At 40.9% G+C, this 72089-nt stretch overlaps 2 protein-coding genes across 6 annotated transcripts in view; both read right to left on the reverse strand.

The window, feature by feature from the left end:
- LOC135092499 (porphobilinogen deaminase-like) overlaps window positions 1–8572 on the reverse strand; it is a 12479-nt gene extending 3907 nt beyond the window's left edge. The window contains exons 1-8 of one of the 3 annotated variants that reach the window (XM_063991084.1): window positions 7404–8568; window positions 5648–5736; window positions 5285–5357; window positions 4734–4867; window positions 3748–3883; window positions 2818–2999; window positions 2257–2454; window positions 1–62 (exon numbers count right to left, since the gene is read on the reverse strand). The exon at window positions 1–62 is cut by the window's left edge and continues 3907 nt beyond it. In XM_063991084.1, coding sequence (XP_063847154.1) covers window positions 1–62; window positions 2257–2454; window positions 2818–2999; window positions 3748–3883; window positions 4734–4862 — 707 coding nt within the window. In that variant the 5' untranslated portion in view covers window positions 4863–4867; window positions 5285–5357; window positions 5648–5736; window positions 7404–8568. Of the gene's footprint in view, window positions 63–2256; window positions 2455–2817; window positions 3000–3747; window positions 3884–4733; window positions 4868–5284; window positions 5371–5647; window positions 5737–7403 lie in introns of all 3 variants that reach the window. The other 2 variants (XM_063991075.1, XM_063991069.1) reach the window with 2 other exon arrangements.
- A 14342-nt stretch (window positions 8573–22914) lies between these two features.
- Window positions 22915–51071, reverse strand: LOC135092517 (sin3 histone deacetylase corepressor complex component SDS3-like). Of its 3 annotated transcripts, none has more exons than XM_063991096.1 (9): window positions 50938–51071; window positions 37769–38020; window positions 36398–36461; window positions 34153–34266; window positions 28633–28834; window positions 28139–28310; window positions 26783–26864; window positions 23859–23943; window positions 22915–23257 (listed from the first exon to the last, which is right to left on the reverse strand). In XM_063991096.1, exons 2-9 carry the CDS (start codon window positions 37896–37898, stop codon window positions 23159–23161), a joined length of 948 nt encoding a protein of 315 aa, XP_063847166.1. In that variant the 5' UTR covers window positions 37899–38020; window positions 50938–51071; the 3' UTR covers window positions 22915–23158. The 3 variants fall into 3 exon arrangements, with proteins under 3 accessions (XP_063847166.1, XP_063847175.1, XP_063847185.1); XM_063991105.1 differs by having other exon boundaries at window positions 37769–38016; window positions 50938–51035; XM_063991115.1 differs by lacking the exon at window positions 22915–23257 and adding an exon at window positions 23377–23427.
- Between the last annotated feature and the right edge of the window lie 21018 nt (window positions 51072–72089).

Here is a 72089-nt window from a genome sequence, read left to right on the forward strand (position 1 = left end):
AGCTCCTCACTACCATCCAGACTCCACACACCACCCTGCAAATTCAGCTGGTCCTCAGTTACCTGTGGGAAAAAGCATAATTTCAGAGGAAATGTTCCTGTCACCCTACTGCCTCAACTCTGAAACACATGTATTCAGCAGGATAAAGCAGTTCTATACCAAAAGAAATGTGTATCTATCTACAAAACAGGTTAACTTGAGGACATTGCAATTTTTTCCTTATAGGGAGATAAAACAGTCATTGTAATTTATTGTAAGTATTGTATCTGAGTGCCTATACTACGTATGTTTAAAATGTTTAAGTTGTGCGTGAGCTGCACTTTATGGATAGCAGGCATCTTTTGTTTGTTTGTTCACGGGAGAGGGTGCACATTTCTGACATCTTAGCTGGACTTGTAGATTCTGGGTTTCATAAATAAAGCTAAATGCTGTGCATATGCCCTTTGATTTATCCTGCCAGACTGATCTACAAATTCAACAACATATTTGGGGAGGTGGTGGCCTTGTCAATATTTGGATGCAGTGATCTTTGGGACCTGAGTCTAAGTCCTGCAGGAAGCTGGTCATTTTCATGATATCATTGAAAGGCTGAAGAATAAATACTCACTTGCTTCCTATCAAACCTGTCTTTGACAGCAACTGCACATGGAAGCTTTTGGGGTAGCCATGAGCCTCAACAGAGGTATCACTCTAAAAATATGCTTGTGATACCAAGGATGAGGGCCAATTGACCAAGTCTCCAAAAATATGAGAAACTAAATAATTAACCACTTCGCTCTGGATGCTTAAAAAATGTGTGGGTAGGCCCACAAGCAGTAATTTATCTAATTTCTAATACCATAATTTCTCTCTCTCTCTCTCTCTCTCTCTCTCTCTCTCTCTCTCTCTCTCTCTCTCTCTCTCTCTCTCTCTCTCTCTCTCTCTCTCTCTCTCTCTCTCTCTCTCTCTCTCTCTCTCTCTCTCTCTCTCTCTCTCTCTCTCTCTCTCTCTCTCTCTCTCTCTCTCTCTCTCTCTCTCTCTCTCTCTCTCTGAGTCAATCCTTCAGTTGTCATAGAAATATGAGGCAGGAGTTACTGTTTTTCTGGGTGCAAGTACAATGCACCCATGTGCGTGCACACACATACGCACACCCACACCCACACACACACACACAGTGTCAGTGGTCTCAGTCCTACCTGAAGATTGGTCACAACAAGCTCTGAGCTCTTTTCGTAGGGGAATCGCTGGCTGGGTGACCAGCAGACGACCCTAGGTGAATCACACACGTGTGTGTGTGTGTGTGTGTGTGTGTGTGTGTGTGTGTGTGTGTGTGTGTGTGTGTGTGTGTGTGTGTGTGTGTGTGTGTGTGTGTGTGTGTGTGTGTGTGTGTGTGTGTGTGTGTGTGTGTGTGTGTGTGTGTGGGGGGGGGGGGGGGGGGGGGGGAGGAGGGAGGAGGGAGGGAGAGGAGGGTAAGAGGGCAAGGAATGAACAAGGGAAGGGGGGAACTGTACCCCCCCTTACAGTCTCACCTCCCTGGTGGAGGGGGTATAAGATGAAGACAAGGATAGGAGGATATGGAAGATAAAGGAAGGACTGCAGGGGAAGAAACTGTGATGTAAGGAAGGCTCTGCCAATGAGACTTCCTCATTCTGGATAGAGGGTGGAATATTGGGTAGCTCATTTATGTGACTGGTGGGAACAGAGAGGTTGGGAGGAGCAATAGAATCTCAACGACATAATGCGGAGTCTGTCAAGACAAGTCAAGACAGGATACGGTATCGCTCAACAACAACTAAAATAGAATCCAACCATGATGCCTATGTCAGCATCACTGTATATTCTACTGGTGCTTCATGACATCTACGTAGGTATCATTGTATTGAAGTGGATAAGCCTCATAGAAGAATTGCAACTGAAATGCCTTCTGGTGCTTTAGGCACAGAGCACATAAAAAAAGTATGTATATATATATATATATATATATATATATATATATATATATATATATATATATATATATATATATATATATATATATATATATATATATATATATATATATATATATATATATATATATATATATATATATATACACTATATCTGTCTGTGAAAGAGATCACACTTAACACACTGTGTCTGAAGTTGCTATCTCTATCTATCTTGGTTTACATGATTAAGTGATAACAATAAGTTGCTTTCATTCTTTTTCTGTTTTTCTCTGAACTATCTTTACCAGCAAAAATAAATAAACCTGACAGCTTTGTGTGGCATCACCTTGGTGTGCACAGCAACAGGAGCAGAGCAGCCTCCCTCCAGGGTGCACATGAGGGCACGCTCTGCAATGACGGCCACAGTGGTGTTGAGGTGGCCCAGTGGGGACAGCAGAGCCACAGTGCTGGAGTCATCCTCCCGACACTCAACTGCCAGTGCCCCCTGACCTACAGCATACATGCATGTATCCTCTTCAAGGTACTGCAAGTGGGGAATACCTTAAAAACTTAATGATCCCAGTGAAGAAAAAAAAAAAAATGCATACAGGGTAAAACTTTCATATCTAATTATCTGGATATAAACATTTTCAGTTTTAATGAGAATTATTTTATATGATTCAGCTAAATTTAGATATAGCAGTGCATAAATTGATCAATTATATAGTGTAAGTTATTGAGTATACATTACGTAGGTATATAATAATATGCTGAGTGCCATCACACATATAAACTATTCACAGTAAAATATTTTCACCATTTCTATAACAAAATCAGAACCTTCATATTACAAATAAGAATTAGTGCACCATACTCCTAAAATAATCACCAATTGTGAAGTTCTAACCTGTGAGATTTTGTCCTCCCATCCCATCCTCATCACCCCAGCAGCTGCCAGAATGAGGGCATGATAGGTGTCCCCTTCCTCCAGCTTTCTCAACCTGGTGTTCAGGTTCCCTCTCACACTTTCAAACACCAAGTCAGGAAACTTTCGCTTCAGCTGGGCAGCACGACGGACTGAGCTTGTACCTGCAAAATACATAGTTTTATTCTACAAAAGATGTAACTAGAATGGACTTATCAAATTAAAGGAATATGTGTCTATATCTGCTTCTTTTTTATCTATATTTATGTCCGCTCCATGCCTTTCATTTCCTATAAGAACATACTCCCATATTCTTTAGCTCACACTTTTCTATAGAATTCAATAAACCAATTCCTAACCTCTATGTGCTTAAGGTAAACAACCTGAAAAATATACACTTTGAAAAAGAAAGAAAGAAATCTCTTTTCATTATCAGAGCCTGGTACATTATGCATTGAAACACCAAGTCTGCAGTGGAAATTCAGAAAGCATTAACTTCAAAATCCTTGTTCAGAGAATCTGTGATCTATTAAGTCTTCCAATAGGAAAAAGAAAAGCAAGGAAGTCAGATGAGAAAGTCTAGAGATGGAGATAAAATGAGAAAGCCTTACTTAGAACTGGATATGATGACAAAACAGATGTAACCAAATTCTTGAAAAGTTCTGCCTCTTGTTGATAATTGTACAGGTATCAAATTTACAAAAAATACATTTAAAACAGACATAACACAATTCTTGAAAAGCTTCATCTCTTTTTGGTAATTACATAGGTAAGTGGTGCAGGAGACAACAAATATAACCCAGTTCTGGAAAGTTTTGCTTCTTGTTGATAATTTTATAGGCATCAAATTTACAAAAACCACATTTTCAAAGGTAGTGTTGTCTTAAGTAGTAAGTGGTGCAAGAGACTTACCAATGACAGACCCTTTAGGGAGTGTGGCCAGTGATGCCTCCAGGTGTTTGGGATGCATGATGACAACATCCCTGGGGTCCTCACGCTCACACACTGCCCCAATCACCCTCCCCTCAGGCAGGGTGGTGGGAAGATCCTGCAAAAGTGTTTGTTGACATACATACATACACCAAAGCTGTCTTCCACTCAAAGGGAGGTAGTCAAGGCAAGGTACATAACTTTCACATTCACACCCATTCACATCACTCTCTTAGGCCTTTGACCTTGATGGAGAAGACAAAGTACTCCTGCCTTCACTTTACAGGGATCAGTCACACAGCTTGGATACAGAAATATAAAGAAAGGTTGAACATACCATTAATGCATTTTGCTGCTTAGAAGCCATAATGCACATCTTGATGATAAATTCATATTCATATCATGGCTATCAGTACTTATGAACTAATAGGACTGAGTTTTAAATCTATGGGAAATAACTAGAAGAAATTATATTGCACTGCTTGAAAGATCGAAGTTAGAATTATATACAGATTGTATGATTTATCTCTTTGCCATTATAACTTTTTCTTTACATTCATATCTTTAAAGTCTACAAGGTCTAAATAAACCATCAAACAAAGTGTAATTTTTTATCTTGATATAATTTGCCTGTGTGTGTCATTCAATCACCAACAGTCATATACTGGTCACCCAGCTGGCCACTCCTCTATGGAAAGAGCTCAGAGCTCATAATGAGCGATTTCTGGGTAGGACTGAGACCACTCACACACCACACATTGGCTCAGCAAGGCTGCAAACCCTCAGGTTACATCCTCTACCTACTTGCTGCTAGGTGAACAGGGGTTACACATTAAGAGGTTCACCCACTTGCCTCACTGCACCTGGGACTCGAACCCAAACCTTCTTGTTTGTGAGCCAAGTGTGTTAACCACTACACAATGCAGTGTATGTAATAGTCTGTGTGTGTGTGTGTGTGCACATCTAACCTTAAGGGAGTGGACGACTATATCTACATGCTTCTCCTCTAGAGCAATTTCCAACTCCTTAGTGAAGAGACTCTTGCTACCAATCTTGGAGAGTGCAACATTCAGGATCTTGTCTCCATGTGTCTTCATCGTAACTGTTAGGGGCATAATATCATATAAGATATGATTTATGGGGGCTGTATTCTTTTAACATTCTCAATTTTGACTGGCAGAAATGGAAGTTATCACAGTTTTATGGTTTTCAAGTGTAATTTCATGATTCTAATGATAGCATGACAAAGTTATTGGTGTTTTCAAGTTTGTTTCCATGATTCTAGTGATAGTTTGACAAAATCATTAGGGTTTTGAAGTATGTTTCCATAATTCTAAAGGTAGCTTGACAATGTTTTTGTGGTTTTCAAGTGTGTTTCCATGACAGTTTGACAAAGATTCTGCATCATCAAAGGGAAAAGATCCATGAGAACCTAACAAGTCATCTCAATGTCCTTTGAAAATTGTCTATAGGAGAAGAAAAAGCATTTGAGAATACATGGTAATGGTATTCTACTTACTGATCTCAAACTTGAGATGTGGGTGAGCTTTCTGCAGGGCATCCCTCACTATGTGTGTCTGCTTCAGGGCCAGCTGCAACACATTGCTACATTACCTCCACTAACCCTTTTTCACATCATATGTTTTCATCAAACATTTTTTTCTGGTCAGGTCTCTTATTTATTCTACTTTATTTCAATATTTCTCATTCTAAATCCAATATATGGTGCTCTGCAGATCCTACATTTTTTTTTTAATTCACAATATTTTCTTTACATTTGACACAGACATCTTTGTGGAAAATAATATGTCATGATTATATGACAAGTTTATGATGCATAATGTTCATTTATACATTTTTTCCTAAATCCTAACAATCTTACAAAGACACAGGATATCTCCTACACACACTAAGTGTAGGAGATACACTTGACACTTGTTCTTGTGTAGGAGCTATGACAGTATACTGCATCTGTAAAGAACATTAATTAAAATGGCACCTTTCATTTCTCCCTAAAACATACATATATACAATGAAACATTAAAGTGGCACTTTTTAAATGAAAACTTCAAGTCTGTCATAAGTGGCAGTATAACAAATTGGATATGTTGCATGGTTGTAGTTATCTGCTGCTGATACAAGGATAGTTATGCAATCTGCACAGGAGGAAGTGTGTCAGCAGGACAGAAGAATGTTGAATATGAATGATACCTGTCTCTGTTTGGTTGCTCCATAATATATATAACAAGCTAAGTACTTGTTGATTGATCAAGATCATAAGGAATGTAGTGAGCCAGAAGCACTGAATACAGAGGCGCCCAACAAAGGGGGTGCACCTAGATGGTGTACGAAATGTGACAAATTATTTTTTGGGTATTCTTTTACGCTTACACCAATCTCAACATGGCTTTTTTTACCCTTCTTATCAGATAGACCTTCTCATTCTGAGTAATCTGAACCTCATATATATATATATATATATATATATATATATATATATATATATATATATATATATATATATATATATATATATATATATATATATATATACCCACTGCAAATTATTTATAATGCTGCAAGCAATTTTTTAAGATTTATCTGTTTTTTTTTGTGAAAGCAAGCTTGCTTGCTCCCGTGACAACACTCAGAAGTGAAACACCCATGCGTAAGATGGATTAGCAGGCACTGATCTTTCCCAGAGAAGGTGCGTTCATTTGTGCATGTGTGAAATTAGTTACAGTAATTAGTTCTTTTGTTTTAAAATGCAGCTGCTGGGCATTAAAAAAACACAGAATTAATTTAGCCAATTATAGCATTTTATTTCATCCTGAGGAGGGAGAAGTGGCTCAATTTAAAATATTTGAATTAGTCTGAGGAAGATGTCTGTCTGCAGTGGGTGTCACCTCGATTATTTCCAGTGCATCTCCAGATTTCAAAAAAGGTACATAAGGTAACGACTTCATATTCATTTCTTAGCATTGCCAGTTAGGTTAAGTAAGGTTAGGCTCGTTTGGTTAGGGTACATTAGTCTACATAGATTATATTAGTTTGGTTAGGTTAGGTTAATTTTGTTAGGTTGGTTGTGGTGTGTAACAGCCAGCTGGCTGCCGCAGGCAAGCACCAGCCAGTCCTCTTAGGGGAATATTGCCTGTGAGTGTTACTGCTATGTTACTAATCTGAGGACAAAAGTATTTTTTTTCTGGTAGATTTTGGTCCGTTTTGTTAAGCCACTTTCCGCTTTTATAGCAAAACTTTAGTTTATTAAGGGGGGTTGGGGGTTAAAAAATCAAAACTAATGATTTGCTGGAAAAACAACATGCAGATTGATTCAAAGCATGCCGAAAACAACCACGAAAAAAATAATTTCGTCCGGAATAGAGACAGGTGCAAGAGTAAAAATTTACCTTACTCAATGAAAAACCATGTTGAGACTGGAGAAAGAGTAAAGTAATATAAAAAAGCCAACTGTTGATATTACTTCCCTACTATTTTTTTTATTTATTATTTTTATTATTCAAAGATCAGCATAATGAAGCACAGGTGAATTCCAGTAGCACCTTACTCCGAGCTGCCGCCAGCTGTTCTCTCACCATCACCCCCTGTACTTGTTATAAAGCCAATAATACCTCCCTCACCTCGCTCTCCCGTGATCCAATCCTAATAGTCGTGGCGCCTGTGTGGTTTCCATTACTGCTAGCCATTGCGTCACGAACACCTACTACCCTTCCCTTCGAGAAAACTATCACGCTTCAGCTCTAAGCAGGGTTGCCGGTCGGACTATGTACCATCTCGGTCTTGGTCAGCAAATGCCGCTAAGTAGTTAAATTGGGTTGAATGCAAAGATAGTCAACATAGTGCACAGCATGTATGTTGACACAAGAGCTAAATACAGACTAGGAGCTTTAGAAACAGACTGGGTGAAGAGTGAAAGAGGAGTTAGGCAAGGATGTATATTGTCATCAACCCTTTTCAGCTTGTATACAGAGGAGCTAGCAGCCAGAATGAGAAATTGAGAAGAATGAAAGCAGGAGCGTGGGGAATGATTAGATATGTGTGCTTTTTTTTTTTATGCAGATGATGTAGTAGTTATGAGTGAATCAACAGAATGAGCTCCAAAGTTTGCTGGATGTTGTAGATGGATATGGAAGAGATTTTGGAGTTAGGTTTAAGCAGTGAGAAAAGTATGGTAATAATTGTGAAAAGGTCAGAGGATGAAAATAATGCGGCATGGAGAACTGGAGAGAATGAGTTGAAACAGGTACAAGAAATAGGGATGTGGGTGAGTCCGAATGGTGTGAAAAGGCAAAGAATGAAAAGATAGGCATGGTGGGTAGGTCGATTGGGGAAACTAACAAAAGCGACACTTCGGTAAAAGATTATGCTTGAGAAAATTGATAATGCAAGAATAGCAAGAAAGATGTATCCGTGAAATGAAAGTGGAAGCAAATGGAGGAAGAGGTGCATGAGAATGACATACATGAGTGGATTACAAGTCACTTGGAGAATGAGAATGGCTGTGCGACAAGGAGGCAGAGTGGGAATTGAATGGGATGTGAGAAAATGGCTTGAGTGTCAGAGGTATGAGAGAGACGGGAGAGAAATTACACAAGTGATTCTAACTGATTACGGTATACTAGGAATGAAAATCCGGAATGGAATGGATAGTAGTGCTGCTGAGACTGTGTAGGGAGAAGAATGAAAGGATGATTGAGGCAGTGAAGGAGTTTCTGGAGAGAATGTGACGTGCGAGATTTAGGGACAGTTATGGCGGAGGATACTTTTCATTTATTTTTCTGCTTTTTTTTTTTTTTTTTTTTATATGTTTGTATTCTACAGGATTTGCCGATCCTGAGCCACCTGTAGCATCAAGATCACATCAATTGAGTCTCGCAGCTTTCAACACACACCGGCGACACATGTACCTAAAAACCTAAAAGTGTAGAAAAAACGATAGGAAGATGCACACTGCAAGCCCTCCTCCACCTCACCGCCCAGGGATGGGAGGTAGCTTTTCCGTGGATGCTCTCCCACTCAAGTGTTCGCGGTAACGAGGTCGCCGAAGCCGCAGCCAAGATGGCCCTCTCCGGCATGAACATCACTCAGATTTCAAACACTTTAAACACTTTATTATGTTTGTCTGTTGTACATAGCTATACTTGTAATATATTTTAGAAGGACAAACAGCCCATTTTTAAGCATAGACTTTTTGGGCACACATACACACACACATACATATATAACAACTAACAACAACTAGGAGGAAGAGGCAGTAGACACCTGCCGAAACGATAATTACTCCCTGTGAGGTCTAAAGCACTGTTTAGGGGGTGCTGTGAACTTATCATAAAACCCAGCTGTGACCTCACTGAACGTTTCCCTTTGTGTCTCACAACACAAGGGAGCAGTCACAGCCTGTCCTCTAAAGACAACTCTCTTCCTCCACACAAAACTACAAGCACCTAATAACACACACACCCTTCACTCAAAAATTTTAAAATCATCATGGCAACTCCTACACCAGCCTCGGAGTCCCCATCTGGGGAGGGGACCATAAATGTCCCCAGGTCGGACTTCCTTTCTGTCGACGACCCTATAAGTGTCTTGATACCCCCCTCAACTTTTTTTTTTTCATTAACTTCTGCAACATTCGCGGTCTAAGATCTAATTTTCAATCTGTAGAATACCACCTCTCCTCTTCTAAACCTCATCTTCTTTTCCTCACTAAAACTCAGGTGTCTGAGGCAACTGACAGTAGCCCCTTTTCTGTTCCCTCCTACTTTCTCTATCCTCATTTTCGATCCAAAGCTGGATGCTGCGTTTATGTGCGCAATGACAACCTGCTCTCGTGCCCACGCTCTTGAATCTTCCGAGTTTTCCACCATCTGGCTACGACTACAGAGTCACTCTTAAACTAAATTTATCTGTGCTGTATACCTTTCACGTAACTCCTCTGATTATAAGAAATTCTTTGACTACTTAACTTCCAAAGTGGAGCACATTCTGACCCTCTTCCCTTTTGCAGAGATCTTCATTCTTGGAGACTTCAATGTTCACCACCAGCTTTGGCTTTCCTCTCCCTTCACTGACCATCCTGGTGAACTAGCCTTCAACTGTGCTATCCTCCACGACCTAGAGCAATTGGTGCAACACCCTACTCGTATTCCTGACCTGTCTTGGAGATACACCCAAAATTCTTGACCTTTTCCTGACCTCTAATCCTTCTGCTTATGCTGTCACCCTTTCTTCTCCATTGGGCTCCTCTGATCACAATCTCATATCTGTATCTTGTCCTATTACTCCAATCCCTCCTCAGGATCCCCCTAAGCGTAGGTGCCTCTGGCGATTTGCCTCTGCTAGTTGGGGGGACCTGAGGAGGTATTTTGCTGATTTTCCTTGGAATGATTACTGCTTCCGTGTCAGAGACCCGTCTCTGTGTGCTGAGCGCATAACAGAGATGATAGTGTCTGGCATGGAGGCGTACATTCCTCACTCTTTTCTCGTCCTAAACCTTCTAAACCTTGGTTTAACACAGCTTGTTCTCGTGCTATACATGATAGAGAGGTGGCCCACAAAAGGTACTTAAGCCTTCCATCACCAGAATCTCATGCACTTTATATTTCTGCCCGGAACCATGCCAAGTCTGTTCTCCAACTAGCCAAAAACTCCTTCATTAACAGAAAGTGTCAAAACCTTTCAAGATCTAACTCCCCTCGTGACTTCTGGCATCTAGTCAAAAATATCTCCAATAACTTTGCTTTCTCTTCTTTCCCTCCTTTATTTCAACCAGATGGCACCACTACTATCACATCTATTTCTAAAGCTGAACTCTTCGCTCAAACCTTTGCTAAAAAACACTACCTTGGACGATTCTGGGCTTGTTCCTCCCTCTCCTCCACCCTCTGACTACTTCATGCCACCTATTAAAATTCTTCGCAATGATGTTTTCCATGCCCTTGCTGGCCTAAACCCTCGGAAGGCTTATGGACCTGATGGGGTCTCTTCTATTGTTCTCCGAAACTGTGCCTCCGTGCTTGCACCTTGCCTAGTCAAACTCTTTCAGCTCTGTCTGTCAACATCTACCTTTCCTTCTTGCTGGAAGTTTTCCTACATTCAACCTGTTCCTAAAAAGGGTGACCGTTCTAATCCCTCAAACTACCGTCCTATTGCTTTAATTTCCTGCCTATCTAAAGTTTTTGAATCTATCCCCAACAGGAAGATTCTTAAACATTTATCACTTCACAACCTTCTATCTGATCGCCAGTACGGGTTCCGTCAAGGCCGCTCTACTGGTGATCTTCTGGCTTTCCTTACTGAGTCTTGGTCATCCTCTTTTAGAGATTTTGGCGAAAGTTTTGCTGTTGCCTTGGACATATCAAAAGCTTTTGATAGAGTCTGGCACAAAGCTTTGATTTCCAAACTACCCTCCTACGGTTTCTATCCTTCTCTCTGTAACTTCATCTCAAGTTTCCTTTCTGATCGTTCTATTGTTGCTGTGGTAGACGGTCACTGTTCTTCTCCTAAATCTATTAACAGTGGTGTTCCTCAGGGTTCTGTCCTGTCACCCACTCTCTTCTTATTATTCATTAATGATCTTCTAAACCAAACTTCTTGTCCTATCCACTCCTACGCTGATGATACCACCCTGCACTTTTCCACATCTTTTCATAGACGTCCAACCCTTCAGGAGGTAAACATATCACGCAGGGAAGCCACAGAACGCCTGACTTCTGATCTTTCTAAAATTTCTGATTGGGGCAGAGCAAACTTGGTATTGTTCAATGCCTCAAAAACTCAATTCCTCCATCTATCAACTCAACACAACCTTCCAGACAACTATCCCCTCTTCTTCAATGACACTCAACTGTCCCCCTCTTCTACACTGAACATCCTCGGTCTGTCCTTTACTTATAATCTGAACTGGAAACTTCACATCTCATCTCTAGCTAAAACAGCTTCTATGAAGTTAGGTGTTCTGAGACGTCTCCGCCAGTTTTTCTCACCCCCTCAGCTGCTAACTCTGTACAAGGGCCTTATCTGTCCATGTATGGAGTATGCTTCACATGTCTGGGGGGGGGTTCCACTCATACTGCTCTTCTAGACAGGGTGGAATCAAAAGCTTTTCGTCTCATCAACTCCTCTCCTCTAACTGTCTTCAGCCTCTCTCTCACCGCCGCAGTGTTGCAAATCTAGCTGTCTTCTACCGCTATTTTCATGCTAACTGCTCTTCTGATCTTGCTAACTGCATGCCTCCCCTCCTCCCGTGGCCTCGCTGCACAAGACTTTCTTCTTTCTCTCACCCCTATTCTGTCCACCTCTCTAATGCAAGAGTTAACCAGTATTCTCAATCATTCATCCCTTTCTCTGGTAAACTCTGGAACTCCCTGCCTGCTTCTGTATTTCCACCTTCCTATGACTTGAATTCCTTCAAGAGGGAGGTTTCAAGACACTTATTAATCCATTTTTGACTACTGCTTTGACCCTTTTATGGGACCGCCATTTCAGTGGGCATTTTCTTTCTTTTTTTATTGGATTTTTGTTGCCCTTGGCCAGTGTCCTTCCTACATAAAAAAAAAAAAAAAATAAATAAATAAATAAATAAAAAAATAAATGAATACAGATAAAAAAATAATAATAAGGCTTGGAAGTAACTAGAGAGGCAGAAAGGAAAAGAAAAGGAAACTACTAATTGTAACTGAAGAGAAGGAAACTGGACATAGATATATACTTGAAGCAGAATGACATTGTAATATAATATATAAACAGCTAGCAAGACATATGTGCTTGAGTAATTTAGCGAAAAACAGTAATGGTACATAGACAGTTGCAACTGAAAACACCTATATAAGGGAAAAATACATATCCATACACATACACATATACATATATAAACTAGAAAAAAATGTCAGTAGAGTGATAAATGTTCTTTTAATTTTCTCTAAAAACTATTGAAGTTTATTGATTCTTTGATATATGTTGGAATGCTGTTCCATACTTTGGGATCTTTGAACATGAGAGAATGTTGGTAAAGAGTTAAACTGTGGTGAGGAACCTGGGTTTACAGTCCATCCGCCCCAGTAACGATGCGCCCCAAGTCCATTCGCCCCGTAAGTTGGGGCGCATCTACTCGTGGGGAAGTTGATGCGCCCCAATGCGCCCCACAACCTAGTCGTTGCGCCCCAACTCTCATGTTTGCATATAAGTATATATTGGATCAATGGCTGAACGATGTAGTAGTAATGGTTTTACATGTTTTATTTCTTTATCACAGATAGTGTCCTCTATTACACACACACACACACACACCAACATTAATGATCTTGGCAGACTATATTAATCTTTGTTTACATTTCAGAGCCTCGCTGTGCATAGCCTACGTCATAAAATCATAAATAAAAGTAGATAATATAAAAGGAGACAAAGCAAGATGAAAAGATTAGAAATAGTAGAATAGTATAAAAAATATTGTAAAACTAATTTACTGTACAGATGTACAGTATAGTATAGTAAAATAGTAAAACTATAAGGATTTACTATAGTATAGGAAAATAATATAGTAAAATAGTAAAAATATAAGGATTTAATATAAAAGTAGTAATTGCATGTGCATGTCATAAAAACCTCTAAATAAAAGGAGACAATATAAAAGGAGACAAAACAAAATTAAAAGATTAAAATGGCACAAAATATGAACATTCGGCAAGCAGCTGCATTGGTGACATCGCCATTACTGTACCTATTCCAGTAATTATGCAAACGGGCCTGGAGTGTCCTATATGATTTTCTTTGGAAGCGCTCGATTTTTGTCAGATACTAACTTAAGTGTCCTATCAACATCTTCCGCTTCTTCTTTTAGAAGGGTAGTTAGGACATAGAAGGGTAATTGGATTTTGCCCGTGTGACTGTTGAGGCGGTAATGCCACCCCTCCACATCATTGTTGGTTTTAACATTTTTCTTGTAAAAACTACAGGTAGCTGGGGGAAAGATAGTGGATGTGATCCACTGGCTGCGAATGTACGCAACAAGAATAATTAGGTTAGGGGTAAGGGCTGTGTTTGAAATAAGCTCGTCAAATGATATCTTCACATGGCAGGTATGGAAGAGAAAGCAACTTCTTTATGAACCTGTGTGTACCACAGTCTTGGCGATGAGCAATTTGCAAGCCATGGGCCTGCACTTGTCACCACACTGCCTGGGCCTAGTGAAATCCGCAGCCGTGAATGGTCACTGTGGGAAACACCTTCGGTATGGCTCGCCACAAAGCATGCTCAAAATCGATAGTGACACGCTCCACAGCAACAGTATCTGCTAAATCCCCAATACCTTGGAGCACATGCTTATAGTCCCTTTTCTTACGGGAAGACATTAGACAAAATAGGAGAGGGACCTGTTTAATAGAGTCTCCAGATTTTACAAAACCGTGAATGGAAAAAAAGTTGGTAAAACGGCTTTCGTACCACTTTGAATGTCGAATCTATAAACAAGTGTCGACATTTGAAAAGGATGTCTAATTGAGCAGTAGTAGCAAAGATGAGGTGACGATTGCCACGCACATGAATATAATTTTGTAGAAAGTCCTGGCCAATAAAATCAATGTCAAGTGTAAAACACAACTGTTGGATCAGTAGGGCGTTCCTTTTGTCGGTGTCGATTGGCAGTACGTGCAAGATGTGCAGGCTTCGAAAGACTTGGGTAAGGTTTTGACGTGTCCAAATGTTTCCTCATCGCCATTGATACCATCTCCCCTGCTGGTATGAAGATATTGGTGCATGCCTCTTCCATCACAGCAACTTGGATTTGATGCACTGTAGTTGTGTTGGGTTCGGCGGGATGACAGTGTTCAGCGGCGCCAGGTATAAAGCGGTCTCCGACTTGCTTTACTGTTGCACGACACATTACAGCACTTCGAGACCGCTTGCAACACTGCCAGTCAACTGATCCATTTTTGTTTTTTTCGCTTTACATTATATGAATAACCAATAGAGTTTGTTAGCTTTGGATGTCTCTGGCGGGATGAATTTTCAATAATAGTCCATGTTGTAACATTGTCCACATCATCTACATCCATAGGGGTAGGGTCACACAGTGAGTGATGCAGAATATCATTGTGTGTGCTGGACGTTTGTTGTGCACTACCATCATCACTCATAACTGGAAACGATGCATGGGACGCCAAGCGATAATATTACCTCCGGATCTAATACATTAATGAAGAGAGAGAGAGAGAGAGAGAGAGAGAGAGAGAGAGAGAGAGAGAGAGAGAGAGAGAGAGAGAGAGAGAGAGAGAGAGAGGTGGTTATGGGATGAAGGGGAGATAAACAGGACGGAGGGGGAGATAAGAATGTGTATGTGTGTGTGTGTGTGTGTGTGTGTGTGTGTGTGTTGATAAATAAACAGTAATATAAAAATAACACCAAAAAAATTTTCATTTCAACTCCGCAAAAGTTCTTTATATTTAGTTAATGTTAGTGTGCTGGACGTTTGCTGTGTACAGTACTACCTTCATGTTCTACTGCAGGTGGTGATAGTGGCGGCAGGGAAGGATGTATGCTATTACTGCAGTACCAATGTACGTCAGCCAACTCCCCACGGTTCATCCTTCTATAATCCAGTTGGCTTACACCTGAGTTGCAGGTACAGTGTTGCCATTTATAACAGATTTCACATTGCAGTGCTTGCTGCCTTGGCCTTACTTCATTAAAGCAAACAATGCACGGGTATGCTGGCAGAGCAGTCGCCATGATGGAAGTGTAGCTATAATAATATTTGTACTAGAAAGTAACCTAATTTGGCTGCTTCGAATTGTTTTAAATTATTCGTTCATCCATTGAGCCGAAGTATACTTATTTGTGTATGAGAGTTGGGTCGTAACCTCATTAGCCTCATTAGGCTGCTTCGAATTGTTTTAGATTATTCGTTCATCCATTGATCCGAAGTATACTTATTTGCGTACGAGAGTTGGGGCGCAACGACTTGGTTGTGGGGCGCACTGGGGCGCATCAACTTCCCTACGAGTAGATGCGCCCCAACTTACGGGGCGAATAGACTTGGGGCGCATCGTCACTGGGGCGGATGGACCTGCTACCGGAACCTGTAGGGCATATTTGTTACGTGTGGCATAGTGGTGGGTTTGCGTCAGAATACTGGTACCGTAGGAAGCTGTTTGAACATATATGATGCAATGGAGAAGTCAGATAAGTCAGAGTTGAAGAATATTCATAGATTTAAAGAGTGGAGGTGTGTGTTGGAGGAAGTCGCTATTTGTCATGATTCTATTTTTTTTTTTTTTTTTTGTGGAGAGTGTTTAGGGTATGTAGATGGATTGGGTAAGTAGTGGACCAGATAGGATTACAGTAAGTTAAATGTGGGAATATGTGGGCATAATACATAATTTTCATAATTTCCTCTGTTACAAGGTTTTTAATTTTGAGTAATAGAGCAATTGACTGAGATAATTTACGGCAAAGGTTTGATATGTGGTATTTAAAGGTAAGATTTTCGTCAATAGTGATTCCGAGAAGTTTCGTTTTAGAAGCTTGCGTAATATCTTGATCTAAAATGGCAAGTCTGAGTAAGGGTTGATATTTGGTAGTGATGTTTGTATACATCATATAAAAAGTTTTAGCGGTGTTTATTGTTAGGCGATTTGCAAGACACCATTCAGCGAAACCAGATAATTCGTGGTTGGCTCTATAGATGAGGTCAGTGGGATTATCACCAGTCGTGTATAAGGTGGAGTCATCAGCAAACTGTATCGTGTTTAGAGTAGTAGAGGCATTGCAAATATCATTAATGTATATATAATGTATATTAATGTATATATAATGTATATTTCACCACTGCCTGTCCACTTCTCCACCGCCAAGCGCCTCATCTTACACGTCTGCCGCTCGTCCTAGAACAGCACGCTCAGTGATGGCCTGTGCATCACCTCCATGGGTCAGTACCAGACAGACTCTTCCCCGCAGCCTTGTATATGACAACGGTCTCGCGTCTTAGATGTCGCCATCGCCCGCCTCCATTTGAGTCACACAACACACTAGTTCACCTGCACCGTCTGCGTCTGTCCGCTGACCCCTTCTGCTGCTGGTGTAAGCTGTTCCTGAGACCATTGAGCACTTCCTGCTCCATTGCTCGCGTTTTCTCCGTGGCTGCCACAAATCAGCAACCACAGCACCAGGAACAGTGTTCCTTGCACCTCCTGCCTCTTCTGCTTCCTCATTCTTCAGTTTCTTTGTTCCTGCCCCAGCCACCACCAAGCAGAGTTCTCAAATTTCCAGCTCCTCATCACCATCTCATCTTCCACAGCAACACCCGCCCTGCAACTTGAAGGGCCCACCAAGGCTACTGGAGCAGCCCCCAAGCTGGCAAAGTCGGCTGTCTGTACCTTGCAGACCTTTGCTTTCCCCACCAAACCCCACCACAGGTTTGCATTCACTTCTGTGCTACACTTTTCCCAATATCCATGAATAAATATCTTCTCAATTCGACATTTTAAGATATAACCATACATGACCTGTGCAAATGTTCATTCAGTCTGTACAAGCAGCTGTCTGTTCTCAGGTATGCTGGCTTCTGCACCAGAAGCCTAATTTTTCACACCTGCCACCACCATTTATGCTACTTTCCCCATCCTTGCAGGAGGTCTGTGGCTGATTTTTTTTTTTTTGTATTATTATCTCTGATATCCTTATATCAAATAATTAGAGGTTGCTGATACCATACTCACAGAACACAATTACTTTTCAGAACCTGAACTCACAGCTGTGGCAGATTATAGATGACCTGTGCAAGGTATTGAACACCTCAACTCCAGCAACTCCGGCTCTCACACCACACACCTGGTGAACACTGTAGCTTGGGTGTTGTCTGCACACAGACACACTGAAGTGACTGGATCAGAACACTGCACTGCTCAGCGAGAAGACTGATGAACTCTCCTGCATTTCAGACAATAATTGCAGGGACTAGAGGTGGTGCTAGCTGGCCATTGGCTGAGGATTTGTCACCCCACAGTAAAGGGCATTTCAAAGATGAAACTGTCTGTCTAGCTTAGTGATGCTCACTCTGCAAGTATCCCCAAGGAAGACCCACTTCTTCCTGTCCAAACTCTCCCTTCTTGCTTGTTCAATCCCTCCCATACAGAAGCACTTCTTTCACATGTGTACTCTTTTACTATGTAATTCCATCTTCTAAGCAGTTGTCCTTTCCCACTAGTATCTCCACTTTCACTCACATACACTTTCTTTGCAATCTCTACACTGTTTAATCTAAAGCTATTCATTAATCTAATCTTGCTTGTATCATTACACAGTATGGTAGGAGGTTATGACTGTGCATGATATAAGTAAGCTGAGGAGGTTAGTGAATAGTGATAGATATAATTGAAAAACAGTGAAGATATAATTGAAAAACTCTTCACTGTGAGATGATAAATTTTCATTTTTTCTTAGTTATTTTTTCCTGTTAACATAAAAGATCATACAGAAAATATTTTGAGTAAATCTCCACATGTCTAGGTATATGCTCAATGCTTTCTCTGTTATTCATATATAACTGAGGTTAATTGCAGGGTGACAAGGATTTCCAATATTAGATCAGAGATAAGCTATTATTTTAACAGGCAGGATACTCTATATAGTGGTACATTTCAAGGGACACATTTAATTCATATGAAAATATACAATAATACAATGTAAACAAAATTTGCCAAGTATCAACTAATACAAATTCTGAATCTCTAAGTTAGGTGGTGGTTTTGTTGCTGTGATAGCTATCTCTGACATAATAATGATCCGTTCTAAGACAGATAAAAAGAAGTGTCACATAATGTGTTGGTGGGCTACAAAAATCCATAGTTTATATATCTTGTCCATCTGCATTAGATCTTCATGTACAAGACTGGACAAACCAAATAGAAGAAGGTAAGGATACAGTGCTTGAAAATTGTCATAATCATCAAATAAGTGTGGAAAATAGTGAAAAGTATGTAGAAGTGATGATCCAAGGTGATTAACAATACTACACAAATTTAGTTGTGTACAAACTGTATCAAAGTAAAAGCATAATGTTGAGTTGCCACATATAACAATGTTATCTACATAATGTTGCACTGTATTTTGTGACATCATTTCCTGTGGCTGTTGTACACTGAGAATGTGTATACAGAACACAATAGTAGTTTTAGGTTATGGTCTGCATTATCATTTGAGGGAAGAAGAAACACAACTTTGTACTCTAAGAAGATTAACACAAAACCGTTGTACCATTAAGGGACAAAGTTAATGAAAAAGAGATGCTAAACTTGGTGTTTCTTTTCCACTATTATCAAAATAATTTGCTTCACAGCTCAGTGTCTTCAGGAGATTTAAAGTGAAAAATGTGAGCTTGCATGGTATGAATGTTTAGCAAGTGTTCTCAGTTTATGTATTCATGGAGGTTTTGTTTCTATGATGAAGCCAATAAAGACGAACAATTGTTACAAATGTTTTATTAAGTGAGGCACTGAGACAAGGTAAAAAAAATAAATAAAAAAATAAAAATAATAATAATAATCTGGGCCCTCAGTTCACAAATGTTTCTCTTCACGAACAAGCTGGTTCACAAACATATTTCCTGAACTTTTCCATTGGTTCACAAATGGTGTTTTGTCTGCAAACCCACAAAAAATATTTGAAAATTTTAGAAATGCAGTGTTTCTGAGTCTGGGATGGATTAATTCTATTTATATTAATTTCAATGGAAAAACTGTTTCAGTTTGTGAACATTTTGGTTTCAAACTGTCATGGGAACAGATTAAGTCTGAGCTGAGGTTCCATTGTTGTGGAAAAAAAAATCAATAAAAAATAAACAAATAAATAAATAAATAAATAAATAAATAAATGAATATATAAATAAATAAAATAAAAATAAATAAATGAAATTATATTACTGAATAAAAAAAATAGTAAGGAGCAGGGAATATCAAAAACACTTTCATAAGCAAAACACCTGTTGCTGTTGGATCAGAATGGTTCACATTGTTAGCTCCATTAATATGTTTTTAGCACTGCTACATCCATTTTATACATTCTGAGCTGGGCTCCACATTGCTTGGGGTTTTGGGAATACTTAACTCTGCTTTGGATGGTAACAGGATGTACCGACAGGGTCTGAGTGCCTCAAGTATTGCCCAGGCTGGCATCCTCTTTGAAAACTGCAGAAACAAGACACCAAATCTATCTATCTACCTGCATCATGTTGACATCCCCACAAGATGCAAGCAAATAGCTGAGACAAGATGCCCATCCCTACACACACACACACACACACACACACACACACACACATATATATATTTCTTAAGACTAATTAAATCCCTCCTCAGCCCTTGGGCCAGTCTCCAGGAGGAACAGTAATTCTAGAGCCACACTATAAACTAACAGACACATGAGAAGACTCATTATAAGCTTGACTTATTTCTGTGAAAACATAAATATGTACAGGCATGAATTTCAGATAAATCATCTGAAGAAATAACCTATCTTGTCTCCACTACACCACAACAAAACAGAATCAAGACACATGGGAATTGTGGTGAGGTAATGCATCACCAATTAGCAGCACAAGATTCAAGGGAAGCTATACCATCAGATCTCCTGGCTTATATACACCCCTAGTTATCAAATTTTTCATGAAGAATCCCAAGATCACTTTGAGTTTAGCTATCCAACTTTAATCTTGTTCTATTTTAACCCCACATGCATTAAGGACAAAGCAAGTTTTATTGCAAGCCAAGATCTGTGGAAAAGTAGGTGGGGAAAGACACCTGTTCATGGCATTTAGAAAGCCAAGGACAGGCAGCTAGTACATGTAGTAACAAAAACTAGCAAATCTCTCTCACCATGGGCAAAGAGTGCCAAATCAAATCAAACTTGATGAGGATGATTGGAAGTGATGTGAGATGCAGCTTAGTAATGAAGAACTAGGGTGGAGGACTGTACAAGTGGCCAAGGAAAAGTATGCTTATGCACATGAATATTGCAAAACCCTATGCATTTTTTGACAGCTGGCTTTGGTTCTCTATGAACCTAGGTAAACACACACACACACACACACACACACACACACACACACACACACACACACACACACACACACACAAGAAGAAAAGGTGAGAGAACTAAGGAAAGTACATGAACTGAAGGAAAAGCTGGATAAATATAGAAATTAAGAAATGACCACAGCAGTGCATCTCAGGCCCTGCAGATCACAGCTAGGAAAATAAACACACACACACACACACACACACACACACACACACACACACACACACACACACACACACACACACACACACACACAGGAATAAGAAGTGACAGAACTAGGGAAAGTACATGAACTGAAGGAAATGCAGCAATGTATATCAGGCCCTGCAGACTATGCAGTTAAAGGAACACACACTCCTTCAGGGACCATTACCCTCATTGATAAATAGATCAATGTGGTCCTGTTTAGCACTCTTACTCATTGGTGTGGACTCCTGACTAACATGATGGTGTTATATTATGTATTACTGAGTATGAGTGCATAAAGACTGCAAATGTATAACAGATTGTGACACTAAAATTTGTAAGCTCTCCTATGTGAATATAAGATGACTTTCTGTTGTTGAAATCTCTCTCTCTCTCTCTCTCTCTCTCTCTCTCTCTCTCTCTCTCTCTCTCTCTCTATATATATATATATATATATATACATATATATATATACAATGAAATCTTGGTTACCGAATGCCTCTCTTTTTTAACAAAATGGTCTTCAAACAAAATTCGGAACTCCTAACTGCTTCAACTGCTGTACCATAATTTGATTCTCAAATGAAGTTACTTGATTTCTAATACTAAGACAAAGCAAAAAGCTACCAATTATTACTAATTTGTAGTTTCTGTAAATATTTCCTTCATTTTTATGTATTTGGAGGAGAAAGACTGTGGGTAAGACAGTAATTCAATAAGGTAAATGTGATCCTGTTGAAGAGCCTCGATGTAAACAAACAGTTTTTGGCACCTGTGGCCTCTCTCACTGACCCCACAATGCCATCACTACTGCACAACTGCATTTTTGCAGTAGCTTTTCTCAGCAGTAAGATGTCTAAGTGTTCTGATCCCCTTCAGTTTGGTGGTAAGTGGATTATTCCTGTGTCACTCTGTAAGGCTTCCCTCATTAGATTGATGACAAAGAGAATACTTCCATGGTCTAAACAATATCTTCTGATAAGTTCATGTCACTAAGTTCATTCAATACATTTTTTCTGAATAAATAATTTCTGAGCTGGAGATATTGTGGAGTGGCCATTTTGGCTGAGGGAGTGTCTGCCATAAGCCGCTAAAATAGAGTGGACTGCTGTCCAGGAACAGATTAATCAATCAATCCATTCTACATTGATTCCTACAGGTAAGATAGTTTGTTTCTGAACATTTTGGATTTTGAACAGCATTCAGGAATGAATTAAGTTTGAAAACTTACACACACACACACACACACACACACACACACACACACACACACACACACACACACACAGAGTTGAATGCAAACTCAATCAATGCACAGAAGTATATTCATATATTATGTAAATATTTCATAAAGTGGAAAATGCAAATAAAAAAAATAAAGGTAATTATAATATGATGTGAGAGAGAGAGAGAGAGAGAGAGAGAGAGAGAGAGAGAGAGAGAGAGAGAGAGAGAGAGAGAGAGAGAGAGAGAGAGAGAGAGAGAGAGAGAGAGAGAGAGAGAGAGAGAGAGAGAGAGTGTATGTGTGTATCAGAATATTCTAGGGAAACCATTCATTTCTTTGCTCAGTTGAGCAAAGAACACTGGGACTGGATATGTGTACATTTCTCCTAGTTAGATTTGTAAATTATTTTCAAGAACTTTGTACTTTTGCAAAAATATGAGAGAGAGAGAGAGAGAGAGAGAGAGAGAGAGAGAGAGAGAGAGAGAGAGAGAGAGAGAGAGAGAGAGAGAGAGAGAGAGAGAGAGAGAGAGGAGAGAGAGAGAGAGAGAGAAATTAATAAATAGACAATGAAAAAAGGCAACTGTATGAAAAAAAAACACACACACAAAAAAAATACAATAAATTAATAAAACAAAAATAAAATACCAATAAAAATTAACACATTCTATTTGTGAACCATAAACCAAACTTGCACTATTAGCCAGCTGTCTGAGGTTAAGTTAGGCTGGTTTGCATGTCAGCTGTCTTGCTTTACTTATCTCTCATCTTATGTGTGTGTGTGTGATGCTCCAACACCCTTGCTCCACACCACAAGCATCACCATAGGAGCTAAGGGGTATGTGGAGAGCCCAAGCCGGAGGGAGACAGTGGGGTGGGGGGCCAAGGCTGGTGTGGTCACGTGGCACTGCGGCGGCGCACCAGGTACTTGCCGTGGGCCAGCTGTGCCAGAGTGATCTTTAGGCGGATGCTGTCTGGCACCTTCTTCACCATGATCTGTGGTAATGATGGGGAAAATAAGAGAAGCTGCAGGAAGCCATCAGGCCAACATGTGGCAGCCTCTGCAGAACTTGCTAACTGAATGATTAACTAACACACTACAAGAATAATGGTGATAGGAGCATTAAAAATTAAGGGAAACTGTCTGGCACCTTCTTCACCATGATGTGATAACATCAGAAGATGCTTAAAAAAAAAAAGAATAAATAAAAAAATAAATAAATAAAGAAATAAATAAAGAAAGAAAAAAAAGAATAAATAAATAAATAAAAATAAATAAATAAATAATTAGATAAATAAAAATGAAATAAATAAAATGAAATAAAATAAAATAAATAAACAAAAAAAAAAAAAAAAATAAATAACTGAATAAAAATGTCATGAAAAATGGACATTCCCAAAATGGAAGAAAGGAGAAGAGACAAGAGATAATAAAACATTCCCCTTCTTGATCACACTCACACATCTGATAAACCATAACAGCACAGATGAAGGCATCATACAGGCACTAAGGGAATGCATCAATAGATCACACAGGCACTAAAAGAATGCATCAATACATCACACAGGCACGAAATGGACTACCAGTGCCACTCACCATGTCACCACTGGCCACTGTCAGGATGGCGTTGAAGCGAGTGCCATCCTTGCATTCAATCATCACTGCCTGGCCTTTGTGGAACCTGAAAGGAATGGAAACATGACTAAGACTGCCACAACACTTTCTGCCATCTCTCACCCCTATTCTGTCCACCTCTCTAATGCAAGAGTTAACCAGTATTCTCAATCATTCTTCACCTGTTCTGATATGCTCCTGAACTCCATGCCTGCTTCTGTACTTCTTCCTTCCTATGATTTGAACTCTTCCAAGAGGGAGGTTTCAACATACATATTCTCCAATTTTAATGATCCTTTTGATCTTTCTTTAGGGACTGGCACTTCAGTGAGACTTGTCTTTTTTTTTTTTTCATTTTTTTTTGTTGCCCTTGGCCAGTGTTCCTCTTTTATGTGTGTGTGTGTGTGTGTGTGTGTGTGTGTGTGTGTGTGTGTGTGTGTGTGTGTGTGTGTGTGTGTGTGTGTGTGTGTGTGTGTGTGTGTGTGTGTGTGTGTGTGTGTGTGTGTGTGTGTGTGTGTGTGTGTGTGTGTGTGTGTGTGTGTGTGTGTGTGTGTGTGTGTGTGTGTGTGTGTGTGTGTGTGTGTGTGTGTGTGTGTGTGTGTGTGTGTGTGTGTGTGTGTGTGTGTGTGTGTGTGTGTGTGTGTGTGTGTGTGTGTGTGTGTGTGTGTGTGTGTGTGTGTGTGTGTGTGTGTGTGTGTGTGTGTGTGTGTGTGTGTGTGTGTGTGTGTGTGTGTGTGTGTGTGTGTGTGTGTGTGTGTGTGTGTGTGTGTGTGTGTGTGTGTGTGTGTGTGTGTGTGTGTGTGTGTGTGTGTGTGTGTGTGTGTGTGTGTGTGTGTGTGTGTGTGTGTGTGTGTGTGTGTGTGTGTGTGTGTGTGTGTGTGTGTGTGTGTGTGTGTGTGTGTGTGTGTGTGTGTGTGTGTGTGTGTGTGTGTGTGTGTGTGTGTGTGTGTGTGTGTGTGTGTGTGTGTGTGTGTGTGTGTGTGTGTGTGTGTGTGTGTGTGTGTGTGTGTGTGTGTGTGTGTGTGTGTGTGTGTGTGTGTGTGTGTGTGTGTGTGTGTGTGTGTGTGTGTGTGTGTGTGTGTGTGTGTGTGTGTGTGTGTGTGTGTGTGTGTGTGTGTGTGTGTGTGTGTGTGTGTGTGTGTGTGTGTGTGTGTGTGTGTGTGTGTGTGTGTGTGTGTGTGTGTGTGTGTGTGTGTGTGAGTGTGTGTGTGTGTGTGTGTGTGTGTGTGTGTGTGTGTGTGTGTGTGTGTGTGTGTGTGTGTGTGTGTGTGTGTGTGTGTGTGTGTGTGTGTGTGTGTGTGTGTGTGTGTGTGTGTGTGTGTGTGTGTGTGTGTGTGTGTGTGTGTGTGTGTGTGTGTGTGTGTGTGTGTGTGTGTGTGTGTGTGTGTGTGTGTGTGTGTGTGTGTGTGTGTGTGTGTGTGTGTGTGTGTGTGTGTGTGTGTGTGTGTGTGTGTGTGTGTGTGTGTGTGTGTGTGTGTGTGTGTGTGTGTGTGTGTGTGTGTGTGTGTGTGTGTGTGTGTGTGTGTGTGTGTGTGTGTGTGTGTGTGTGTGTGTGTGTGTGTGTGTGTGTGTGTGTGTGTGTGTGTGTGTGTGTGTGTGTGTGTGTGTGTGTGTGTGTGTGTGTGTGTGTGTGTGTGTGTGTGTGTGTGTGTGTGTGTGTGTGTGTGTGTGTGTGTGTGTGTGTGTGTGTGTGTGTGTGTGTGTGTGTGTGTGTGTGTGTGTGTGTGTGTGTGTGTGTGTGTGTGTGTGTGTGTGTGTGTGTGTGTGTGTGTGTGTGTGTGTGTGTGTGTGTGTGTGTGTGTGTGTGTGTGTGTGTGTGTGTGTGTGTGTGTGTGTGTGTGTGTGTGTGTGTGTGTGTGTGTGTGTGTGTGTGTGTGTGTGTGTGTGTGTGTGTGTGTGTGTGTGTGTGTGTGTGTGTGTGTGTGTGTGTGTGTGTGTGTGTGTGTGTGTGTGTGTGTGTGTGTGTGTGTGTGTGTGTGTGTGTGTGTGTGTGTGTGTGTGTGTGTGTGTGTGTGTGTGTGTGTGTGTGTGTGTGTGTGTGTGTGTGTGTGTGTGTGTGTGTGTGTGTGTGTGTGTGTGTGTGTGTGTGTGTGTGTGTGTGTGTGTGTGTGTGTGTGTGTGTGTGTGTGTGTGTGTGTGTGTGTGTGTGTGTGTGTGTGTGTGTGTGTGTGTGTGTGTGTGTGTGTGTGTGTGTGTGTGTGTGTGTGTGTGTGTGTGTGTGTGTGTGTGTGTGTGTGTGTGTGTGTGTGTGTATATATATATATATATATATATATATATATATATATATATATATATATATATATGAGTCTGCCCATACAATTAATCTATATGTACAATCACATCATTATTTCATTTAATATATTTATTTTCCCTTACAGGATTGGATGGCTCCTGAGCCTGTCCCATCTTTCATGACCTAAGGTTATCTCTTCTCTAATATCCATACTTCTTGTGCCCTCCTCCACACATAACATAATAGTTTTCCTTTCTTCATTAACATCCATCCTTCTTGTGCCCTTCTCCATACATAACATAATAACTCTCCTTTCTTCATTAATATCCATCCTTCTTGTGTCCTTCTCCACACATAACATAATCATAAGTTTTCCTTATCTTGCCTCCTCACCAAGATGGTCCCCAACAGAACAATAACATACTTTACCACAGAACACAAATAGATTTCCTATGGAAAGCAACATAAATATCAAGCTATTTACTTCACCCTGTAAGAATCTCACTGCCAACAAGTATCATATGGAGCTGCTTTAGGACTGATCCCACTGTTGATCACATGACACTATATAAAGATATAGGTAAAAAATTATGTATTCCTAAATTTCTGATAAATACTAACACTATTGTGTGTGTATATATCTTTAAATCAAGACAATTCATCAACTCACCACTTTTTGTCAAAATACAGCTTCCCATTCTCAATCTTTGGCTCATTGGCAATGGCATCCGCTGGTGACGGCATCGTGGTGCCTGCCAGACAACAGACAAGGTACTATATTTGCCGGTGTATTAGAAGCACCTCTGCATAAAATGCATCATATTTTACAAGGCTGTTTTGTGGAAAAAGGTTTATTATGTTTCATCATAAATTCACTGAAAAAAATTTATTGTGTGTGTGTGTGTGTGTGTGTGTGTGTGTGTGTGTGTGTGTGTGTGTGTGTGTGTGTGTGTGTTTTATGCATGAGAGCCACTAGACAAGGGCAAGAAAAATGAAAAAAGAAAGGCCTATTTAATGCCAGTTCCTGTAGAGATGTCAGATAGAATTATAAAAAAAACAAAGGATAAGTGTCTTGAAACAAAGGATAAATGTCTTGAAAAAGTTCAAGTCATAGGAAGGAAGAAATACAGAAGCAGGCAGGGAGTTCCAGATTTTACCAGAGAAAGGGATGAATGACTGAGAATACTGGTTAACTCTTGAATCAGAGAGGTGGACAGAATAGGGATGAGGGAGAGAAGAAAGTCTTGTGCAGCAAGGCCAAGGAGAGGCATGCAGTTAGCAATACCAGAAGAGCAGTTAGTGTGAAAATACCGGTAGAAGATAGCAAGAGATGCAACTTTTTTTTTTTGTAGCGATGAGAGAATTCAGCTGAAGACAGTCAGTTAAAGGAAAGGAATTGATAAAATGAAAAGCTTTTGATTCCACCCAGTCTAAACTAGCAGCATGAGTGGAACCCCCCATACACATGAAGCAAACTCCATACATGGCCAGATAAGGTCCCTGTACAGAGTTGGCAGGTGGAGGGGGTGAGAAAAACTGGCAGAGATGACAAAACACCTAACTTCATAGAAGCTGTTTTAGCTAAAGATGAGATGTAAAGTTTCCAGTTTAGATTATAAGTAAAGGGCAGACTGAAGATGTTTAGTATAGAAGAGGGGGCCAGCTGAGTTCCACAAAGAGGAAGGGATGGTTGTCTGGAAGATTGTGTCGAGTTGATGGATGGAGTTGCAAGTCTCTCTCTCTTATACTGTAGTTAGTGCAGAGTATTGTAGTCAAAACCAAACATGAAGCTAAATCAAAAGCCATCCTTGGTTCTGGAAAGTTAAAAGTTCATTCTTCTCCCTTCAATTCTCTCTCACTCACTCTTTTCTTCTTCTACGAGTATATTGTTGCAAGTCTCTTTTTAATATCCAGCATAATTAGAGCAGAGAAGAGTAGTCAAACCAAACATGAAGGTAAATCAAAAGCCAACCTTGATTCTAGAAAAAACAGCTCATTTTTCTCCTTCCAACTTTCCATCACTTACTCTTCTTCATGTTGAGCAGTTTACTCTTGTTGATTAGCTTGAGGTCATCATCCATCTCCCTCTCGTCCAGCAGCAGCTGCAATGTGGTGGAGACTGGCTTGCGGCGCTTCTCAATGATTGGTGCCGGCTCATTGCCACGGCGACGCAGCTTCCGAGTCGACACTGGCTTGTACTGCAATGGAAGAACTGTGACGATGAGGTGAGAATCCCAGAGAACCACCAATACAACTCCTGCTTCTCAATGAGGCAAGACTCCCTGAGAAAAGCACCAACACAACTCCTGCTTCTTGACTTACTGCAGGAGAAGGAATGAGTAACAGATTCTAGTGGTACATAAGGACCATTTCACCTTCACTGAGTCTCCTGCTAACTCCACTACAATGAAGAAAGGATAAGAATAGCAAGCACAAGTATAAATCCTTATTCTCGATTTAATGCAGGGGGTGGCATGGAGAGTACCTACAGATTCTAGCATTACATAAGGACCAGCTCACCTCCATTGAGTCTCCTGTTAGCTCCAGTGTGTATCTTTCCTGCTCAATTATCTTCTTCTTCTCCTCCAGTTCAATGAGTAGATTCTCCTTCAGCTCCTTCTTCTTCTCCTCAAACTCCCGAGCAGCCAAGCGCTTCTCAGCTGCGTAGTCTCGCTCCACCCACTCTTCTTCAATGTCCTTCCATAGGTCATTAAGACGTAGCCTGCTCACCAGAGAGAGAGAGAGAGAGAGAGAGAGAGAGAGAGAGAGAGAGAGAGAGAGAGAGAGAGAGAGAGAGAGAGAGAGAGAGAGAGAGAGAGAGAGAGAGAGAGAGAGAGAGAGAGAGAGAGAGAGAGAGAGAGAGAGAGAGAGAGAGAGAGAGAGAGAGAGAGAGAGAGAGAGAGAGAGAGAGAGAGAGAGAGAGAGAGAGAGAGAGAGAGAGAGAGAGAGAGAGAGAGAGAGAGAGAGAGAGAGAGAGAGAGAGAGAGAGAGAGAGAGAGAGAGAGAGAGAGAGAGAGAGAGAGAGAGAGAGAGAGAGAGAGAGAGAGAGAGAGAGAGAGAGAGAGAGAGAGAGAGAGAGAGAGAGAGAGAGAGAGAGAGAGAGAGAGAGAGAGAGAGAGAGAGAGAGAGAGAGAGAGAGAGAGAGAGAGAGAGAGAGAGAGAGAGAGAGAGAGAGAGAGTCATTAAAAATTTCCTGCTTGACCCCACAAGTATGGTTATATAATGCCATAGAAATACTAGTAATGTTAAAATAAAAAGGAAAAAGTAACAAAAATAAAATGAAGTCCCCCCCCAAAAAAAAAAATAAAAAATAAAAATAACCCTTAACTAAAGAGAGGATGGGATCTACAGATGACCTGAATTTTGTGGGCTTAATTTCCAGTTTCCACACAAATTTTTGGGCCAGTGAACATTCTTCTCTCATAACGATGTCTCCCTCTGAGACTCAGTGTCCTGCAAACCATAGTGATGGCTACAGGGGAAAAATAATAATTTCTCTTCCTCTGATTCCTTGGACAAGGATAAGCGGCCAGTGACTTCCACTGCACATAAGGGCAAATTTGCTCCAAAACAACCTCTTAGTGAAAATACTATAGGGAGAGAGTTACAAGTTACTTTCTCAAGTCTCAGAAGTGGTTTTACCAGAGAAAAAATAAAACACTAGTTAAAACACTAGGCCTGAAATCATTGTGAAGTCTTTTAAGAAGTGTGGCACTAGCAATGCACAGATGGCACAGAAGATGATGCATTATTTGAAGTCAGTGATTCCAGCAGTAGTGACAAAGATGATAAAAGACTTTTTTGGGTTTGAGGATGATGAAGATTTTTCTGGTTATGAAGATGATTAAAGTGTTTCCCCATTTTCTTACTGTGTTTTGGTTTATGTTCAAGTATAGTGACAGATTGTTTAAAAAAAATGGATTCTGCTTTGTTTATTGCTTTATTTTTATTTATTTATTTATTTTTTATATGGGAAGGACACTGGCCAAGGGCAACAAAAATCCAATAAAAAAATATGCCCACTGAAATGCCAGTCCCATAAAAGGGTCAAAGCAGTGGTCAAAAATTGATGAATAAGTGTCTTGAAACCTCCCTCTTGAAGGAATTCAAGTCATAGGAAGGTGGAAATACAGAAGCAGGCAGGGAGTTCCAGAGTTTACCAGAGAAAGGGATGAATGATTGAGAATACTGGTTAACTCTTGCATTAGAGAAGCGGACAGAATAGGGGTGAGAAAGAAGAAAGTTTTGTGCAGCGAGGCCACGGAAGGAGGGGAAGCATGCAGTTAGCAAGATCAGAAGAGCAGTTAGCATGAAAATAGTGGAAGAAGACAGCTAGATATGCATCATTGTGGTGGTGAGAGGCTGAAGACAGTCAGTTAGAGGCGAGGAGTTGATGAGACAAAAAGCTTTTGATTCCACCCTGTCTAGAAGAGCAGTATGAGTGGAACCCCCCCAGACATGTGAAGCATACTCCATACATGGACCGATAAGGCCCTTGTACAGAGTTAGCAGCAGGGGGGGTGAGAAAAACTGGCGGAGATGTCTCAGAACGCCTAACTTCATAGAAGCTGTTTTAGCTAGAGATGAGATGTGAATTTTCCAGTTCAGATTATAAGTAAAGGACAGACTGAGGATGTTCAGTGTAGAAGAGGGGGACAGTTGAGTGTCATTGAAGAAGAGGGGATAGTTGTCTGGAAGGTTGTGTTGAGTTGATAGATGGAGGAATTGAGTTTTTGAGGCACTGAACAATACCAAGTTTGCTCTGCCCCAATCAGATATTTTAGAAAGATCAGAAGTCAAGTGTTCTGTGACTTCCCTGTGTGATATGTTTACCTCCTGAAGGGTTGGACGTCTATGAAAAGATGTGGAAAAGTCCAGGGTGGTATCATCAGCGTAGGAGTGGATAGGACAAGAAGTTTGGTTTAGAAGATCATTAATGAATAATAAGAGAGTGGGTGACAGGACAGAACCCTGAGGAACACCACTGTTAATAGATTTAGGAGAAGAACAGTGACCGTCTACCACAGCAGCAATAGAACGGTCAGAAAGGAAACTTGAGATGAAGTTACAGAGAGAAGGATAGAAACCGTAGGAGGGTAGTTTGGAAATCAAAGCTTTGTGCCAGACTCTATCAAAAGCTTTTGATATGTCCAAGACAACAGCAAAAGTTTCACCAAAATCTCTAAAAGAGGATGACCAAGACTCAGTAAGGAAAGCCAGAAGATCACCAGTAGAGCGGCCTTGACGGAACCCATACTGGCGATCAGATAGAAGGTTGTGAAGTTATAGATGTTTAAGAATCTTCCTGTTGAGGATATATTAAAAAACTTTAGATAGGCAGGAAATTAAAGCAATAGGACGGTAGTTTGAGGGATTAGAACGATCACCCTTTTTAGGAACAGGTTGAATGTAGGCAAACTTCCAGCAAGAAGGAAAGGTAGATGTTGACAGACAGAGCTGAAAGAGTTTGACTAGGCAAGGTGCAAGCACAGAGGCACAGCTTCGGAGAATAATAGGAGGGACCCCATCAGGTCCATAAGCCTTCTGAGGGTTTAGGTCAGCGAGGGCACGGAAAATATCATTGCGAAGAATTTTAATACGTGGCTTGAAGTAGTCAGAGGGTGGAGGAGAGGGAGGAACAAGCCCAGAATCGTCCAAGGTAGTGTTTTTAGCAAAGGTTTGAGCGAAGAGTTCAGCTTTAGAAATAGATGTGATAGCAGTGGTGCCATCTGGTTGAAATAGAGGAGGGAAAGAAGAAGCAAAGTTATTGGAGATATTTTTGGCTAGATGCCAGAAATCACGAGGGGAGTTAGATCTTGAAAGGTTTTGACATTTTCTGTTAATGAAGGAGTTTTTGGCTAGTTGGGGAACAGACTTGGCACGGTTCTGGGGAAGAAATATAAAGTGCATGAGATTCTGGTGATGGAAGGCTTAAGTACCTTTTGTGGGCCACCTCTCTATCATGTATAGCACGAGAACAAGCTGTGTTAAACCAAGGTTTCGAAGGTTTAGGACAAGAAAAAGAGTGAGGAATGTATGCCTCCATGCCAGACACTATCACCTCTGTTATGCGCTCAGCACACAAAGATGGGTCTCTGACACGGAAGCAGTAGTCATTCCAAGGAAAATCAGCAAAATACCTCCTCAGGTCCCCCCAACTAGCAGAGGCAAAATGCCAGAGGCACCTTTGCTTAGGGGGATCCTGAGGAGGGATTGGTGGGATAGGATAAGATAAAGATATGAGATTGTGATCGGAGGAGCCCAACGGAGAAGAAAGGGTGACAGCATAAGCAGAAAGATTAGAGGTCGGGAAAAGGTCAAGAATGTTGGGCGTATCTCCAAGACAGGTCAGGAATACGAGTAGGGTGTTGCACCAATTGCTCTAGGTCATGAAGGATAGCAAAGTTGTAGGCTAGTTCACCAGGATGGTCAGTGAAGGAAGAGGAAAGCCAAAGCTGGTGGTGAACATTGAAGTCTCCAAGAATGGAGATCTCTGCAAAAGGGAAGAGGATCAGAATGTGCTCCACTTTGGAAGTTAAGTAGTCAAAGAATTTCTTATAGTCAGAGGAGTTTGGTGAGAAGTATACAGCAAAGATAAATTTAGTATGAGAGTGACTCTGTAGTCGTAGCCAGATGGTGGAAAACTCGGAAGATTCAAGAGCGTGGGCACGAGAACAGGTTAAGTCATTGTGCACATAAACGCAGCATCTAGCTTTGGATCGAAAATGAGGATAGAGAAAGTAGGAGGGAACAGAAAAAAGGCTACTGTCAGTTGCCTCAGACACCTGAGTTTCAGTGAGGAAAAGAAGATGAGGTTTAGAAGAGGAGAGGTGGTGTTCTACAGATTGAAAATTAGATCTTAGACCGCAAATGTTGCAGAAGTTAATTTTAGGTTTTAATGTTTTATTACTATAGTGATTGCTTTGTATGTCTGTGGTACCAGCTTGTTTTTAGGCTACACAATAATGTTTTCTGCTATAGCTAAGATGTTTTTGCAATGTTTCCTGCTTTAGTTATTTTGTTTTTTTTGTTTCATTTGCAATGTTTTACAATTACAATACTATTGAGATGTTTTGCTTATGCCTGCTGCTTGTCTGTACTGCCAACTTGCTTTTATACAGCAATGTTTTGTGCTTGAATAATGTGCTGCTAAACTACTTTCAACAATATATGCTTAAATATACAAAAAATCTTTTTTTTTCCCAAATCTGACCTGCTGAAATGGTGGTGCGTCTTATATGTCTGCGTCCTATATGCCATCACATACGGTACATTTTTTTTCTTGTGTGTTATAAGTGACACAACAATACTATTTTCCTTAGTGTGAAAGAACAAAAAGTGAAAAGTGAGTGAACACTAAGTGGGTGTAGAAACTGGTGAAAGAGACAGCATCACTAACTTCCTCCGTCTCTCTCTGCATGTACAACATGCAATGAGGCTCTTCCTTGTCAGGCTGGAAGAGGAAACTGTTCCTCAAACTTTTTTTGTCTTTTTTTTTAATTACTGTTTTTCTACAACCATCTCCCACCTACAATGACCTTGACTGAGTGACTGAGTGTGAGCAGAGGGGCATTTAAATGGGTATTAAAATGATACCTAAACATGGATGATGAATTATGGTGCACTCATTGTGAAGTACTAGACCATGATGTGTTTTTTTTTTTTTTCGGATTTTCAATTCATTCGGTCCCCTTCATGTTCAAGTGAGCAGCAGGAAATAATGAAATAAAGAAATACAGCTCTGAGTGATGACCAAGTGAAGACCTGATCTGTTTATAATAAAGCACTGAAGAGAAAGAAGAGAAAGACAAGGCTAAGCTTTCTAGCATTGTACAGTAACTTCTGCTAATACAATATAACCACAAAACAGATTGCATAAAAGGTGACAGAAACAGGAGAAAGAGGGAGAGGAGAGCTGGTAAGAACAAGGAGAAGGAAGGATAAGAGAGCTGATAAGAACAAGAGGGAAGGAAACAAAAAGGTACTAAGAACAAGGAGAAGGAAGGAGACAAACCAAGGAGGGTATCGTTTCATGTTTACCTTTCCTTGTATGCTGCATCAATCTTTTTCAGCTTTTTGTTGTACTCTGGATGTGAGTTGTCACGCAGCTGTTGCAGCTGCTTCTTGAGCTGAGCGAGCTTGTCTTGGTACATTCTGTGAGTGGAAAATAAATGCTAAACAAAGAAGTGCTGTGTGTGTGTGTGTGTGTGTGTGTGTGTGTGTGTGTGTGTGTGTGTGTGTGTGTGTGTGTGTGTGTGTGTGTGTGTGTGTGTGTCCACCAGGGCTCTCCCACATCTTGTCTTTTATTCATCATATATGTTAATGATTTAATTAAGCTTATCAAAGATAACTGTAATGATGATGACTTCTTGAAATGGTTACATGTATTGATTCTAATGGATGATACTGTTCTGTTGTCAACTTCCAGAGAAAGAATGATTAAAAAAATTCTCTTATGAACAAGTTTTGTGATGATTACGGAATGAAAGTCAATGAGTCAAAAACTATTTTTTTTTTGTGATAAACGGCATGATTGAGGGCAAAGAAATTGTATGCATAGATGATCTGACGGTGGAGCCGTGTATCCAGTACATGTACCTAGGGTCACCCTTCACTGCTGTCATCGTTGAAGATCCACGCCACTGCTAAAATGGCTCATGTCACGAAATTTATATAGTTTCTAAAGAAAAATAATGATGTTCCATTTTGTGTCAAAAAATGAGTGTTTGAAGCCTGTGTAATGTCAGCTATCTTGTATGGGTGTGAGTCCTGGCTGGACGCTGACCTGAGACCGGTGATGAAATTACACAATTGGGCATTAAAGTATTTATTGGGTGTACGATTATCCACATGTAACGATGTATGTTATACCGAGTCTGGTTGTCCCCCATTGCCCTCTATAGTAAAGAGTAGACAGTGAAACTTCTTTAGTAAGATGTGGAACAAAAGGGCAGCAATGGAGGATGACCCATTTATTCTGTCTGTAAAAATTGTTATGGAAAGTCACTATAAGACACGTACTTATATCAGTGATTTGTTGTATGCCAACACTGACGACATATGTGTGGGAGTTAATGAGATGAAGGCAAAACTCCTTGATTCAACCTCTTCCAGATGAACTGTATATAAAGACCTAAACCCTAGTTTGTCAGTTCATTCTGTGTATAATACAAAATGTAACGTCAGTGAGCACCATCAAGTTGCCTTCACTCAGTTCCGTGTGTCAGCACACTCACTGGCGAATGAAGTTGGAAGGTGGTACAGATGGGGATGAGAAAGACTGACGTTAGATGATAGGATGTGTGTGTGGTCAGATACAAACAGAGGTGCATGTGACTCAATTTTGTACATTAACACAACAATTGAGAGCCAACTGTAATTTTTCTACTGTTGAAGAGCAGTTCTCAGATAAATATAGTGATGCTCTAACATGTGAGATAATATATAAGATCTTGGTAATATATCAATAGTTTTTTCAGCGTAAATTGTACTTTTACATAGTTAATTACGGGATATTTTAATTGTGGTTTAATTTGTTTTAATATATAGTTATTGTGTGCATTGATGTGAGTGTAATTAGGGTCTAGGATTAGTTTTATTTGAAATTCATATTTTAGAACAGTTTTATTTATGATTTAAATTTTAGGTTAAATTTGTTTAAGTTTTAAGTTAATGTTTTGGATGTTATTTCTTTTCTGTTTTGGTGTGTCTGTAAATTGTTTCAATTTGTCTGATGATTATCATCTTTTATAGGGAATTGTTAAAGTTTTTATTATTTATAAATTAGTGTTATTTTTGTTTTATGTTTCCTCATATATGCCTATAGAACTTTATAAATCTATGAAGAATGCACCACTGACTTTAACACCCATGAACTTAATATTAGCTGTTAAATGAAAAAGGAAAGGGATAAAAAAAACTAAATTATCTACATTAAACAGCTAATATTAGGTTCATAGGTGTTAAAGTCAGTGGTGCATTCTTCATAGATTTATAAAGTTCTATAGGCATATATGAGGAAACATTTGTCTTTGTTTGATGGATCAACCCTATGTATGTAAGTGTAAATTTGTATGGGATGTTCATAGTCAATAAATAATTTATCTATCTATCTATCTATCTATCTATCTATCTGTGTGTGTGTGTGTGTGTGTGTGTGCGTGTTTGACTTCGTAACATGACATATTTAATGAAGAATGAAACTGCAATAACTGATGTGACTTTGGCTCACTCCAGACTACAACACAGCTCATCCCATCACAGCAAACAGCAACTCAGTACTCACTGTTCCTTGATGCCTGTATACTCCTCCTTCCCTCTCGGCTCCCCTTCACTGCCAAGGTCAGTGTCTGCCAAAGTAAAAAGACTTGGTCACATGATCAATGGGTAAGTCTGGCAATTCAGTGGAGAATGCATGAAACTGATCCCATGCATTCCTCCTTCCCTCTCGGCTCCCCCTTGCTGCCTAGATCAGTGTCTGTCAAAGTATAAGGGCCTTGGGCAAGGATGGTGATTCAGTACAAGAATGCATGAAAACTGATCATGTACATGTGTGGGAATGAAGCACCATCCTTGCACCAATAGGCTCCTCAATGATATAAAACTCCAAATGAACCACACTTGTCAGCAAAACTGGTGAGAAGTGTGTTAGGTCCCCATACTCCCTTGCTAAGTGTGTGTCAAGGCTTTCACGTACAATCCTAACAATCACACACACATCTTGCTCATGCTAAACCACCACAATCCCTAAGCGATCACATGTCAAGGCCTTTACAATCATAACACACACACACACACACACACACACACACCCCTTGTTCATTATGCTTCAGGTGATTAGTGCTGAGTCATTAGAGAGCTTTAAAAGAAAATTAGACAAGTTTATGGATGAAGATGATTGGTGGAAATAGGTAAGTATCTTTCATACAATGAGTGTCATGTGTAGGCCTGATGGCTTCCTGCAGCTTTCCTTATTTTCTTATGTTGTTATAAGTACCTTGCCTCACACAGCACATCCCACACTCATGCAGAGACAAGGGACAGGATAGAGAGGGCTGAGGCCTGAATGTTGTGGAAAGCATCTAAAGGAAGAATAAAAAAGGAGAATAGCATGTGTGCACAATGTTTATTGGGCTAAATGTCTGGAAAGGAAAATGTCTATTGCACTTTTTTTGGGGAACAGGAATTAAATAATTTTTTTTTCCCTCCAATCTCTGTTCCCTTGGCCATCTTTGTATTCATATAACAAGAATGATCAAGTAAATAAACAAATAAATAAAATATCTCACAATTTCTCTCTCTCTCTCTCTCTCTCTCTCTCTCTCTCTCTCTCTCTCTCTCTCTCTCTCTCTCTCTCTCTCTCTCTCTCTCTCTTTCTCTCTTCCTCTTCTTCATCATCACCTTCCCAGTCAAAATATCTTATCATGGCCTGTATTCTGAAATACTCTGCTCTCCCAGCACAACTATTTTCAAAGGCCACAGAGATGATTAGCCAGGTTCTCAAGAGTATTTCTGCAGTTGATAAATGAAATCTTGTTAATCTGTCACTGCAACCCTAAAAATACCCTCAAAAACCCATGTCACTTCAACTACAGCCTTTTAAAATAGTGGAGGTGTTTTAAGAATGAGGTCCTATCTCCTCTCTCTACCTCCTCACCTTCATCACTCTCCCGGTCCTCATAGTCCCTTGAATCCTCAAGATCTGCATCATTATCATCTTCGTAGTCATAGCCGTCCTGAGCCAAATCCCCCGAGCCAGGTGATCTTGGTGATGCTAAGCCAGACATGACACTACCAACACCACCACCAGGTCACCATCAGCTGCACTACACACTGTAAACTTGAGTAGGGAGTCACCTGGTGCAGTGTAGGTATAGCTTCAGTTGGTGATTCACACCACACACCCTTGCTGAAAGAAAGGTTGGGTTACGTTAGGCTACAGGAGCATATACAGCTGGGTTTAACTGATCCGTTTGTCAGGAATTCCTGTGGCACCCAAAATCAGATTTACAGCCTTTAATTATAATTCTTTGTTGCCTGTCACATAACTGTGACCCCATCCAGACCAACACTTTCCCATCCATCCCATGCACCCTAACCTTTCTCTAGAGTCTTGGATGGGGTGCCTTGTTAAAAGCCTTACTAAAGTCCAGGTACAGGATGCCATAGGTATCTCCAGGTATTAACTATACTTGAGGAAGGCTGGCCCAGAAATAACACAAGGATACTCCTGTCAGACATGTAACCAGTTTTCTCTTATTTCATTATACATGAATGGCTATTTGGATGTGGCCACCATTTCTCTTATATTTTCTCACTTTCCTTCATTGTACATTTTCTGTTAGTACTCCTAGACATAAAAGAATATCCCACACCTTTCGAGCCCATAGAAATAAATATACAGTCTGTTAGTAATAAAACCACTGAAATACGAGTTAATTACTGAGAAGGCATTTAATGTCTTTGCTGTTTCAGAAACTTGGCTGAATGAATTTGATTGTGCAAAAATCCATGAAATGACCCCAACAACTCACACTTTCATGCATATTCCTAGGAGGAGGAGTAGGGATATTTATATTAAAAAAATATTCTCATTGCAGTTGCTGGCCTCTCCAAAATTCAACACATCTGAACATAATAGTAATAGAAAGCTAACGTTCATAGTTGTTTATAGACCACCAGAGACGAATTGAACTTCATTTATTGATGAATTTAGGACATACTTAGAGGGAATAGATGATGTGAATAGATGGACCTTTATTTGTGGATATTTTAATTTATAGGTTGATGATAATAAAGATCATTATAGCAAAGAATTTATTGAGATGATGGATTTTCAGCAATTCACAAACAAGGTTAGTCATGTAACTTCTTGTTCCAGCCATATGCTAGATTTAGTCTTCTGTAATACAGAACTAGACAAAATTTGACATCTTGTGGTGGAACCAAACTTTGCCATTTCTCCTTACCACAAACTAATTACATACAGTATCGATGTTTGCAAGGATTTAAAGATAAAAAAAACTAGAACTTTCAGAGGATATTAATAATTTTTGCTCACATACAGATGGTATCAAAATACAAAAGGGTGAATGTTTGAGTTGTATAGTCTTATTATATAATGGTACACTACAGAGTGAATATAATGACATGTGTCCAGTTATAGAGAAAGAGGTTACTGAGAAGGACAACACACCATGTTTCAACTCGGAGGTTCCTAATGCTATCAGAATTAGAAGGCGTAAGGAAAAGCTGTGGCATACTTTACGAATGGAGGAATCTAGGAGAGAGTATGTTAATGCAAGGAATGAGGTAAATAAACTAATAAGGAGAAGAAAATGTATGTACTGTAGACAAAATTACTGTAGCAGGGTCAGATGTGAGGAGACTGTATTCTCTTTTTGCCAACCTGACAGAGTATATGATAAAAAAAAAAGGTTTCCTGATAGATGTTCTGATACTGATTTAGCAAATGAATTTATGAAATATTTTGATGAGAAGATCTTAAATACTGTCAATAGTTTCCAAGATGTAAGACCTGTGGTCTGCCAAGAAAATCTGCCAGAAATCCCATACACTGGTTTGTGTTGTTTTAAGGAAATTAGTCTTGAAAAATTAGAAAAATTGTTGAAAACAGTTAAAATGACACATTGTGCTACTGATCACATCCCAGTGTCTGGGATTGCTAATGAGGAAGATTTCCCTAATCTTGTACAGCTGATCATGAAAATTGTAAATTTAAGTATAAATGAATGTGTTTCCACAAAGTGAAAAGTTGGCAATTGTCAAATCAACTTTGAAGTGCAATAAAGATCATCAGAGTTTGACTTCCTACAGGCCAGTTTCAAATCTGTCATATATGTCAAAAATTCTTGAGAATGTCATCCTTGATCAGTTAATAGAATATCTGGTGAATATCAATGTATAACCAGATAATCAGTCTGCTTATAGGTAACTGTACTCAACAGAAACATCATTGTGTAGTGTTACTAATGAATTGCTAGGATGGATAGATAAGGGCAAATGTGGTGTCTTATTGTTACTAGATTTAAGTGCTGCTTTTGATACAGTTGTACATGAGATATTATTGGAGGATTTGAGGGCTATAGGAGAGACACAAAGGGCACTATATTACCTGGAAAGCTATTTAGACAACAGAAGTTACTGTGTACAGGTTGGAAACACTTTCTCTGAACATGGTATGCCTAGAAGAAGGCACTGTACTGGGATCTGTGCTGTTTTGTATTTACACCACTGAACTTTCATTTCTATTGAGGGAACATGGAGTGGCCTTTAACCTTTTTTCTGATGATATTCAGTTTTATTTGTCTATCAATAATGTGCTGGACACTGAAACCCTGTTAACAAGGATTATGGTAGATCTTGAAAAAATGGGTGGATAGTAAACGACTGAAATTGAATGAAGATAAAACAGAATGTTTGATTATTGGTAAGATGGGTGTCTTGAGAGGGTTAAATGGTTTGCATGGTTTTAATATTAATGGAAATATTGTTAATATATCAGAGTAGGCAAAGGACTTAGGTCATATGAGTTTCAATGAACAAATAAATGGTATTGTAAAGGTGGCACGACTTAATTTACAAAATATTGCCTTCATAAAGAAATATTTAGATGTACATTCTGTTCAGAAGCTCATACATAACTATGTCATTAATTCTCTGTATTATAACTTGCCTAAGTATCAGCTGAAGAAAATGCAAATTATTGTGAACAAAGCATCTAGATTAATAATGAATTTGCCAGCATATGAGAGGATCACACCAGTTCTCACTGAACTACACTGGTTGCCAGTTAAGGCTAGAATCATATATAAAATTTGTGTTATGACATATGTGACAATGAAGACTGGGAAATCTGAGAACTTGAGTAAACTATTACAACCATTTGAATTACAGAAAGATATTGTAGAAAGACATGCTTCTGATAGCAATAGACTCTTAGAACCAAGGTGTAACACAGACACTGGTTCTAGAGCCTTTAAAAACTATGCTCCAAAACTATATAATAGACTCCCAAGTGCTGTTAAGAGCAGTGAAAATGTGGATCTGTTTAGAACATTAAAAACATTCTTGTTCAGTGATTGCTATGACATGGAGGACAAGTGTATTAGAGATAATTATGCATTATAATATTTTGTAGGGTGAACAATGTTAAAATGATAGGAGACATTATTGTGGTACTATGAGTAAGTCAGCAGGACTATTATTTACTATGAAGTGTCAGTGATTATTAATAGTCTTATGGAAGAAAACATATCGTGCTATTGTAAGTGGGTACTACTGAGTCAATATTACTGGTTTTATTGATTTCAACATCATAGTACTTACACTGTTAATATAATTACCATTATTACTGTGTGTGAACTTTGTTGTATTAGTATGTTTAAGTAAGCATCACTGTGTTATTCACAATATGAAGTGTTGTATCAGTATGTTTAAAAAAGTGTCACTGTGTTACTACAATATTATTACCTGGTCTTAGCTTTACACATCCTTAAGTTAATTATGCAATAGCAGAAATAACAAATATTATGCTATTTTTGTAAATCATTGGCGGCTCTGCAGAGCGCCACAAGTTGGTGGAGTGTAGCCTGATAAACCAAAATAAAGATAAAGATAAAAGATAAATATAAAATTGCCAGTAAATCAAGACAGAAAATGCACAAATACATAGAAAATTTGCTTACGAGTCACTCTTCCTTTTTGTTACAAACTGTTAGAGTGTCTTGAATTTTCTCTGTAATTATCCATTAGGTTTGTCCTTTTCTTTAAGTACAAGTAACTTCAACATTCACTTTACATGTGTACTGATTTGTGGTAATCATGTCAATGTCCTTCCACTGCTAGTTCACCACTACATCTCAGCCCTGTCAGCCACAGGCTTGACAAGACTCAAGCTGTGACTTACCTATGATGAATACCAAAGATCTATTATTTCATGTTAACTAATGACTCCCAAGAAAATCTACAATATTATTTTAGACTTTCATCAGACTCAATATGGCATTTCTTACCCTTCTCATCAGCTAGAGTTTCCCACTGAGTAATCTGAACCCAATATATACCCTCTATAATTTATTTATAATGCTGACAGCAAGTTTTAAAGATTTATCTGTTTTTGGGGTAAACAAGCTTGCTTGCTCCTGTGACAACGCTTGGAAGTGACACACACACACACACACACACACGCACACACACACGTGTGAGATGGATAGGCAGGTGCTGATCTTTCCCAGTCAAGGTAAGTTTGTTCATGCGTGCTCATGTCATATTTGTTGCGTAAGCACAAAACTAGTCATGGTGAATGGTTCTTTTGTTTGAGAATGCAGGTGCTGGCCAATTAAAAAATGAATAATTAATTTAGCCAATCATAGCATTTTATTTCATCCTGAGGAGGGAGAAGCGGCTCAATTTGAAATATTTGAATTAGTCTGAGGAAGATGTCTGTCTCTGGTGGGTGTTGCCTAGATTATTTCAATTGCATCATCAGATTTTACAAAGATTCTGAAAAATCTGTAGTTTCTTGGTGGACATGGTATTCAACCTAGTGTTGTGGAGTGCCCCAAAAGTCAGAGAGTGTAAATACAGGGAAGACAGTCAGAAAATCTGGAGGTGCAGAGGGAGACACAAAATCCCAAAAGTAAAAAAGCACCAGTACTGTGATTGTAGCACCAGTGACTGCAAGGGAACATTCCTTCAGAATGCATACACACTGGCATGGAAATTGCCTCTTTTGTTAAATACTGGCTGAGCCACCACCGGGACCACAGCACAGTGATTAGGTTTTTGAAAATATCATCGTGGACATCCAATGACTGGTGCTCATTCTGTAAGGGTCACGGACTTCTGGTTTACTCATCAAGAGAGTACTGGTGGTCCCAGCATCCTTTTAGAAATAAATGAGATGCTCACTGTGCAACACAAGTACAAGAGAGGATGTGTGTTCTCCCAAGTCTGCCTGTTCTTGGGAACAGAGCGCATCACAAAGAGGTATGCTGTGACAATGGTGGGCCCAGTGTGTGAGGCTGAGTGGCAAGGTAGACATGCTTCTCCCACTCATTGAGAAATATGTCCACCGTGGGATCTGTGATCGTGAATAATTAGCGGAGAATGTACAAGAAACTTACACAACTCGGGTATACCCACTGCACTGTTAATTACTCAGAAAACTTTGCAGACTCAGTGAATGGTGAAGCTCACAAAAACAATGAATGCCTTTGGAGAGAGGTGAAAGAGTGGGTGAAGTGCTCATAAATACAGAGCAGGCTTCTATACTAATATCTGGCCTGGTATTATTTTATTCATCAAGGTGCACCAAGATGATTTGATACAAGAAGTAAAGGGAAATATTGAGATAAGGCTAGCCTACTGTTTTCTGAAGAAAACTATTTTTTCTGGTAATTTTCTGCCTGTTTTTAATTAATCTGTATGTTGTTTTTCCTGCAAATCCTTAGTTTTTACTTTTTACCCCTCCTGACCCCTCACCAGAAACTAATGTTTTGCAGTAAAAACAAAAAGCAGATTAATACAAAACTGACTGAAATCTACCAGAAAAAAAAATAGTTTCATCCTCATAAGTAACACAAATCTAACACTCACTCATAATGTTCCCTCCAAGAGGACTAGCTGCCGTATGCCTGTGGCCACCAGCTGGCTGTCACCACCACCACCTAACACAATCTAACCAAACTAACTTAACCTAACTAAACTAATCTAACCTAACCAAACTAACATAACCTAACTAAACTAATCTAACGTAATTGGCAAGGCTAAGAAATGAGTATGAAGTCATTACCTTATTTACAGTAAAATCCCTCTCATCCGGCATTCGAGTATCTGGCACATTTTTCCACGAGCCTTAAAATCAATAAAAAATCAATGTGTACTCATAAAATCGATTAAATTATGATTAATTATGAGGACGGCACAATCCCTGAGTTCCAAAAACAGTTTAATGTTAAGGATGTGATATTCATGGCTTCACTTGCTTGGCTAGATGTTAAAAGGCAAACATTGATGAGATGTTGGCGCAAATTGTAGCCTTTGATGATGTGTGATGATGAGGATGATGAGGAGTTTGAAGGGTTTGTAGGTGGCATGAAAAATTCGGTGGTGAGTGAGCTGAGGGAAATGGGGGGAAATGTGCAACTTAAAGTGACAGATGAAGCGTTACAGGAATGGGTAGACGTGGACGAAAATCAGGCCGTAACATTCACTCTCACAGACGAGGAACTTATCAACGCTGTAGTAGATCATTTAGAGAAAATTAGTGATGATAGTGATGATGATGATGATGATAATGAGCCTAAAGTAACTTGGGAACAAGCTGTGAAACACATAGCTGGCTTTGTCAGATTTGCTGAGCAGTGCACATACATGTCAACCCGAGATGTTATGACCCTTCACTGCATTGAAAATGAGTTTTTGCTGCAAAGAAGAAGGAGCTGCAAACAAGGAGACATTAGAAACTATTTTAAAGTAGCTTGTAAGGGAAAAGAAGTAGGGCAAACAAGTACAGAATCTGATGATGTTGATGACCCAGAGGGTGTTGAATGAAAGGTGTGGGGAGCGAAAAAGTGTCACAAACACTCGTACATTTTCATATCTTTATTGTATGCTATACATGTTGGCTAATATTGAATAAAGCAAATAAGTGTATACGTACTTTATTTTTGTAACCCATCAACTTATTTATAAGAGGAAAGTATTAAAGAGAATGTTAGTACAGTAGTATTATGTGTTGGTGAGTGTGAGGTGGCAGCGCGGGTGGCGACGCACGGCACGGTGATCAGCTGATCTTTGTTATGGTAAGATGCGTGAGTGTAAGGTGGTGATTGTGGATATAATTTCACTTCTATTCAAGTATCCAGCATGCTTCAAGTATCCGGCATGTTGGCGGTCCCGTTGAAGCCGGATAAGAGGGATTTTACTGTATCTTCAAAAAATCTGGTGATGCACCGACAGACATCTTCCTCAGACTAATTCAAATATTTCAAATTGAGCTGCTTCTCTCTCCACAAGATGAAATAAAATGCTATGATTGGCTAAATTAATTCTGTATTTTTAATTGCCTAGTGGCTGCATTCTCAAATAAAAGAATCAATCACCATGACTAATTTCACGCTTGCCCAACAGATGTGACATACACATGCACGGACAAATACACCTTCACTGGGGGTAAATCAGTGCTGCCTATCCATCACATGTGAGGGTGTGTAACTTCCCAGCATTGTCATGGCACCCAATTTTCTAATTTTATTGAACCATCAGTAAGTTTGCAGAAGATATTGCATACTGCATTACATTCAGCAACCATACTACTGTACTACAGATATAGCAAGTATTAACCTCAGAGAAGAATGTTAGCTTTATTTCAACATTATCCAAAACAAGTGATGTTAAGAAGAACATGGCACTGTCATATTGTGAAGTGTTACAGAAGGCCCAGAATCTCTTAATTGTGATAAGAACATAAGAACATAAGAAATAAGGGAAGCTGCAAGAAGTGACCAGGCTTACACTCAACAGTCTCTGTATGAAATACACCTTCCTATTTCCACCTATCATCCCTGTCCATAAACTCGTCTAATCTTCTCTTAAAGCTCTCTAATGTCTTAGCACTAACAACATGATTACTGAGCCCGTTCCACTCATTTACCACTCTATTTGAGAACCAAATTTCTTCCTATCTCTTTCTTAAACCTAAATTTTTCAAGCTTGAACAAGTTATTTCTTGTTCTATTCTGGTTGCCGATACTAAGAATTTTGCTTACATCCCTCTTGTTATAACCCTTATACCAATTAAAGACTTCTATCAGGTCCCCTTTTAACCTACATCTCTCTAAAGAATGTAAATTTAACAGCTTCAATCATGCCTTGTAAGGAATACTCCTCATCCCCTGTATCATTTTAGTCATTCTCCTTTGTACTGATTCTAATAGACCTATATCTTTCCCATAATGTGGGGACCAGAACTGCACAGCATAGTCTAGATGAGGTCTGACCAGTGCCAAATATAACTTTAATATTACATCGGGTCTTCTACTTTTAACACTCCTAAAAATGAATCCTAATAGCCTATTTGCCCTGCTTCTGGCCTCTATGCATTGCTTTCCTAGATGGAGTTCAGAGCTAACTATAACTCCTAAATCTTTTTTGTACACTGAACCTACCAGAGTTTCGTTGTGTACCTACTGTGTGGGTTTCCTCTACCTACGCAAAGTACTTTGCATTTGTTGATATTAAACTGCATTTGCCATCTGTCCATCCATTCATTCATCTTATCTAAATTTGTCTGCAAGGCGATGGCATCCAATTCTAACCTATTTAATCTACCTATCTTTGTGTCATATGCAAATTTACTAACATCACTACTAATTCCACCATCCAAGTCATTGATATATATATTAAAAACAACAATGGCCCTAATATTGATCCCTGAGGCACCCCATTAATTACATGATCCCACTTGGATTTAGAACTGTTTATTACAACTCTTTGTCGCCTGTCACTTAGCCATGACCTTATCCAACCTAACACCTTCCCATGTGTCCCATGTGCCCTAACCTTTCTCAGTAGCCTCTGATGGAGTACCTTGTCAAACATTTTACTAAAGTTCAGATATAAGATGTCATAACTATCACCATTATCTACTGCCTTGTACACTTTACTGTAAAAACTTAACAAGTTCGTCAAGCAAGACTTCCCCTCATGAAGCCATGCTGTGACTGATTTATCAAGTTATGTTCGTCTAAATGCTCCCTAATGTTCCTCGCTATTATTGACTCCATTATTTTACCTACAACAGAAGTTAAGCTGACAGGTCAATAATTAGATGCTAAAGTTTTATTTCCTTTCTTAAAGATGGGTACTACATTAGCCTGCCTCCACATTACTGGTACCTCACCTGACTCAAGTGATTTCCTAAAGAAAGAAACTAACAGCCCTCTAATAACCTCTTTGCTGGGATGTATTTCATTTGGTCCTGGTGTCTTGAACTTTTTCAGCCTATTTGTCTCATGTTCCACTATCTCCTTAGTTATGGAAATATCTGTCAGCTTCTCATTCTCATCTGTGTTATACATCTGTTCACTATTTGGTATATCCTGCATGTTTTCCTGGGTGAAGACAGTTAGAAAATATTCATTCGGAATTTTACTAATCTCCTCCCCAGAACTAACCAGCTCTCCCATCTGCTGCCTTTAATGAACCTATAGTATCCTTATTCTTCATCCTGTATACCTGATAAAATCCCTTGGGGTCTGTCTTCGCCTGGCTGGCTACCTTTAATTCATAATTGCCTTTAGGTTTCCTCATTAATCTCCTGACTGTTCTAATTAATTAATTATATTATGGACTTAAAACCTCTTCAACTGCCCTTAATTTCTTATATATAGTTCTTTTATGCCCTATATAGTGTTTTAACCTAACAGTCATCCATTAAGGGTCATTTTTCTGTGATCTTATTGCTCTATACAGAATGTTTGCTAACTCTCCTGTATGCAATTTATCTATGAAATATTTATATAACTCATCTACATTTACTTTGCCTAATCCCCTCATCTCAGTCCCTTTCATCCTCTCCACTCCCTCATCTACTCGCCTCAAACTCACTTCTCCCATCTCAGCATGACCTGACCCTCCAACATACTCACACCTATCTCCCCCTCTCTCTCTCTGTCCTCTGCCCCTTCCGGACACATCTTCCCTCCTCCTGCCCTATACCTTCACACCTCACCTCACCTCTCTCATCCTGCCTTATCTCTCTCTCTCTCAACTCTGTCCTGGACCTGACCTCACCCTGTATCTGTTGCCAGTCAACTCCTTGGAGGTGCCTTTTTAATTCCTCAAAATCTGCTCTCCTAAAGTCAGGTCTTTTCCTAGTGTTTTTGCTTTTAAAAGTTTCTTCCCATTTTAATTTGTACCTAATTTCCCAATGGTCACTGTTACCTAGCTGTCCTCCAACCTCTACCTGTGTGACTGCTTCCTCACTGTTAGTAAGAATTAAACCTAGAATATTATTCCCTGTTTTACCTGTTTTAAAAAATTATCCTGAATTACCTTAAGAAATTCCTCTGCTTCCTTGTTACCCACCATCAGGCCCCAGTCGATATTCCTAAAATTAAAATCTCCTACCACATATACCTGACTGTACCTTCCTGCTCTATTTATTTCATGGCACATTGAGGTGTTAATTTCCTTTGTACTGTTCGCTGGCCTTTACACTACTCCCAGTACTACTGACTGTGATCCTTCCTTATCATCTACCCATATCGACTCTGTTTTGATATCTGTTTTAATTCTACTGTTAATTCAACACTGCAATGTGTCCCTAATGTATAATGCAATGCCTCCTCCTCTCCTGTTTTCCCTGTCTTTATAGAAAAGTGTATAACCATCTATCTTAACCTCTGGATTAAATACTTTTCCTGACATATCTAACCAAGTTTCTGTTAAAGCAATGATATCTAGGTTCTCTACACATGCTCTTCCTCTAAGCAAGTCTATTTTATTTAAAATATTTCTACAATTTGTGTAGTAAACACTTAAGCTATTTCTTACTTCCCTTAAGTTAGTTACCTTTCTAGATTTAACTAATTTGTCCTTCATTTTGACCTCACAACCCCTTCTTCCCTCCTGACTAACAAAAAAAAAAAAGCACTGGAGTGCAGTTACCTCCCACTCGAGTGTTCCAGCCAAAATCCAAACACCCTGGCATGATAAATGCACTCCATCCCTGGCATACAAAGTGTCCCTACCATAGAAGAGGTCCCAGTTGTTGATGAACGTCTATCCATTACTCTTACAGTGATTCGCGAGCCTGCAATTCACTGTAATAGCCCTGGACAGCCACTCAGCACCAACTCCCCTCCTCGGCAATACACCACTTACCACAGGGATCCCTCCCGTATTCCTAATCTTATCCAAAAGCCTGTCGAAACCTCCCAAACAGTTCGTCACTCCTGAAGTCATTCCCTCCTGCGCTGAGAAAAACAATGAGCTTGGTCCCATCATTTTCCAAGCACATGTCTAGCCTATCAGCTACCTTCCCTATCCCAGCCCCCGGCAAACAGACCCTCAACCTTCGTTTCCAATCTCTGATACAAAACACACTATCTAAGTGACTATCACCTAGCACAAGCACTCTGCCTTGGGGCAGGGTAACTGCGTCTGCTCCCTCCTTCTTGTCTCCTCCCGCCATGTCCACCTCCTCCTCTGTCACTTCCTCCAGCACACTGAAGGGATTCTTCATCTCCACACAAGGCACCCTGAGGACCTTCAGCCTCTTGGCTCCCCTGCACACAACTGACCACTGCTGCTCTGTTGCCTACTAGGTAAGGTGATGGTAGGACATGACCCTCCCACAGGTGTTGAGATCCTCTCACAGAACTCTGCCTGCCGGTCTGAGATCCTCTCATGAAACTCAGCCTGCACCTCTGAAATCCTTCAGTGGAACTCACCCTCCATCTCTGAGACCTTCACAACGAAGGTCTTGAGAACAGGAGAACTAACACAACTAGACGACTCAGCAACACAAGGTGTCATGTCTATACTAGGGTGGAATCAAAAGCTTTTCGTCTCATCAACTCCTCTCCTCTAACTGACTGTCTTCAGCCTCTCTCTCACCGCCACAATGTTGCATATCTAGCTGTCTTCTACCGCTATTTTCATGCTAACTGCTCTTCTGATCTTGCTAACTGCATGCCTCCCCTCCTTCCGCAGCCTCGCTGCACAAGACTTTCTTCTTTCTCTCACCCCTATTCTATCCACCTCTCTAAAGCAAGAGTTAACCAGTATTCTCAATCATTCATCCCTTTCTCTGGTAAACTCTGGAACTCCCTGCCTGCTTCTGTATTTCCACCTTCCTATGACTTGAACTCCTTCAAGAGGGAGGTTTCAAGACACTTATTCATCAATTTTTGACCACTGCTTTGACCCTTTTATGGAACTGGCATTTCAGTGGGCATATTTTTTTATTGGATTTTTGTTGCCCTTGGCCAGTGTCCTTCCTACATAAAAAAAAAAAAATAAAAATATTAGCATCATGTCACTGCTCACTACACACGTCCGTTCACAAGGAACCCTGACTTGAGACTGAACCCTGACCTGAGGCTGAGGAACCCTGACTTGAGACTGGAACCCTGACCTGAGAATGATGATGGTGACAAAAGACAGAATTTAGTCGATGAGGCTGCTCAAAAAGTTAGAGACAGGATGAAAAGAGAAAACAATTTGATCATTCATGGTGTGCCAGAGAAAATGAAATGAGATTTTACTGTAAAGGACAAGGAAGAAAAGGGAAGGCATGATAAGTTAGCAATTCAAGAATTCTGCAATTAAATGAACCTGAACTGCTATGACAATGACACTGCAGAAATTAGGAGACTGGGTAAATTGAATACTGGTTCAAGTGTCAATGGGGATCCAGTGGATGGAAGTTCAGGAAACAGCATGAAACCCAGACTTCTCCTGGTGGCAGTCAACATTGGGTTAAAGGATAGTATGCTGATGAACCAGTGTTTAGGAGCATAGGAGTGGCATATGACATGTCCAGGAAGGAAAGAGAACAAAACAATGAACTGTGAAAAGAAGCATGATAAAGAAACGAACATATTATAAGCTTGAGTCACAGGCCAAGTTAAATAGACCTTCCCAGAAGACTACTCTAAGTAACGGAGTAAACCAGAAAATGCCTCTCCCTCACCCGACAAATACTAAAGGGTATTTACTTTGTTGACCAGTGCCTCTCTTTTGTCCTCCAAGAAAATGTAAAGCTTGTGTATCTGTTATTTGAAACAGAATTACCTCAGTTCATCAGTTGATCACAAGATGCTAGCCTTTGCCTCTCCGCCTCTCCCGCTCGTCGCCTCAGCTGGAACTGTTTGTACTTTGTAAACATTCTCTCTCTCTCTCTCTCTCTCTCTCTCTCTCTCTCTCTCTCTCTTTACAAGCGTAAAAAAAAAAAATAAATAAATAAAACAAAAATCCTATTATTATGTGAAGGTTTCTTGCATAATATTCTTTCAAGTGCTTTTATATTTCTGGCGGGAGGGAGGGGGAAGGTATGTGTGGCCAGTAGGACCGCCAACTTCGAAAATTCGTGGCTTGAGGATTTGGGGTGGGGTTGGGGGGAGGTGTTTGTGGTCAGTGGGGCCCCTGACTTCATATATTCATGGATTTGGGGAGTAGTCAGTATGACTCCCTACCTTCGTATTGTTAAGAACGCGATATGTAGCAGCAATGGTGGTACTTAGCCGCGCTATTAAAGGTAAACATAAGATATACCTAACACGGGTCATCTTTATTTATTGATACCTTTCTCATTATGAATTTGTTAACTTTTGTTATTGTTAATTCATTTAACTTTTGGATTTGTATGAGAGAGAGAGAGAGAGAGAGAGAGAGAGAGAGAGAGAGAGAGAGAGAGAGAGAGAGAGAGAGAGAGAGAGAGAGAGAGAGAGAGAGAGAGAGAGATTGGCCATGTAATTTATAAATATGAAAAAAAAAAAAAATAAGGGCTGGTCCAGGAAGCCGAAGCTTTATTTGGACCTGAAAGTTTTTCTATGAATGCTGAATAGCAAGGGACTGTCCAGCCATCGAAAGTATATACTGTACATGTGTGTAATAATAATAATAATAATAAACGGTTTATTATTTAGGCAGTTAACAAACTGAAAATGTACATAGGGGGTGGGGAAAAACTTAACATTAATCCTAAAGGTAAGTCTAATCTAGGAGGGAAATACTATTGATTGATGGCTCGCACCATGGTGGGAATCGCACTGAGTCTGTACCGGTCCGTGCGCGGCGCCTTCAGGGGCGTTTTCTTGTTGTGGTGTCTGGTGGCACGGACCGGGCTAGGCGCGTCAGGCGGCAGCATGTTTCTGAGACGTGGATGATGCAGTAGTCCCCTTCCAAACTTCTCCAGAGCCTCTCGGTGCCTGGTGGATATTCTGGACTGACTCAGGGTGGTCAGGGCTTCTTCGTAGGTGGTGTATGCAGGGCCAAGGATGACCCTGCACGCCCTTTTCTGCACACTCTCTAGCTGTAGCAGTTGAGTGTGTGTGAGGGAGGAGGACCACGCTGGGGAGGGAGGCGTACATGAGTTTGGGGAGGATGAAGGTGAGGTACACCCCCCTTAACTCATCTGTCGGCGTCCCCAGCGACCTGAGTCTGTGCAGCATGTACAGCCTGTAGGTAGCTGATCTTACGACATGCTGCTTCCAGGTCAGCTGGTCGTCCACCGTGACTCCGAGAAGCTTGGCACATTGGACCACCTGGAGGGGGTGAGGGCCCACTGTGAGCTGGGGAGGGGGCACTGGTACAGAGGAGGTACAGAAATGCATCACCACAGTTTTGCTGTGGTTGATGGTCATCCTGCTCTCCTCCATCCACGTCTGCAGTCGCTCCAGAATTGCTTGCAGTGGCGAGTAGTCCGGGTTCTTGGTGGAAACTGGGACGCCCACGGTGCAGTCGTCCACATACTTCCAGCGATGGGGGGTGTCAGTGAGGGCGTCGTTGATGATGAGGAGGAAGCATAGAGGACCCATCTTGGTCCCCTGGGGGACCCCACATGTCAGCTGTTGGAAATTAGAGACAGAGCCCTGATAGCGAACGGCCTGACGCCTCCCTGTGAGGAAGTCGGCTAGCCATGCTATCAGGTTAGGAGGGAGACCCAGACTTACTGCCTTGCTGATGACAACAGTGTGATCAACAAGATCAAAGGCTTTTTTGAAGTCCACAAAAGCAACAGCTAGAGAGGTGTTTCGCTTGTCCAGGTGGCTGTGGATGAATTCAAGGAAGCTGGTCAGGTAATGGGAGATAGAGGTGGCTTTAATATTTCCAAATTGTCTGATATCCACGGTGTTACAAATTTTGGTGTAGGCCCAGTCATATACAAAATCTTCACAAATAAGGCTAGGGATGGGGGTGATAGAGACTGGCCTGAGGTCATTGAGTGACTGTGGACTGGAAGTTTTGGGGATGGGGGTGACGTAAGATGTCTTCCAGTCCGCGGGGCAAGAGTGTTGGGAGAGTGAGGCGTTTATTATGGAGCATAGCGGTGTTGCTAGCTCTACAGCAAATTCTTTGTAAATTTTTATAGGAAGGTCAGTGGGTGTGGTGGATCTTGGTTTAAATTTAAGTATTCTCTTAAAAACATCCATCGCCTGGACAGTGTGTGGAGGGGAGGGAGCGGGAAGATAGGCAGGAAGCGGAGTGGTGTGGAGGGGAGGAAAGGTTTGACAGATAGCAGCAAAGTGATTGTTCATCTCCTGAGCCGCGAGATTAGCAGGAAGGTGTGAGGTGCAAGGAAGAGATGAAGTGTGCTTTTGTAAGCCACACAAAGCTTTGATCTTAGCGTACCACTGTCTGTTGTTGGTCAGCTTGAGGTGGTGTATCTTGTCTGGGTAACAGCTTGCCTTTGCATTCTTAATCTCCCTGATTACTCTGTTTCTTAGTTTCCTGTATAGGACCGGGCAGGAGTGGAACGCCCAGGTCTGCTGACGCATGAGTCTTTTAATGCGGGGCGTCATCCAGGGAGCATCAGACGGGTGCGTTGTGACGTTCTTGGCTGGGAAGTAGCGGTGGAAGGCTTCTGTGGTGGTGGCGACGTAATTTTGCAATTTTAAGTGGACGTCCTCCTCATCCAGCACCTCGGTCCACGGGTGTTGTGTCACCCACTGCCCAAACTCCCTCATGCCTGAGTCAGGCATGGGGCGGTGGGTCCTGGTGACAGCTTACCAGGGGGTCGAGGTGGTGGGTGTGGGTGTCCACAGTATGGAGAGGTGGGTGCTCCGTCCCATGGGAGGCAGCGGCTTGGGAGACGAGTACTGCTTTTTTTTTTTTTTTTTTTACGTAAGAAGGATACTGGCCAAGGGCAACAAAAATCAATAAAAAAAAATGCCCACTGAAATACCAGTCCCGTAAAAGGGTCAAGGCAGTGGTCAAAAATTGGTGGATAAGTGTCTTGAAACCTCCCTCTTGAAGGAATTCAAGTCATAGGAAGGTGGAAATACAGAAGCAGGCAGGGAGTTCCAGAGTTTACCAGAGAAAGGGATGAATGATTGAGAATACTGGTTAACTCTTGCGTTAGAGAGGTGGACAGAATAGGGGTGAGAGAAAGAAGAAAGTCTTGTGCAGCGAGGCCGCGGAAGGAGGGGAGGCATGCAGTTAGCAAGATCAGAAGAGCAGTTAGCATGAAAATAGCGGTAGAAGACAGCTAGATATGCAACATTGCGGTGGTGAGAGAGAGGCTGAAGACAGTCAGTTAGAGGAGAGGAGTTGATGAGACGAAAAGCTTTTGATTCCACCCTGTCTAGAAGAGCAGTATGAGTGGAACCCCCCCAGACATGTGAAGCATACTCCATACATGGACGGATAAGGCCCTTGTACAGAGTTAGCAGCTGGGGGGGTGAGAAAAACTGGCGGAGACGTCTCAGAACACCTAACTTCATAGAAGCTGTTTTAGCTAGAGATGAGACGTGAAGTTTCCAGTTCAGATTATAAGTAAAGAACAGACCGAGGATGTTCAGTGTAGAATAGGGGGACAGTTGAGTGTCATTAAAGAAGAGGGGATAGTTGTCTGGAAGGTTGTGTCGAGTTGATAGATGGAGGAATTGAGTTTTTGAGGCATTGAACAATACCAAGTTTGCTCTGCCCCAATCAGAAATTTTAGAAAGATCAGAAGTCAGGCGTTCTGTGGCTTCCCTGCGTGCTATGTTTACCTCCTGAAGGATTGGACGTCTATGAAAAGACGTGGAAAAGTGCAGGGTGGTATCATCAGCGTAGGAGTGGATAGGACAAGAAGTTTGGTTTAGAAGATCATTAATGAATAATAAGAAGAGAGTTGGTGACAGGACAGAACCCTGAGGAACACCACTGTTAATAGATTTAGGAGAAGAACAGTGACTGTCTACCACAGCAACAATAGAACGGTCAGAAAGGAAACTTGAGATGAAGTTACAGAGAGAAGGATAGAAACCGTAGGAGGGTAGTTTTGAAATCAAAGCTTTGTGCCAGACTCTATCAAAAGCTTTTGATATGTCCAAGGCAACAGCAAAAGTTTCACCAAAATCTCTAAAAGAGGATGACCAAGACTCAGTAAGGAAAGCCAGAAGATCACTAGTAGAGCGGCCTTGACGGAACCCATACTGGCGATCAGATAGAAGGTTGTGAAGTGATAGATGTTTAAGAATCTTCCTGTTGAGGATAGACTCAAAAACTTTAGATAGGCAGGAAATTAAAGCAATAGGACGGTAGTTTGAGGGATTAGAACGGTCACCCTTTTTAGGAACAGGTTGAATGTAGGCAAACTTCCAGCAAGAAGGAAAGGTAGATGTTGACAAACAGAGCTGAAAGAGTTTGACTAGGCAAGGTGCAAGCACGGAGGCACAGTTTCGGAGAACAATAGGAGGGACCCCATCAGGTCCATAAGCCTTCCGAGGGTTTAGGCCAGCGAGGGCATGGAAAACATCATTGCAAAGAAATTTAATACGTGGCATGAAGTAGTCAGAGGGTGGAGGAGAGGAAGGAACAAGCCCAGAATCGTCCAAGGTAGTATTTTTAGCAAAGGTTTGAGCAAAGAGTTCAGCTTTAGAAATAGATGTGATAGCAGTGGTGCCATCTGGTTGATGTAGAGGAGGGAGAGAAGAAGAAGCAAAGTTATTGGAGATATTTTTGTCTAGATGCCAGAAATCACGAGAGGAGTTAGATCTTGAAAGGTTTTGACATTTTCTGTTAATGAAGTAGTTTTTGGCTAGTTGGAGAACAGACTTGGCATGGTTCCGGGCAGAAATATAAAGTGCATGAGATTCTGGTGATGGAAGGCTTAAGTACCTTTTGTGGGCCACCTCTCTATCATGTATAGCACGAGAACAAGCTGTGTTAAACCAAGGTTTAGAAGGTTTAGGACGAGAAAAAGAGTGAGGAATGTACGCCTCCATGCCAGACACTATCACCTCTGTTATGCGCTCAGCACACAAAGACGGGTCTCTGACACAGAAACAGTAGTCATTCCAAGGAAAATCAGCAAAATACCTCCTCAGGTCCCCCCAACTGGCAAAGGCAAAACGCCAGAGGCACCTTCGCTTAGGGGGATCCTGAGGAGGGATTGGAGTGATAGGACAAGATAAAGATATGAGATTGTGATCGGAGGAGCCCAACGGAGAAGAAAGGGTGACAGCATAAGCAGAAGGATTAGAGGTCAGGAAAAGGTCAAGAATGTTGGGCGTATCTCCAAGACGGTCAGGAATGCGAGTAGGGTGTTGCACCAATTGCTCTAGGTCATGGAGGATAGCAAAGTTGTAGGCTAGTTCACCAGGATGGTCAGTGAAGGGAGAGGAAAGCCAAAGCTGGTGGTGAACATTTAAATCTCCAAGAATGGAGATCTCTGCAAAAGGGAAGAGGGTCAGAATGTGCTCCACTTTGGAAGTTAAGTAGTCAAAGAATTTCTTATAGTCAGAGGAGTTAGGAGAGAGGTATACAGCACAAATAAATTTAGTATGAGAGTGACTCTGTAGTCGCAGCCAGATGGTGGAAAACTCGGAAGATTCAAGAGCGTGGGCACGAGAGCAGGTTAAGTCATTGCGCACATAAACGCAGCATCCAGCTTTGGATCGAAAATGAGGATAGAGAAAGTAGGAGGAAACAGAAAAAGGGCTACTGTCAGTTGCCTCAGACACCTGAGTTTCAGTGAGGAAAAGAAGATGAGGTTTAGAAGAGGAGAGGTGGTGTTCTACAGAATGAAAATTAGATCTTAGACTGCGAATGTTGCAGAAGTTAATGAAGAAAAAGTTGAGGGGGGTGTCAAGACACTTAAGGTCGTCGGCAGAAAGGCAGTCCGACCTGGGGACATTTATGGTCCCCTCCCCAGATGGGGACTCCGAGGCTGGTGTAGGAGTCGCCATGATGATTTTAAAATTTTTGAGTGAAGGGTGTGTGTGTTATTAGGTGCTTGTAGTTTTGTGTGGAGGAAGAGAGTTGTCTTTAGAGGGCAGGCTGTGACTGCCCCCTTGTGTTGTGAGACACAGCTGGGTTTAATGATAAGTTCACAGCACCCCCTGAACAGTGCTTTAGACCTCACTGGCCCAGGTCTGTCAGTATAAGGTCGAGGATGGCTTGCTGGTGGGTGGGGAAGTCCACGACCTGGGTGAGGTGTAGCTGGTGTAGGATATCGTTGATATCTAATCTGTTAAAGTCCCCACAGATGACCAGCTTGGCAGCAGGATACCTCACCCTCAGGGCATCAGCAGTGCTGATGATGTGAGCGGTGAGTAACTGTGCTGTGGCGGCTCGTGGGGGGTGGTACACGATGCAAACGATGATGGAGGCCGTGTTGCTGGGATGGGAGGGGGGTGTGACTCTCACCCACAGGGCCTCCACACCGGCAGGAATATCGACAGGGAGGTGTGAGGGGCTGAGGGCAGAGCGGCAGAAAACGGCCACTCCCCCCCCCCCCTGCGTCTTGACCTGAGGTGATGGTAGAGCTGGTAGTCCTGCATCGTGCACACCTCAGGAACAATCTGCCACGCCTCAGTAACCGCCACAATGTCCGCACAAGTAGATCTCACTGTCACAATCAACTTGTCCATCTTGTTGGCCAGAGACGTCGCATTAAATAAGAGGAGGGAGGGAAGACTATACCACACTCGTGGCACCTCAAAGTGTTTGTATTCCCTCTTCTCCACCCTGCGGTCTTCTCTGGCACTGGAGGTCACTACCTTGATGGGACGCACCACACTTTTGCCTCCTCTCGATCCTCGGTTTCGAAATAGTTTCAAGGACTTAAGGCACTGTATCACGTTGGGCGGCGGGTACCCGGAGCCTCGTCTACGACGCAGGAGGTAGTTGCGTTCGTACGTTTGCACTGAAGCACACATTTTTCTTTATGTATTGACACGCACTCGCTACAAGTGTTCACAAAACAACAATCCCACCAGGTCGAGCCTAAAACTAAAAGCTAAAAGTTGAAAACAGAAAAAAAAAAAAAAACTGAGGTCACTATCACTAGGGGGCGGGGAAGGCCAACAAGCTGGCCGAGGCTGCTCGAGAGCGCCTAAGGTCACACGTCCTGCCCGTGTGAGGTCAAGACGGTGTGTGTGTGTGTGTGTGTGTGTGTGTGTGTGTGTGTGTGTGTGTGTGTGTGTGTGTGTGTGTGTGTATGTGTGTGTGTGTATGTGTGTGTGTGTGTATATATATATATATATGTATATATATATATATATATATATATATATATATATATATATATATATATATATATATATATATATATATATATATATATATATATATATATATATATATATATATATATATATATATATATATATATATATATATATATATATATATATATATATATGTATGTATGTATATAAGTTTCTACACACACACACACACACAGAAAATACGCGTACATAAATATGCACATGTATTAACAATACAGTAATATACTATATAATCTTAAACATGCTTACACGTAGTTATCATTCCACATATTGACAGTCAATTGTAACACAATACAACTTCAGAAGATACATATATCTATGTTGAGAAGACTTGTATAATTAAAAAAAAAATAATAATAATAATTAAATCATCTTTTAAATTTCCCTGTAGCTCATTCATTCCAGGCCTTGGATCCCCTGTATTTTTTTTTTTTATGTATGAGTGACACTGGCCAAGGGCAAAAAAAAAAAAAAAAAAAAAAAATAGATAAATAAAAAAAAAGCCCACTGAGATGCCAGTCCCAGTGGAGGAGGCAGTAGACACCTGCCGAAACAATAATTACTCCCAGTGAGGTCTAAAGCACTGTTTAGGGGGTGCTGTGAACTTATCATTAAACACAGTGTGACCTCACTGAACGTTTCCCTTTGTGTCTCACAACACAAGGGGGTGGTCACAGCCTGTCCTCTAAAGACAACTCTCTTCCTCCACACAAAACTACAAGCACCTAATAACACACACACCCTTCACTCAAATATTTTAAAATCATCATGGCGACTCCTACACCAGCCTCGGAGTCCCCATCAGGGGAGGGGATCATAAATGTTCCCAGGTCGGACTGCCTTTCTGTCTTGACACCCCCCTCAACTTTTTCTTCATTAACTTCTGCAACATTTGCGGTCTAAGATCTAATTTTCAGCCTGTAGAACACCATCTCTCCTCTTCTAAACCTCATCTTCTTTTCCTCACTGAAACTCAGGTGTCTGAGGCAACTGACAGTAGCCCCTTTTCTGTTCCCTCCTACTTTCTCTATCCTCATTTTCGATCCAAAGCTGGATGCTGCGTTTATGTGCGCAATGACTTAACCTGCTCTCGTGCCCACGCTCTTGAATCTTTCGAGTTTTCCACCATCTGGCTACGACTACAGGGTCACTCTCATACTAAATTTATCTGTGCTGTATACCTCTCACCAAACTCCTCTGACTATAAGAAATTCTTTGACTACTTAACTTCCAAAGTGGAGCACATTCTGACCCTCTTCCCTTTTGCAGAGATCTCCATTCTTGGAGACTTCAGTGTTCATCACCAGCTTTGGCTTTCCTCTCCCTTCACTGACCATCCTGGTGAACTAGCCTACAACTTTGCTATTGTCCGTGACCTAGAGCAATTGGTGCAACACCCTACTCGCATTCCTGACCGTCTTGGAGATACGCCCAACATTCTTGACCTTTTCCTGACCTCTAATCCTTCTGCTTATGCTGTCACCCTTTCTTCTCCGTTGGGCTCCTCTGATCACAATCTCATATCTTTATTTTGTCCTATCGCTCCAATCCCTCCTCAGGATCCCCCTAAGCTAAGGTGCCTCTGGCGATTTGCCACTGCTAGTTGGGGGGACCTGAGGAGGTATTTTGCTGATTTTCCTTGGAATAATTACTGCTTCCGTGTCAGAGACCCGTCTTTGCGTGCTGAGCGCATAACAGACGTGATAGTGTCTGGCATGGAGGCATACATTCCTCATTCTTTTTCTCGTAATAAACCTTCCAAACCTTGGTTTAACACAGCTTGTTCTCGTGCTATACATGATAGAGAGGTGGCCCACAAAAGGTACTTAAGCCTTTCATCACCAGAATCTCATGCACTTTACATTTCTGCCCAGAACCATGCCAAGTCTGTTCTCCAACTAGCCAAAAACTCCTTCATTAACAGAAAGAGTCAAAACCTTTCAAGATCTAACTCCCCTCGTGACTTCTGGCATCTAGACAAAAATATCTCCAATAACTTTGCTTCCTCTTCTTTCCCTCCTTTATTTCAACCAGATGGCACCCCTGCTATTACATCTATTTCTAAAGCTGAACTCTTTGCTCAAACCTTTGCTAAAAATTCTACCTTGGACGATTCTGGGCTTGTTCCTCCCTCTCCTCCACCCTCTGGCAACTTCATGCCACCTATTAAAATTCTTCGCAATGATGTTTTCCATGCCCTTGCTGGCCTAAACCCTCGGAAGGCTTATGGACCTGATGGGGTCTCTCCTATTGTTCTCCGAAACTGTGCCTCCGTGCTTGCACCTTGCCTAGTCAAACTCTTTCAGCTCTGTCTGTCAACATCTACCTTTCCTTCTTGCTGGAAGTTTTCCTACATTCAACCTGTTCCTAAAAAGGGTGACCGTTCTAATCCCTCAAACTACCGTCCTATTGCTTTAATTTCCTGCCTATCTAAAGTTTTTGAATCTATCCTCAACAGGAAGATTCTTAAACATCTATCACTTCACAACCTTCTATCCGATCGACTGTATGGGTTCCGTCAAGGCCGCTCTACTGGTGATCTTCTGGCTTTCCTTACTGAGTCTTGGTCATTGTCTTTTAGAGATATTGGTGAAACTTTTGCTGTTGCCTTGGACATATCAAAAGCTTTTGATAGATATGGCACAAAGCTTTGATTTCCAAACTACCCTCCTACGGTTTCTATCCTTCTCTCTGTGACTTCATCTCAAGTTTCCTTTCTGACCGTTCTATTGTTGCTGTGGTAGACGGTCACTGTTCTTCTCCTAAATCTATTAACAGTGGTATTCCTCAGGGTTCTGTCCTTTCACCCACTCTCTTCTTATTATTCATTAATGATCTTCTAAAACAAACTTCTTGTCCTATCCACTCCTACGCTGATGATACCACCCTGCACTTTTTCACGTCTTTTTATAGACGTCCAACCCTTCAGGAGGTAAACATTTCATGCAGGGAAGCCACAGAACGCTTGACTTCTGATCTTTCTAAAATTTCTGATTGGGGCAGAGCAAACTTGGTATTGTTCAATGCCTCAAAAACTCAATTCCTCCATCTATCAACTCGACACAACCTTCCAGACAACTATCCCCTCTTCTTCAATGACACTCAACTGTCCCCCTATTCTACACTGAACATCCTCGGTCTGTCCTTTACCTATAATCTGAACTGGAAACTTCACATCTCATCTCTAACTAAAACAGCTTCCATAAAGTTAGGCATTCTGAGATGTCTCTGTCAGTTTTTCTCACCCCCCCTGCTGCTAACTCTGTACAAGGGCCTTATCCATCCATGTATGGAGTATGCTTCACATGTTTGGGGGGTATCCACTCATACTGCTCTTCTAGACAGGGTGGAATCAAAAGCTTTTCGTCTCATCAACTCCTCTCTTCTAACTGACTGTCTTCAGTGTCTCTCTCACTGCCCCAATGTTGCATATCTATCTGTCTTCTACCGCTATTTTCATGCTAACTGCTCTACTGATCTTGCTAACTGCATGCCTCCCCTCCTTCCATGGCCTCGCTGCACAAGACTTTCTTCTTTCTCTCACCCCTATTCTGTCCACCTCTCTAACACAAGAGTTAACCAGTATTCTCAATCATTCATCCCTTTCTCTGGTAAACTCTGGAACTCCCTGCCTGCTTCTGTATTTCCACCTTCCTATGACTTGAATTCCTTCAAGAGGGAGGTTTCAAGACACTTATTTATCAATTTTTGACCACTGCTTTGACCCTTTTATGGGACTGGCATTTCAATGGGCATATTTTTAATTGGATTTTTGTTGCAGCTGGGGAGGTAAGAAAAACTGGCGGAGACGTCTCAAAACGCCTAACTTCATAGAAGCTTCCCTGAGTGAAATGTTTACTTCCTGAAGGGTTGAACATCTATGAAAAGACGTGGAAAAGTGCAGGGTGGTATCATCAGCGTAGGAGTGGATAGTACAGGAAGTTTGGTTTAAAAGGTCAGTGATGAATAATAAGAAGAGAGTGGGTGACAGGACAGAACCCTGAGGAACACCATTGTTAATAGATTTAGGAGAACAGTGACTGTCTACCACAGCAACAATAGAACAGTCAGAAAGGAAACTTGAGCTGAAGTTACAGAGAGAATGATAAAAGCTGTAGGAGGGTAGTTTGGAAATCAAAGCTTTGTGCCAGACTCAATCAAAAGCTTTTGATATATCCAAGGCAATAGCAAAAATTTCACCAAAATCTCTAAAAGAGGATGACCAAGACTCAGTAAGGAAAGCCAGAAGATCACCAGTAGAGCGGCCTTGATGGAACCCATACTGGCGATCAGATAGAAAGTTGTGAAGTGGTAGATGTTTAAGAATCTTCCTGTTGTGGATAGATTCAAAAACTTTAGATAGGAAGGAAATTAAAGTAATAGGACGAAATTTTGAGGGATTAGAACACTCACCCTTTTTAGGAACAGGCTGAATGTAGGCAAACTTCCAGCAAGAGGGAAAGGTAGATATTGACAGACAGAGCTGGAAGAGTTAGACTAAGCAAGGTGCAAGCATGGAAGCACAGTTTCGGAGAACAATAGGAGGGACCCCATCAGGTCCATAAGCTTTCTGAGAATTTAGGCCAGTGAGGGCATGGAAAACATTATTGTGAAGAATTTTAATAGGTAGCATGAAGCAGTCAGAGGGTGTAGGAGACGGAGGAACAAGCCCTGAATTATTCAAGGTAGAGTTTTTCGCAAAGATTTGAGTGAAGAGTTTAGGTTTAGAGATAGATGTGATAGTAGTGGTGCCATCTGGTTGAAATAAAGGAGGGAAAGAAGAAGCAGAGTTATTGGAGATATTTGTGGCTAGATGCCAGAAGTCATGAGGGGAGTTAGATCTTGAAAGATTTTGACACTTTCTGTTAATGAAGGAGTTTTTGGTTAGTTGGAGAACAGACTTGGCATGGTTCCGGGCAGAAATATAAAGTGGAAGAGATTCTGGTGATGGAAGGCTTTTGTGGGCCACCTCTCTATCATGTATAGCATGAGAACAAGCTGTATTAAACCTAGTTTTGGAAGGTTTAGGTTGAGAAAAAGAGTGAGGAATGTATGCCTCCATGCCAGACACTATCACCTCTGTTATGCGCTTGGCACACAGAGATGGGTCTCTGACACGGAAGCAGTAGTCATTCCAAGAAAAATCAGCAAAATACCACCTCAGGTCCCCCCAACTAGCAGAGGCAAATTGCCAGAGGCACCTTAGCTTAGGGGGATCCTGAGGAGGGATTGGAGTGATAGGACAAGATACAGATATGAGATTGTGATCAGAGGAGCCCAATGGAGAAGAGAGGGTGACAGTATAAGCAGAAGGATTAGAGGTCAGGAAATGGTCAAGAATGTTGGGCATATCTTCAAGACGGTCAGGAATATAATTAGGGTGTTGCACCAGTTGCTCTAGATCGTGGATGATAGCAAAGTTGAAGGCTAGTTCATAAGGATTGTCAGTGAAAGGAGAGAAAAGCCAAAGCTGGTGGTGAACATTGAAGTCTCCAAGAATGGAGATCTCTGCAAAAGGGAAGAGAGTCAGAATGTGCTCCACTTTGGAAGTTAAGTAGTTAAAGAATTTCTTATAGTCAGAGGAGTTAGGTGAGAGGTATACAGCACAGATAAATTTAGTTTGAGAGTGACTCTGTAGTCGTAGCCAGATGGTAGAAAACTCAGAAGATTCAAGAGCGTGGACACAAGAGCAGGTTAAGTTGTTGGGCACATAAACACAATATCCAGCTTTGGATTGAAAATGAGGAACAGAAAAGGGGCTACTGTCAGTTGCCTCAGACACCTGAGTTTTAGTGAGGAAAAGAAGATGAGGTGGTGAGAGAAGTGAAGAGAAGTGAGAAAGAAGAGAAGTGGTGTTCTACAGATTGAAAATTAAATATTAGACTGCAAATATTGCAGAAGTTAATGAAGAAAAAGTTGAGGAGGGTGTCAAGACACTTAGGATCGTTGTCAGAAGGGCAGTCCGACCTGGGGACACAATTTAGGGGAGCCATGTTACTGTATGTAAAGCGTATGTACCTCACTTATATATGCCGAGGAATAATGACATGAGGTACATACGCTTTACATACAGTAACATGGCTCCCCTAAATTGTGTAACAATTTACCTTAAATTAAGATTAGTATGTACCTTAAAACTAGGATTAGCACATAATATGTTTTGTTACATTGGCTCCTTGGCGGGGATGCTCCGGTCTATTATTATGCATTACCTTCTAACAGCAATACTAGACTATGTATTGGCCTCTCTATGATGGTCCTGTTTGCTTTTATGTGTCTTCCCTGGTTGTCGAGATTACAGTCTGACACCAGGACCTTAACCTTTCTTACTAGGCCATCATGATCAGGAGATACTTTATCCATTTAGGTTTGACATAATCTGGGACCTCATTATTCCATTGAACTGCATTCTTACATAATTCTTGTAAAACTTGCTTTCCAGTCAGTATGAGAGGTGACACTAAACCTAATGGATCATATATTGAGCTCACTGTTGACAGAATGCCTCTCCTGGTGAGTGGCTTGTCTTTCAGCTTTATTCTAAATTGAAATGTGTCAGATTCTATGCACCACTCAACTCCCAAAGTTCTTTCTATAGGCAGTGTGTCTTCATTCTTACTAAAACCCAAGCTTTTAATTCCATCTGCTCTCTCATGAGGAGAAATTGCAGCTAATACATTTTTGTTGTTTGACAAGAACTTATGAAGGTTAAAACCTCCCTTGTAACATAATTCTTTGCTTTGCTGAATAAGAGTGACAGCTTCATCCATTGTAGCTACTGACTTCAAACCATTATCAACATAAAAGTTGTTTCTTACAAACTTGGCTGCATCAGATCCACACCTGTAGTCATCTGCAGCTTTCTTAAGAGCAAAGTTGGCTACACTTGGAGATGAAGTAGCTCCAAACAGGTGAGCTGTCATCCTGTATTCAGCTATCTCATTATTAAGGTCACCATTTTCCCACCAAAGGAATTTTAACCTGTCTATGTGTTCTGGGTTGACCTTCACTTGATGGTACATTGCTTCTATATCACATACAAGTGCAATGCTTTCTTGCCTAAACCTACACAACACTCCAATCAGTTTGTTGGTAAGGTCTGGGCCTTGTAACAGGTGACTGTTTAATGACTGGTTCCTGTAGTTTGCACTACAGTCAAAGACAACTCTCAACTTCTTTGGCTTTCTCGGATGATAGACTCCATGATGTGGAATGTACCAGACCTTACCATCATTCCTAACTAAATCCTTTGTCGGTACAACCTCTGCATAACCTTTTGTAATCATATCATCCATGAACACTTTGTAATCACCTTTGTGTTGATTATCCTTCTCAAGTTTAGCTCTTAACTTCTTGAGTCTTTGCTCTGCTAATAGTTTGTTGTTTGGAAGCTTGACGTTATCATCTTTAAGAGGAAGGGGCAACTCATAATGGCTATCCTTCAGCTGATGTACTCCTTCTTTCATCTTACTCATAAACCTTTTATCTTCATATGATAATGGAGTGTCAGCTGACTTTCTATCACTGAAGTCAAGTTCAAACATATCTCTCACTTGAGAAGGATTAATCATCTCTTTGGTTTTAGTAGGAAACACTAAGAAATTAACCCTCTTTTCTTCATTGATTTCTACTTCATGTGTCACTGTTCTGTAGACTACCACTGTATCCTCCAATGGACTTGAATGGGGTGAGATTCTACCTGAGGTTCACTAAATATTTGTCCATCTACTTCATTTGTCATCAATTCATTATCTCTATTGCAAGAAGAAGGTTCCTGTGGGTCATGGAATGTAACATATTTGTGAGGCATGGCATTGTCACTTTGTTGATTTGCAATTGCTTGTGCTTTCATTTAATTTTGTGACTCTATGTATTGTTGAAGATAACTTTGCTTCTCTACACTTTCATCATTACCTGGAAGCATTTTTACTTCTTCTTCAACTAAGCTAAGAGCATTAAGTTCTGCACTAGCAACTGCTAAATCTCTCTCTTTCTTTTTCTTTGCAAACATTGCCTGGTCTCTAGCTAACCTAACTTCTGCCTCTGCTAAACTATCATGATATTCCATTTCCTTTCTAAGTCTGGCTATCTTTGCTGCTGCTTCTTGCTTTCTTTGTGCTGCTGATGAACGTGATGAAGTAGATGAGACTCTAGAATGCCTAGACCGTTTGCTAGAACAAATTGATCCTCTGTCATTCTTTAACTCCTTTCTTTTACATTCTATACTTTCTAATATTTCATGGTGAACTCGTTGATTGTGTTCCAGCTCTTCATTTAGCTCCTCTGACTTTTCTGGCTCTAGTTCCATCAGTTTTGTTTATTCCACATAATACTGATGAAATGCCTCTATTACTTCACTTGACATGGGCTCTAATTCAAAGGGGCTAATTACAATTTTTAATCCTTTCTTAATTTTGCTGGTAACACTGCTCCATTTACGCTTACAGGGCTCTGCTCTTCCTTTGGTTACACTGACTTGATATTCTCTTCCTTTGTCGGTTGGCACTCGCTCCCTGACACTAACTTCTTCAATACAAGTTTGATCCCTGTCCACTTGCTCATCCTCACCTTCCCTAAGGCCATCTACGGCATTAATTTCCTCAGCATCAGACATATTTAACAACTTAATTGTGTCAATACTGAGACACTGAAAGAGCAATTTAAAATTACCACTCTTAATGCTAGCTAATTGTGGGTAATTTTCACTTAGGCTACTCAATTCAGTGCACATACATACTATTATACTTTCTTGCCTGTGACCATGGGTTCTACAAAATGGTGGCGAGGCACAGTGGGTAGAAGGGAGTGGTTGTCGTCAAGGGTAGAGCTGACCCCGGGGCCTCAGAGGTCAACCTATAGGCTTACGTCAGCGTCCCCTCGTCCTGTGACTCACTCTTGCTACGGTTTCACATGGAGCCAATTTCTTGCTTGTAGGTCGAGTTCTTACTGTAGCCGCACCGGCTGGGCATCAATTGGCTCTCAGGTGATCTGTTTTACTGATCACACCCATCATCGTAGGGTCGAGGAAAGGCAGTTCTCCCTGACACGTTTATTGATGAGGTAGGCATGACCATAAGGTACATACGCTTTACATACAGTAACATGGCTCCCCGGCGGGGAACCGAACCCCGGTCTCCCGCGTGACAGGCGGGGATACTAACCACTATACTACCGAGGAATAATGACAATTTACATGGACAATAATGACGCTTTACATACAGTAACATATATATATATATATATATATATATATATATATATATATATATATATATATATATATATATATATATATATATATATATATATATATATATATATATATATATATATATATATATATATATATATATATATATATATATATATATATATATATATATATATATATATATATATATATATATATATATATATATATATATATATATATATATATATATATATATATATATATATATATATATATATATATATATATATATATATATATATATATATATATATATATATATATATATATATATATATATATATATATATATATATAAATAAATAAAAAAATAAGTAAAAACACACACACACACACACACACACACACACACACACACTCTCTCTCTCTCTCTCTCTCTCTCTCTCTCTCTCTCTCTCTCTCTCTCTCTCTCTCTCTCTCTCTCTCTCTCTCTCTCTCTCTATATATATATATATTATATAAATCTAAGGCAGGCAGTAGACACCTGCCGAAACGATAATTACTCCCAGTGAGGTCTAAAGCACTGTTCAGGGGGTGCTGTGAACTTATCATTAAACCCAGCTGTGACCTCACTGAACGTTTTCCTTTGTGTCTCACAACACAAGGGGGTAGTCACAGCCTGCCCTCTAAAGACAACTCTCTTCCTCTACACAAAACTACAAGCACCTAATAACACACACACCCTTCACTCAAAAAATTTTAAAATCATGGCGACTCCTACACCAGCCTCGGAGTCCCCATCTGGGGAGGGGACCATAAATGTCCCCAGGTCGGACTGCCTTTCTGTCGACGACCCTAAGTGTCTTGACACCCCCCTCAACTTTTTCTTCATTAACTTCTGCAACATTCGCGGTCTAAGATCTAATTTTCAATCTGTAGAACACCACCTCTCCTCTTCTTAACCTCATCTTCTTTTCCTCACTGAAACTCAGGTGTCTGAGGCAACTGACAGTAGCCCCTTTTCTGTTTCCTCCTACTTTCTCTATCCTCATTTTCGATCCAAAGCTGGATGCTGCGTTTATGTGCGCAATGACTTAACCTGCTCTCGTGCCCACGCTCTTGAATCTTCCGAGTTTTCCACCATCTGGCTACGACTACAGAGTCATTCTCATACTAAATTTATCTGTGCTGTATACCTCTCTCCTAACTCCTCTGACTATAAGAAATTCTTTGACTACTTAACTTCCAAAGTGGAGCACATTCTGACCCTCTTCCCTTTTGCAGAGATCTCCATTCTTGGAGACTTCAATGTTCACCACCAGCTTTGGCTTTCCTCTCCCTTCACTGACCATCCTGGTGAACTAGCCTACAACTTTGCTATCCTCCATGACCTAGAGCAATTGGTGCAACACCCTACTCGTATTCCTGACCGTCTTGGAGATACGCCCAACATTCTTAACCTTTTCCTGACCTCTAATCCTTCTGCTTATGCTGTCACCCTTTCTTCTCCGTTGGGCTCCTCCGATCACAATCTTATATCTTTATCTTGCCCTATCACTCCAATCCCTCCTCAGGATCCCCCTAAGCGAAGGTGCCTCTGGCGTTTTGCCTCTGCTAGTTGGGGGGACCTGAGGAGGTATTTTGCTGATTTTCCTTGGAATGACTACTGCTTCCGTGTCAGAGACCCGTCTTTGTGTGCTGAGCGCATAACAGAGGTGATAGTGTCTGGCATGGAGGCGTACATTCCTCACTCTTTTTCTCGTCCTAAACCTTCTAAACCTTGGTTTAACACAGATTGTTCTCGTGCTATACATGATAGAGAGGTGGCCCACAAAAGGTACTTAAGCCTTCCTTCACCAGAATCTCAGGCACTTTATATTTCTGCCCGGAACCATGCCAAGTCTGTTCTCCAACTAGCCAAAAACTCCTTCATTAACAGAAAATGTCAAAACCTTTCAAGATCTAACTCCCCTCGTGATTTCTGGCATCTAGCCAAAAATATCTCCAATAACTTTGCTTCTTCTTCTTTCCCTCCTCTACTTCAACCAGATGGCACCACTGCTATCACATCTATTTCTAAAGCTGAACTCTTTGCTCAAACCTTTGCTAAAAATACTACCTTGGACGATTCTGGGCTTGTTCCTCCCTCTCCTCCACCCTCTGACTACTTCATGCCACGTATTAAAATTCTTCGTAATGATGTTTTCCATGTCCTCGCTGGCCTGAACCCTCGGAAGGCTTATGGACCTGATGGGGTCCCTCCTATTGTTCTCCGAAACTGTGCCTCCGTGCTTGCACCTTGCCTAGTCAAACTCTTTCAGCTCTGTCTGTCAACATCTACCTTTCCTTCTTGCTGGAAGTTTGCCTACATTCAACCTGTTCCTAAAAAGGGTGACTGCTCTAATCCCTCAAACTACCGTCCTATTGCTTTAATTTCCTGCTTATCTAAAGTTTTTGAATGTATCCTCAACAGGAAGATTCTTAAACATCTATCACTTCACAACCTTCTATCTGATCGCCAGTATGGGTTCCGTCAAGGCCGCTCTACTGGTGATCTTCTGGCTTTCCTTACTGAGTCTTGGTCATCCTCTTTTAGAGACTTTGGTGAAACTTTTGCTGTTGCCTTGGACATATCAAAAGCCTTTGATAGAGTCTGGCACAAAGCTTTGATTTCAAAACTACCCTCCTATGATTTCTATCCTTCTCTCTGTAACTTCATCTCAAGTTTCCTTTCTGACCGTTCTATTGTTGCTGTGGTAGACAGTCACTGTTCTTCTCCTAAATCTATTAACAGTGGTGTTCCTCAGGGTTCTGTCCTTTCACCAACTCTCTTCTTATTATTCATTAATGATCTTCTAAACCAAACTTCTTGTCCTATCCACTCCTATGCTGATGATACCACCCTGCACTTTTCCACGTCTTTTCATAGACGTCCAACCCTTCAGGAGGTAAACATATCACGCAGGGAAGCCACAGAACGCCTGACTTCTGATCTTTCTAAAATTTCTGATTGGGGCAGAGCAAACTTGGTATTGTTCAATGCCTCAAAAACTCAATTCCTCCATCTATCAACTCGACACAATCTTCCAGACAACTATCCCCTCTTCTTCAATGACACTCAACTGTCCCCCTCTTCTACACTGAACATCCTCGGTCTGTCCTTTACTTATAATCTGAACTGGAAACTTCACATCTCATCTCTAGCTAAAACAGCTTCTATGAAGTTAGGTGTTCTGAGACGTCTCCGCCAGTTTTTCTCACCCCCCCAGCTGCTAACTCTGTACAAGGGCCTTATCCGTCCATGTATGGAGTATGCTTCACATGTCTGGGGGGTTCCACTCATACTGCTCTTCTAGACAGGGTGGAATCAAAAGCTTTTCGTCTCATCAACTCCTCTCCTCTAACTGACTGTCTTCAGCCCCTCTCTCACCGCCGGAATGTTGCATATCTAGCTGTCTTCTACCGCTATTTTCATGCCAACTGCTCTTCTGATCTTGCTAACTGCATGCTTCCCCTCCTTCCGCGGCCTCGCTGCACAAGACTTTCTTCTTTCTCTCACCCCTATTCTGTCCACCTCTCTAACGCAAGAGTTAACCAGTATTCTCAATCATTCATCCCTTTCTCTGGTAAACTCTGGAACTCCTTGCCTGCATCTGTATTTCCACCTTCCTATGACTTGAATTCCTTCAAGAGGGAGGTTTCAAGACACTTATCCACCAATTTTTGACCACTGCTTTGACCCTTTTAAGGGACTGGCATTTCAGTGGGCATTTTTTTTATTAGATTTTTGTTGCCCTTGGCCAGTATCCTTCCTACATAAAAAAAAAAAAAAACTAAATAATAATAATAACAATACAACAATACAATCATCTCTCTCATTCTTTCTCTCTCTCACACACACACATGCACACTACCCCTCCCCTCCTAGCCCCTCTCTGCCAGCCCTACACACCACACTCACACACCTGCGCACACCCTCTACATTACCAGGTATGGCCACATGCGCTCCAGACTCATAAAGGACACCTGTGATGTCCAATAAGGAGTCTCAGATTGGCTTTTTCTGCAGCATGGTGACACAGTCCTCAATTACCTGTGGATTTAGAGGTTAGAATATGTGGATGGATGGATGGATGGATGGATATTTTATTTTTTTTTCACTAGGAGGGGCACTGGCCAAGGGCAACAAAACTATAATAAAAAGACTTACTGAGGTGCTGGTCCCCAAACAGTCAAAAATGGTTGTCAAAATAACCTTGAAAAAATGCCTTGAAACCTCCCTCTTGAAAGAGTTCAAGTCACAGGCAGAAGGAAATACAGAAGCAGGCAGGGAGTTCCAGGATATATCTTGCATTAGAGAGGTAGACAGAATAAGAGTGAAAGAAAGAAGAGTCTTATGCAGCAAGGCTGTGGGAGGGGAGGCATGCAGTTAGCAAGATCAGAACAGCAGTTGGTATGAAAATAGCAGTAGAAGATAGCAAGAGATGTAACACTGTGGAGATGAGAGAAGCTGAAAACAGTAAGAATACCAATAA

The sequence above is a fragment of the Scylla paramamosain genome, chromosome 3, assembly GCF_035594125.1.
Source record: "Scylla paramamosain isolate STU-SP2022 chromosome 3, ASM3559412v1, whole genome shotgun sequence".
NCBI classification, from domain to species: Eukaryota; Metazoa; Arthropoda; class Malacostraca; order Decapoda; family Portunidae; genus Scylla; species Scylla paramamosain.

What these genes read in the sequence shown, in the direction of transcription:
- LOC135092517 (XM_063991096.1), bottom strand. Translation starts at nt 37,898, where the DNA reads ATGTCTGGCTTAGCATCACCAAGATCACCTGGCTCGGGGGATTTGGCT. An exon ending in TATACAGGCATCAAGGAACA is followed by an intron (nt 34,267 to 36,397) that starts GTGAGTACTGAG and finishes TTCCACTCACAG; the next exon opens with AATGTACCAAGACAAGCTCG. An exon ending in TAACAGGAGACTCAATGGAG is followed by an intron (nt 28,311 to 28,632) that starts GTGAGCTGGTCC and finishes CTTCCATTGCAG; the next exon opens with TACAAGCCAGTGTCGACTCG.